The 72,089-nt window shown below is 34.0% G+C and overlaps 1 protein-coding gene across 1 annotated transcript; it reads left to right on the forward strand.

Annotated features, from left to right (window-relative positions):
- Positions 1–1,226: 1,226 nt before the first annotated feature.
- LOC129233121 (pregnancy zone protein-like) lies at positions 1,227–49,281 on the forward strand (the record flags this gene model as incomplete). Its single annotated transcript, XM_054867181.1, has 16 exons — positions 1,227–1,469; positions 2,424–2,475; positions 5,658–5,747; positions 10,371–10,547; positions 11,764–12,002; positions 14,040–14,286; positions 19,121–19,302; positions 22,369–22,581; positions 24,709–24,827; positions 32,842–32,932; positions 33,171–33,245; positions 36,834–36,936; positions 39,107–39,553; positions 40,544–40,627; positions 47,034–47,177; positions 48,987–49,281. Coding segments are annotated over 16 exons (2,673 nt in total), but the record flags the coding sequence as incomplete, so codon positions are not given.
- Between the last annotated feature and the right edge of the window lie 22,808 nt (positions 49,282–72,089).

Below are 72,089 nucleotides of genomic sequence, written 5' to 3' on the forward strand. Positions count from 1 at the left end.
GTGTATACGTACCATTTTCGGTCGAGAAGATAAGTTGATTCAACCAAGTTGCCTCGTGTGAACACGTCCAAAAACGATTGCCAACTAGTTATCAGGCAACTTTATCGAAAAGTGGATTCAACTAATTGTCTCGTGTGTGCCTAAATTTTAAATCAAAATAGTTTCACTTTCCATGTTAAAAGACAAGCAAAAAGACAAATAATGGAGTCGTTTTCCATGCTTTCATGTTGCAGTCTATCAAGGAAGCTTCTGGATTACGTTTTTCCTGACAGAAATACGCACTTCATTTCTTCAGAGCAACAGAAAATGAGCACATACGTAAAATGTTCTTGTCACAGATATAGATATCCTTGTAACCAAGTAAAGACTACATTGCCATGGTAAGGTAAACGGCAGTATCGACAGAAACAGTAGCAGATTTGGGGGAGGGGAATGCCCCTCCCACAGGAATAATGTTAATTTAACTGTATACCATTAAATATTATTTGATTTATTTCTAAATAGCACAAATCAAATTCGCTAAACTATTATTTCAAAAACAAAAAAAACAAAAAAAAAAAACACACACACACATACACCACAGCATAGTTGAAATGTCACCTATGTTTCCTATAGTAATAGTGATATTGGTGTTGTAGGTCAGTGTGAAAGAATACTTTTAACTGTTTCTATTCACAGGTTTCTTATTCAAAGGTACTACATAAAATCGCAAATCGTATAATAATTATTCTTTGATGGAATCGGTAATTAAGAGTAACTGGGCCTAAAAGACATTTTAAAAGATTTTGTGAAAACTTAGTTATGTAAAGGTGTATGAGGTGGCGCTTTTTACTCCTACTGTCTGGTGCCCCCTCCAAAAACTATTTCTCATTCGCCTTTGTGATAGAAATGAGTTTTTGAGACGTTTGAAGAAACACGTTTGTAGTTCCATACCACTAATACAGAAATTTTAGAATCTGATGGTTTTTTTTGAGCTTTATTTCAGCGGAAATCGAATAAGCAAGCTTGTACAATATTAAACTAAAGTATAATAGACGACAAAACTTCCAACAAAAATGAAAAGTTTGCAGATACTGCTTTTTAGCTTCCCACGGCAATATAAAACTCCAACTAAATCTATTTTTCTGTTAAAAGCCATTATCGAATAGAAATTCGCAATTCATAACAAAAATTACACTTATTTAAGCAACTAGTAAGAATTAATGTCAATTCGTTTCTCGTTTCAGATAAAGTTATCCATGGAACCAAGTAAAGATTATAAAATTCTAACTGAATCTCGCTTCCACAAGATATGCGTGTGCGCCGGCGAAAGTATTTCTACACGTTTCCATCTTCGTCCCGTAAGTCTTGGTCAGTTGAATATTACAGTCTACGGGTATTCTATGGAAGAAGACGACGAAGTCTGCGGGAACGAAATTACAGCTCGTTTAAGTGCTAGGGATGCAGCAACGAAGCAACTACTCGTCGAGGTACGAAGAAGTGATAAATGATTTTAGTCATTGTGCTATTCGGGAAACAACACCAAGAATTCAATATTAGATCGGGTAGTCTAGCCAGAGAATGAACATTACGTTTTTCCCGCCCTTTTTTTTTTTTTTAAAGGTCTCAAAAGATTTTTCTTAGAATTTCCTTTTCCAAAAGGAAATTTCTCACTACGCTACTGGTATACAGGATATAATGTTTAATAAAATGAAACTAGGTCAGTGTTAACTACACATTAAACGTAAGGGGACGCCACATAACTGCGTGTATGGAGGCACCATCTATTGCTAGAGAGAGACGAATGCCCAATGTTGCAAAGTGAAAGTTCTATAAACATGATTTCATGGCCATGAAGATTTCCATGACCTCTAAAATTCGCTATTCGCGGGCATCGATTCACAGCGGACGACTAAGTGTATGCTAGGGTCTAGGCCTGGAAACGACAGCAACTTACTAGCTTCTTCAAAGATGGAAACGACCGACTACTGTCGCAGTGAGATAAATGTGCGAACAGTTTTGGCGACTATGTTTGCGTTAGTAACATCGCCAGCATTGCTTTTCACTAGTGACAGGGTTTCATTTGAATGCTCCTTGTAGAATTGGATTAAATCGACCAAAATCGGGTTGAATGAGCCCCTAAACCTGTTTTAAGTCTTAAAAATGTTCCTGCCCTGTTCCTCTGTCCTCTGACTTCATACCATACTGCTATTTTCTTTTTTTTTTCGACTTTTATATATTTTGGATGATAGCTTACCCCACCCCCTTTAGACGCAACAGTGCAACTCTACTCATGGGTTTGTGGGCAAAAAATATTTTCTTTGATTTACAAACTTTATTTCTCAAAGCATTGAAAGGCGTGTAGAAGGCGTTAGTTTGCTCATCGAAAATATGTTTTTTAACTGAATGTTTAATGGCATTTCTAACGTTTACCTTCTAATTAGGCAGAAGGCTTCCCTAAAGAAGAAGTTTTCAATTATTATATTTGCCCAGAAGGTAAGTCATGTTTTCCATATCTTAAACTATTTTCATTATTAAAGACTTTCTACAATTACTTTCTCTGTCATAATGAATGCCGATTCAGGTTTTTAATTGCTGCCATAAACAATGAAAAATAATAGTAATTATAAAGTTAATTTTGTTAATAAAGTTAACAAATTAATTCGGGGTTGAACTTAGGAACTTATTCAACTTGATTTTGTTGATTTGATCACATCTATTTACCAATAGCATTGCGAGAAATTTCCTTCTGGGTGGAGTAGAGCCACTATATAGATAGGCCGAGCATCAGCTTAAGTTTAGCCATTTTGGATCGGATTTTTCATTGTTGCGGAGCTAGGGCTACCACAGCAAAGTTTCTTGTTTCGCCAAAGTTGTCGTAAATAATATTTTATTTACTAAACAATTCACGTGTGTGTGTGTGTGTGCAGCTAATAATCGCTCGCAGTGAACAATACCAAACGCGAAAACTCGCCAGAAAAGGCAACCACTCAAACACGCGCTCCGATCCAAAATGGCTGATCTAAAGCAGATGCGCCGCACAGTGGGGTGAAAACGCCAAAAAAGTACTTATAAATGGGGGGGGGGGTCTATATTAAACCAATTGAGGATTAATAAATTTGCACAGGCCTAACTCTTAGGCAATCAGAACTGGAATTTTAGAGCCCTTCGTCCACTACAAAGCTGAAGGGAGCCTTTAGAAAGGTGAAAGACCATGAGTGCGGGAATTTACAAAAATTGCTTTTAAGCAGCCTAGATATTTTTTTTTCTCATCAAAGGCTGGTATATTTAATTTCTCTCGTGTCCAACGTTTGTAATAGGACGAAAAAAATGAGTAATCGAAATCTCAAACCGAAAATCGGTTTTGATCAGCACCGAAAACTTGGAAATTCAAGGTTATTTTTTTTTTCAAAACACTCTACAAAAAATGTCCTCTTATGTCCTCTTAGAAATTAATATTAATTAGTGATGAATGGTCTGTAGAAAGACCCCGAAAAGGAATTAGCTGCGTAAACCTGCAAACTTAGGACCCAGAACCCAAATAAATCGAAACAACTCCATAATAACATGTTTGTCTAAACAAACAAGCGAGAGAGGTTTAAAAACATTTTTAAGCGCTTTTTGGCGTTTTCGCCCCACTGTGTGCCGGTTCGTAAATATAAGGGCCTTAGGGTGGAGTAAAGGAAATTTCTAGTTGTGCTATTGGTAAATACAACTGATCGTATTCGGTTCGTTTGAATTCTGTTAGAGTTGAAGGAGTCATTTAAGCAAGCGCATATTTGTGAATTTTGGACATTTGAAACTTTTCAACAAACTCAAGTTTTAGAAGCTTACGTTGATTCAAGTCAAAACATCAGTTTAAAAGCACTTTTTAAAGTTTTTTTATTTTTATCTTTTACTATATACCTGTTAAAAATTGCTTTTAAATTTGAGTGTACAATGTTGTAATATTGCGAGCAAATTATTTGCAAATATAAGCTAATCTCTTTCTTAATTCGCAATACGTTTATATTACTACAAAAGTGAAGACCGTTTTTTTTCCTCCAAAAATGTGGATTAGTAACAGGTGGATATGTTTTGAACTTCAAAAAATTTCTTCTCAAATAAATTCGAAATAGAAGAAACTTTAAAGCCTAATATACTTTTAAAAAAAAATAAATAAATAAATAAATCTAAATAATTTCTGTAAGCTTTGGTTGCACTAAAAAGATGAAACAAAATAAGTATCAAATCTCTTGATTACAACACATTTCTTGGTTAGAAAATTGTGGTTAATCTTAATATATTTATATTTAGGTTAATTCTAAAGCAGCCAATGAAATTTAAATTAAAAATTGAGACAAGAAAAAATACAGGCGGTAGAGTAAAGCTATTCGCACAAAGCTGTATTCTGTGTATATTGCTTCTCTCAAATTTTTAATTTCAGATTTATACTGAATTGACTTCTCTTTTACATATGATTTTGACTTGTAATATTTGTGCTTCTGATGCATCTAGCTAGATGAACCTAGAGTAGTTCAAAATGGCGATAGTCTGGACTTTGGGGCTGCTCAGCCATGTTTTGGTGCACCTATTGACGTTGATCGGATTAAACTTACTTTCTACAGAAATTGAAAGTATGTTTCGAGTCGTGTTCTTGTTGTAAAATGGATCCGCAACAAACAAGGCAAGTGCCAGAGGGAGTAGAATGCCGCAAAAAGATGGAGTGATATCGCTTGGAGTCCAAGATATCATCCATTTTTAAAATAAACTTGAACACCACCAAATCTTCCCCAAACTGTGATAGTACCTTCTCGATGCTTTATTGTTGGTTGGATAAGCACGGATAGCGTGCACTAACCCACAACCAACGACGAACAATATAACACCTCTTAGATGCATATATTTTGAATTTTTATTCGTCAGTGGATAGTACTTTTCCAGGAACCACGTGTCGAATCCTTGTGTTTTCTAGCCCAGTTGAACCTTTTCCTTTCAGTGTCTGACGTTGAAATGGTTTTCTTGATATTTGCACAGGGTTTAAATCAGTGGCTTGGAGGAGTCATTGGATTGTAGATACTCGTATTTATCCGCTAGTTTCACTTTTCCCACCAGTTCAGCACGAATTTGACGACTTGTTTTGAACTTATTTCATTTGGACAGTGATGCCCACAAGGGAGGATGCTGGGGGGGGGGGGGCTGAATCCATTAAACATCAATCATTTTCTTCCTCGCATCCATGATTACTCTCGTCACTTCCATGACGGGATCTTTCACGAACAAATCAGAAAGTTTATTTGATATTGTCAAGGAATGGCTCAAAACTTTCAATGTGAAAGCTTATCGTAGTATGTAATCGATGTCGGTATCCTCGTTGGTTTCGTCCACCTTTGCCACTTATACTTTTCGTCCAGTGAGCTCTGAATTGTGTGAGCCTAATAACTTAACTTCTGAGGAAGAACAGTCCTGAAATCTCAGTTGTCTGGGTCTTGAAAGAGAGAAAAATTTTATCTGTTTACATTGCCGCACCCTCGTAAAATCAAAACTCATATTCGTAAAATAAAATAAAGACGTTAAATATTAAACCGTGTGTAATCAAATCCGCGTAAAATGAGGGCATACTGTATTTTTGGCACTGACTCTTAAAACAGAAAATATATCTGTTTTATTCGTATTTAAATTGCTATAATGTGTTGCAGATACCAATGGAACTTATGCTTCTGAAGTAGACTTGTTATTACCTGAGAATGTGGTTGATGGTTCTGCAAGAGCTTTCATGTCCATATCCGGTAAGATATTGAAATCAAGCTCCCATAGTTCTTGAATAAATTTCATTCGTTATTTCAACTTAAAATGAGGAAACTACCTTAGATTGAAAAGCAAAGAAATTACCAATAAAAGTTACGAATCGTAACTGTGAATAAATGTATTACAATTATATTAGAACCTCGTTTATCCGGCAACTGTTTATCCTGTTCTCCTGTTTATCCGGATCTAATTTGAAGGGCCTTAAAAAGTTTTATGTTTACACAAATAATCCTTTTAAGTTATTTTAGCTAAACTATAAGTTCACCAAACGTTCGCTTTTTATTTTGGTTAAATGTACAACTTTGGCATAGATCATGAAATAAATTATAGTAATTTAACGATCATCATTTCGTACTTAGGAACGTCAGTCCGGCATCACTGCAGCTCAACTATAAATAATAATTTATTAAATTGAAAAACCAACGTAAATAAAGCACAAATGAACCCGAAAAATACTTCATTTACGTTAGTTTTTCAATGTAATCACATTGTAGCATAAAGCTTATTTGATCTTTTGTCGTTTATAAATGACTAGCATTCCCGTACCCGGCATTGCTCGGGTAATGGAATTAGCAGGGGTTAACAGCGCTTGGTGCACCTAGTTTCGAAAATCCCCTATAATAATTACTTATTACCTATAACATTTTCTAATTTGGGGAGGATCCCGGGGACCCTGGACTCCTTATATATATATATGTCCTTGTCCTTAACTGATCTTTAACTGTTATTAACGATCCTTTTAAAGTACTCATTATCTTTGCAAACACAGGTCATCCACATTTTATTGTTATACCTATGTTTAAGCTAGACTTTTTTGTATACAACATTTTTAGTTTTTTCTCTGGTGCTAAAATTATTAAACTGCTTGATGAACTGGCTTTGGAGCAAGCTACATAACATTGGTCGTGTGAAAAAAAGTCTTCTCTTAAATCGATCCCTGCTACTTTTAATGTCTGTCCTTGTGACTTATTAATGGTTATTGCAAAGCAAACTTTAACAGGAAACTGCACTCTTCTAAATTCAAAAGGATTTTTCGCCTGTGATGATGTTCTTAAAAACTTCGTTTCTAGTTTTGAAAAAATAAAAGCAAAAGACAGAAACATTATGATTTGACTTGAGAAAAGCCTCGAAGAATCACGTGAGAAACAAAAACAATATCAAATTTATAGTAAAGTCAGACGAAACAACGTAAGTAGAAGCACAAATTTGTAAATTACAGCAGACACGTGTTTCGGCGTTACAGGGAACGCCTTTTTCAATGCAAAAAATAATGAGCTTATGGATGAAAAGACATCCGACAAAAGCCAAGAGCAGATAAGCATGCAGCTTAAAAGATAAAAACAGCGGATTAGCCAAACACCAATGACAAAGTTATAAACCGATCAAGAACCAATAGGAATGCAAGCAAAGGCTAGGAGCTTTCTCATAGGTACATCCCAGAAAGAAAGAATTCAATTGGACAAGGATTAAGCCGAAGCTTCAACAAAAGGAAAAGAAATTGTCAGTAACCGTGAACCGCAAGAAAGGAAAAGCAGAATGGAAAACCATGAAATAAAATAAACAGAAACGAAAAATATTCGAAAAAAGGAAAAATAAAGATAAATAGAAGAAAATTGGGGGGGGGGAGGGTGTCAATTAAGACAAAAAGATAAAAATAAACAGAGGAAGATAGATAAAAAAAAAAAAGAAAAAAAAAAGGGGGGGGGGATGGGGAAAGGACAGTATTAAAGATATGGGAGCCAAATGTTAGAAAAATATGGAACTGCACTAAGATCGTTAACTAAGTTAGAACTGTTCCTCAAAATATGAAAGGATTCCCAAAAGTCAAGATCTGATGAATTGGGGCATTTTTGGATAATCTGATAAGAGTTAAAATCAAAAGAGTGATTCGAATCCCAACAATGTTGAGCAATACTAGACTTATTTAATTGTTGTTTTTTTTTTTTTTTTTTTTTTTTTGTTTTTTTGTTTTTTTGTTTTTTCACATAATTTTGATGCTCTTTCAAGCGAATTTTTAAAGCACGCCGAGTCTGTCCAATATAGGCAAGTTTACAACTACAATTAATTCTATAAATTCCACAACAATTAAGAGGGTGAATAGGATCTTTAAGAGAAGAGAATGAAAGTTTATTAATAGGAGAGAACACCACCTGGAATTGGAAACGTTTTAGAATCTTAGCAACCTGATAGCTTACAGATGGAAAGAATGGCAAAACAACCAAATTCTTTCTGATGAAGGTTCGGTTAAGAACATTAGTTTGGGATTTATTTGAAAGTTTTTTATAAATGGAATCAATCAAAGTTGGCGGATAGTCTCTATCAATTGCCACAGCTTTAAGATAATTAAGTTCCACTTTAAGAAGTTCCGACGAAGAACAAATATTAATTGCGCGATAAACAAAAGAATTGAAAGCAGAATATTTTTGATTTGGAGGATGAGACGATAGTCTATGAGGAGGTAAAGAGACAGCAAAAGGTTTGCGATAAACAACCATAAGCTCATTATTTTTAGCTTTTCATCCATAAGCTTTTCATCCATAAGCTCATTATTTTTTGCATTGAAAAAGGCGTTCCCTGTAACGCCGAAACACGTGTCTGCTGTAATTTACAAATTTGTGCTTCTACTTACGTTGTTTCGTCTGACTTTACTATTCAGCACAAAGGTATTTATTTATCTTATCAAATTTATAGTTTGCTATCGACCAAAAGTTGAGATGAAGTACTGAATAATGATTTGAATGGAGGAAAGCCTTCGAAAATAAGGGATTTGAATTTCAATGACAGGTTTTTAATTTTGCAGAAATTAAGGGGTTTTAATTAATTTCTCCCGAAATAATTCGGAACTCCAGCGCTCGAATACGCTACCTTGCGATGATTTACAAAACTGCAAATGAAACTAAAACATTGCCACGTTGCGTTCCACGTGTGTCTGTTGACGTAAACACAGGCAGTTTGTTCTGAGTAATTATTAACGCAATCGATGTGTCTTAGTTTGCTTTCAGCTACAGAAATTAATTCGTCCCTTAGTAGTATTCTCGAGCTTCTCAAAAAAATGTTAGTTTTCATTATTTCCTTAACAATTGGTGAAAGCGAAAATTCTGGATTAACAAACTTGGATAACGTTATACAAGGTAAAAAAATTATTGTTTTGTATGAATTTGTAAGAATATGGGGGTTTTTTTAATCTTAAATTAATTAAACTTACCATATTTTACAGCAGTATTTAGTTGGAATGGACAGTATGCAAACTATTTTCTTGAATATATTATCGTAGAACAAAATGAATAACCGAGAAAGAATTTACTTTATTCCTTTTATTCTCAGCTGAAAGGTTTCGCCAAATTTGTTTAGGGTTATAAGTTTTAGTATAGTGCGAGCAAAGTAGCCTTGGCGAGATTTCGCGTTTTTAGTTAAACCATTTTTAATTTTTATCATGAATGGAATAAAATGGTAGTAAGATTACAGAATTCGATAAGTGAAAAGAAATAATGGTCAATCAACTGAAAAGAAAACTACCACCATATATATCCGTGAGAATTTTGTTGATGATTTGTATAACATGACACAATTAAATCGTAACTCAGAAATTAGAAAAATCGAAACAGAAAATTTTTAAATTAACCGATTCAGGAATTCGAGAAAAATAACTCAGCTACAAATGGAAAACAATAATCGCTAGCCAAGCAAGGCAAAAAAGTATCTTCTTTCGATAAAAATTTGTAATGTCAAATTGAATTTTCTAGCATTAATTGTTATTCTTGTCAGGCCACAATTATTATTTAGTTTTATCAAGAATTGATAAATATCGAATTCAACATCGTTTAAATAGTTGCTTAGAACTACGAACTACGTAGTTTGCATTAATCTTTGACGTTTAGTAATGCTTCTTGAATTCTCATTTCTTTCTACGTGGGCCAGAATATCCACAAGACTTTGAAAATTAATTTAAAAAGAATAAAGCGAAAAAATCATACGTACGAACAAAAATCACAACACTTTTAGCATTTTCTTCGTTACCATGTGCGTTTGTTTTTGTTTTTAAGTCCGCCATTAGACAGTGACTTCAGTGCCCCCTATAGTTCGTTGGAGTTGCGAATTGAGATTTCGAAAAATCCTTTCTTAGTGGTTACTTTTGTAACCATGCGGACATGCCTGCCGAATTTCAAGTCTGAAGCTTCAGCGGTTTCGGCTGTGCGTTGATATATATATATATATATATATATATATATATATATATATATATATATATATATATATATATATATATATATATATATATATATATATATATATGTGTGTGTGTGTGTGTTATCTCAGGACATTGATTTTTATATATTAAGATATAGTGTTTGCGCGAAACAATTCTATGCAATTCGGTTACAAAGCATTGTTTTTTGTTATAAGTGATAAGTCTGCTTATTTAAGAACTTGTCCTGCTTATGACTCATATTACCCTGATTATCCGGATTTTCCTTTATCCGGATGACCTATGATCCTTGTTGGTCCGGATAAACGAGGTTGTACTGCATTGGCAAATTACTATGCTTCAAAAATGTAAAATGCCAATTTCTTCTACTCCAACAAACATTTTTTTTAAATTTCAGGTGATATAATGGGTCCAGCTTTGAACGGACTAAAATACTTGGTCCGTCTGCCCGTCGGTTGTGGAGAACAGAATATGGTACTTTTTGTACCAAACATATTTGTACTCGATTATTTATCATCTGTTGGTAAAATCAGCGAGGAGATTAAACAAGAATGTCTTAATAATATGCGGAAAGGTGAGTAAAGGGAGCTTAGTTTTTTTTTTTTTTTAAATCATATTTAAATGTAACTATTATACTTAACGCGAATTAGTTTACTTGCACTGAAGAATTTACAAATATTTCATTTATAATCTTTTTTCAAATATTATGTACTTCATTATCTTTACAATCTCTTTCAAAACTATGTATATGTTTTCTTTTTTAAAAAGAAGTAAAATTTCATGATTTATTTCGGCGCAGTAAGTTTTCATTTTTAAATATCAAACATGTTCTGTAAATATAACATAACTTTAGCGATTTAAATGAATTAATAATTTCTTTCAAAAGTAATTAAGATACTCTGCTTACATACTTATGGCTCAGGACATAATTGTGTTATTAATACTCCTTCGATGTTGTATTTTTCGTCATTACAGTTATGAATGATATAGTTTGTTGCAATCAAAATATTGTTGAACAGACCTGAAAATTCAAATGTTTGCTAGTTATCAGTGACCGGTAATCACTTTCAATTTTGTAGCCACTTTTTTTTGATCATTAGTAGCCACTTCATCCAGTCCCCCTCCTCCCCCCTTTTTTTATGAAAACATTGGCATCCGCGACCTCAGTCAAGTATAACATTATACTAATGAATATCTATTAAAAAATTTTCATGATGGAAATTTAAAAATTATTATTGCTTCAACCATCAATTTAAAAAAAGTAAGTCTTTACATGATTTTCTCATCCAAGGAATACCATATGAGAACTTGAGACCAGTTTTACATCACAAACAAAGTATGACGAAGTAGAAATGAGTTGTTAAAAGAATCAATGAAGTAATACTTATCTGTGGTCGGTAAAAAAGTGACTATCTGACCTTTTTTAGTCACCAAAGTAAGACTTTTAGTCGCCTGCTGGCGAGTGATTATTTTCAGATCTATTGTTGAATACAAATCGCGTTTACATTTGAGGCAGTGAGGAGCAAGGGCCAATGCCAAAATTAAAATTTTGGACATAACCTGTACCTATAGTAGGTGAACCTCTCCTCTGTCTTAGGACAAGAGAGCGTACTAGTAGCTCTGGTAGGTGCTGCTATACAGCATGATTTAGAAAAACTTTTCAAGGAAAGCCTACCTAGGACCTCAACTGTAAAAAGAAGTTTTACTCAAAACTTGAAAATGTCCATTTACATCCCTTTGCTTCTCCCTGCCTCATTTGGTTTTTAATGTATCGAACATTTTTGCATTAGGATACCAGAGGGAACTCCAGTACCGTCACGGAGATGGTTCATACAGCGCGTTTGGTAAAAACGACATCGAAGGGAGCCTTTGGTTGACTGCCTTTGTAGTCAGGTCCTTTGGTCAAGCAAGAAGATTCATCGACATTGACGAGCATGATCTCAGACTCAGCACAGCTTGGATCTTAGAAAAACAGTTTGAAAACGGATGCTTTGAGTCCACGGGTTACTTGCACCAGAAGTCCTTAAAAGTACGTTTGGTTTTAGCAGCTGAATGTGAAAATTATCCTTACACTGCTACAAATTCTCCTGAAAATTTACGGTAAAATTACGGGCCTCCATGTTGCCAGTAACTACAGTACAATACTTACAGTATAGTAAAAAGTACTGCCATCCATGTTGCCAGTAACTTTATCCGGAAAATCAAATTTTACTGTAAAATTTACAGTAAAGGAATTGGCATCCATGCTGCCAGTAACTTTTAACGTAAATTTAAATTTCACTGTTGAATTTATGGTAAAAAGTGCTGGAATATATGTTGTCAGTAATTTTTACCATAAAATCAAAATCTACTGTAAAATTTTAAGATAAAAAATAAAAGAAATACCGTACATTTTATAGTAACATTAATGAATTACTGTGCATTCTACCGCAAACTCTACGGTAAAGTGTACAATAGTCTTTGTTATTGTAACTTCTCGCACATTTGTGGTTTTCTACTTTAAAATATATGGTACTTATTACTGAAGATTTTACAGTAACATTACTGGCCTACAGTACATTTTACTAAAAATTCTACAGGAAAATGTACAGTATTTTTACGGTAACTTGTCTAATTTAAAGGTTCCTGCTCGAAAATATGTGGTACTTATTACTTAAGTTTTTACAGTAGCATTGACTGAATTACAGTTAATTTTACCACTAATTCTACCTTGTGTTTTTACAGTAATTTTTCTTTAGTTTTTCAAACAGTGTACTCGTTCACTCGGACAACAATGAGCCTTGTACATTGTAGACTAATCCATTTTAAACGAAGTTTTGCTGAAAACAAAGTATTTAGAAATGACACAAAAGATTTGGAGAATTTTGTGTGGTAAACATGTAATTATTATGGACTTCTCACTTGTCTGAATGCAGCTCTAAACTAGAACTTCTGAATAAGCTAAAAAAGTCGCAAAAAATGGAAACCACTTTTGCGTCTTTGGTAACCTTATTTAAAAGAAGTATTTTTCGCTGCGCAAAAAGCAAATGTCCACTAAATTAGTATAATACAAATGTAGGCAATATATAAGTGAAGGAAAGTAAATGTAAGAACTTAAACACAGGCTTTGGTTTATTTATTAGTCGCAAAATTTCTAACGCCTGAGACGATTATTTTTCAGGGAATTCGCAATTGTAAATGGTCGTAAACCCAAAAATACCCCGATCACAAAAAAAAAAAAAAAATAATAATAATAATAATAATAATATTAATAATATTAATTTAACAAATATTAATTTGAATTCTAAAATTTTAAATTCAAATTATGTTTTTCGCAATCACGAGTTGCGACAAGACCCTACTCCTTGGAGTTATTGTTTCTAGAAACGACTCCTGTTCCCCCAAGCCTGCCCTTCCTCCTGGGCGGTTACGTGTGTGTGTAGGCGCGCATGCGTTCATGGGTATTCTTGTGTGTGTTGCATAGGCCTGTGTGTATGCACGTAGGCTTGTGTGTGAGTTTGTATGTATATGAGTGTGCTTGAGTATGAGCGTGCGTGTGTGTAGGGTATAGACGCCACCGACCAGGAGAAGCGGATTCCGGGGGAGAGGGGTCAGGAACAGAGGCCGATGCGCGGTGGTGCTGCAGAGGCCCCTGGTCCGCGCTGAAAAAGGAACCAGACATCAAGGACGCTCAAATGAGAACAATAAGCAATCGTGATTGCTCAAAAAAAAAAAAAAAAAAAAACGGACCATTTTTAAATAAGATTAGATGTAAAAATGTCAGGAATTATTGATTTTTTACTTCAATTGAAAATATGAGGTCTGAAATTAACGACATTTTTTAAAAATTATTTGTACAAAATCAAGATGACGCTTACTAGAGACTCGGGACAAGGGCGGAAATAGCGATATCATTTTAAACGAACGCATAGTCACCACTTTTGACGACCAAGACTTTATTCTTATTAAACACCTCTTTTTTTTTTTTTTTTTCATCATATTAAAACTCTTTGCTCCTGCAAAGGATACCCGCCGAAAAACAGAGCTCGATTATTGTATTCTTCTTTTCTCTTTCTCTGTCTTGCAGGGAGGTCTAAATGAAGGAGAACAGTCTCTTGCTCTATTGACTGCTTACGTTCTAATTTCCATTTTGGAATCGGGAGCAGTAAAACCTAATCAAATATCGATAAAGAATGCTTTGAAATGTTTAGAAGCTGAATCCAACCCCAATAGTTATGGTTTGGCACTATTTTCTTATGCTGCAGCATTGTCAGGAGAAATTTCTTCAGCTGAAGCGCATTTGAAACTATTGGAAGAAAAGTCTGTTAGAAAGGGTAAGTAAAATTGTGCTGCTACTTTTCCTTTCAATAATAGTGGATGGAGGTAAAATGTTATTTTCTTTAACAGCTAACAATTTTATTATTTTTTTAATGAAATAGTCACGATCATTTTTTTTACTTTATTATTGTCATAAACATACTGCTTATGATAGCAACCAAAAAAAAGTGATTAGAGTTGACACAACTTGCCTCTAAGATACATGGTCATATACATTTTTCACTATCCAGGACCATGAAATTTTACTTCTATACTGGGGCGTGCACAGAAATTTTGGGACTCGTCACAAATGACTTTTACGGGTCCTCCTTCATATTGTTTAACTTTATATTTCACCCCTCATTTTACAAATATTAGACCCCCTTCAGACAGGTGTCCCTTCTCTCCCTTCCCCCCCCTTGCCCGCCCCTGATTCTATTTCAACAAACAAACCAATGCGCAGTCCTGACTTTTAAAGGATTACGCAATTATTTTTCTGCGCAGTCCGTGAAAAATAAGGAGATTTGCGCATTAATATGTCTTCTGGTAGTATAGATATATACCATCAGCATACGGATCCTGAATAGCTACGACAGTGCTGCCCTTCTAAGCAAGAATGGCACTTTTCACGAAGTTAACTTTTTCCGCTTATCATCTTTCTCATGGAAACAATATTCTTTATAAGTTTTTGTTTCGTGCTCCTCTAATAATTGTACATTTTGATCCTAATAGTTGATATTTATATTATTCACTCTTATTTATCTGATTACAACATTCGCTTTCGTAGGTGTTCTCAGCACAAACACTCAAAGAGAAACAACAAATCGATAGCCTGACAGAAAGAAGCTACAAACAATGAATAAATAGAAACTACTAAAGCTTGATCACGAAGAGACGGCGGATGGTCTGTGAGCGGAAAGAGAGCATTTAATTTTGTTACAAGTAGGATTAGTGAGGATGCGTAAGCAGTCAAGTTTTTATTTCTCGCGTGTTCTCGCTGATCTTACCCATTACAAAATCAAGTGCTCTGTTTCCACTTCCAGTTCATCCGCCACACAGTGTGGCATAGTGGGCAAAAATCCACCGAACTTGCGGGTTTTGAGCTAGGATCTTCTATTATGGCTCAAAATGCGGCAAAATTTTTCGACTATTTCGTAGTGGTGCTACAATTTTGAATTTCTTAACCCCCTAAGCGCCGCAGAGCTCAGAATGGACCCAAGTCGCGATTTTGAAAACTAAAAAGTATGACCATATTTTTTCCCTGATATGTGACTCAATGCTTAGTATAAATCGAGGAATTGGATGATAAAACACAACTTTTGATCGATGCTGGGTGTTTAGAAATGCTTTTTTCGACCGTATAAGTCATTAAAAACATGATTTTTCAGGTTTTTCCGTTGAAAAAATGGGTTTTAACGGTCTTCACACACCTCCCGCTCAAGAACAAATATATATTTTAATTCTAAACTACAAGTTTTCAATCATTTTCCAAAGTTCAAAAGGTAAAAACCTCCCTAAAACACCGAAAAATTGCTCAAAGTCCGAATTTCAGCTCGAGATCCTACCATTGCCCACGGGAGTACATCTGTGCAATAGCGCAAGCAGCTTATTTTATATGTATACATTTATATGCATACATTTCGAGAATAAATTGTCTGCGTTCGAATAAAGACCTTTACATTTAGAATTTCCGAATGCTTTTGATGTTTTTAAGAAAATTTAATGTATTAAAGTAACAGTTGAGCAAATGGGTAGACACAAAATTAGTTTGTTTGTCTGTTTCCTCGGAATAATCGTAATATTCGAATTGTGTAAAAGGTATGTTCACTCTTTTTTGTCCTCTGTTACAAATATTAAAAAAAAAATTATGTAAATTACATTTTTTTTAAATTTGTTTCTGCGTGTAAGACCAACAAAACAACATAAATTTTAAAATAAATTCTATTAAACTTTATAATAAAGTTAAAATAACATGTCTTTACTGTTTTTCATACTTCTAAATTGAAAGCTAATGGACATATATTTGTAAATATTTGTTTTTTAAATTAAATAGAGTGAAGTAAAATCATATAATTTCATTAATCCTTTCAGCCTTACCTCAAATTCAGCTGTATTATAACCTATAAATGATGTTGTTAGGAACAAAACTGGGGCTAAAAGGGTTCATCTGAGCATCAGTTATTTAGTTTAAAACACATTGAAATTTTAACATGTGTTTTTATATTTTATGTTAAAATTCCAACAAAAACACTTACGTAAAAGAGAGAAAATACCTGTTGCAAATCAAATATTACGATTATTCCGAGGAAACAGACAACATACTAATTTTGCGTCTACACATTTGTTCAACTGTTACTTTAATACATTAAATTTTCTTAAAAACATCAAAAGCATTCGGAAATTCTAAATCTAAAGGTCTTTATTCGAACGCAGACGATTTATTCTCGAAATGTATACATATAAAATAAGCTGCTTGCGCTATTGCACAGATGTACTACCGTGGGCAATGGTAGGATCTCGAGCTGAAATTCGGACTTTGAGCAATTTTTCGGTGTTTTAGGGAGGTTTTTACCTTTTGAACTTTGGAAAATGATTGAAAACTTGTAGTTTAGAATTAAAATATATATTTGTTCTTTAGCGGGAGATGTGTGAAGACCGTTAAAACCCATTTTTTCAACGGAAAAACCTGAAAAATCATGTTTTTAATGACTTATACGGTGGAAAAAAGCATTTCTAAACACCCAGCAGCGATCAAAAGTTGTGTTTTATCATCCAATTCCTCGATTTATACTAAGCATTGAGCCACATATCAGGGAAAAAATATGGTCATACTTTTTAGTTTTCAAAATCGCGACTTGGGTCCATTCTGAGCTACGCGGCGCTTAGGGGGTTAAGAAATTCAAAATTGTAGCACCACTACGAAATAGTCGAAGAATTTTTCCGCATTTTGAGCCATAATAGAAGATCCTAGCTCAAAACCCGCGAGTTCGGTGGATTTTTGCCCACTATGCCACACTGTGCGCCATCTCTCCGTGCCACAGTTATATATTGTAAAAAGAAAAAGTCGATTGTTCTGCAAGGCCTGTAGCTGCTCTCGAGCCTTCGAATTCATACCGCCGGAGTCAACTGGACTTAAAGACTGAGCTTAAGACGCTCAGCGTCCACCACGTGGTCACTCTTGCGTCGCGCATAGGTGACATTTTGGGAGAGAACGTGTTTCAAATGCAGTGAAACCTCGCTATTATTGCACAATTCGTTCCAAAATGCAATTCAAATGGCGATTTGTAAGAATGGCCAGTCATATCTTCACGTAATTGAATAAATTGGTTCCACCAACATGTTGATGTTACCGTCAGGAAAGGGAGTTACTTTTCATAAAACTATCAAGTAATAGTCCTTCAGGTGTTTTCTCTCTTTCAGGCGTTATTTCTTATACGTATCTGTCTTTTTACAATAGAAGAATCTAGGGACTCTTTCTCTAAAATCCTATGCAACGTCGAATGCCTTTGATAAATGACATTGTCGTAGATAAGTGATGCTCCTGTTCTCCATAGCCATGTAATGACGCCTTTCTTCCGCCACTGTTTTTCCCCCGCTGTGGTTAAAGAGATCTTTAACTTATGCCGTGGAAATGCTTCCTTTACTACTTTCCTCCTCTTCAAAGAATGTTCTTCAAGGGAGCAACAAATTTCTTCTTGATCCCTTGTGCTGTTCTTGAAGTTCTTCAATCGTGAGCTCATTTCTGTGGTTTACAACCAACTCCTTTGAGCGACGTTGTCGGAATAGTGAAGCAGCGCACGAGTAACGTTCAATTTTACTTGAACAAATTGGACGAATAACGAGTAATGCGAGTAGAGAGGCAGATGAACGACGTGTTTAATTTTACTTGAACAAGCTAGAAGAATGACGAGACGTACGAGTAGAGAGGTGGGCGAATGAACAGTTAATTTTACTTGAACAAATTGGACGAATGACGAGTGGTATGAGTAGAGGTGAACGAATGACAAGTCAAATTTTACCTTAACAATTCGGACGAATAATAAGCATTACGAGTAGAGAGGCGGACAAATGACGGGTTCTAGGTTCCACTGTAAGTGCTGTGCTCAGTATTAAATCATGGCTGAAAATTTATTTCATTGAAACGAATATTTCGTTGTATTGATATTCGTTGTACGGGATTTCACTGCAATAAAAAACAAAGTTCTTCAATGCACATTGTTGTGAACGCACTTATACAAAGTGGTCCAAAAGTCGACGTACCCTCTTCTCCCCTATATTTTCAACGTTATGTTCCTTCTGGTTTAATTGTAGTTATATACGATTACTTTGAATTCTTAAGAAACATAAACATCGGCAGAGCACCATCCATGTCGTAATATTGCTGAATTCTGCGCCATACTCTCGTAGATGTCTTGTGGTGCAGCCAGGAGGAAAGGTTTTGGGGTCAAAACTTCCTTACCATAACTCTTGGTTTTAACACATACTGTCAATCCTCATAAGGTAGTTTATATGCATATATAAGGGTAGTTAAGACCCCCTCCCCCCCAAAAAAAATAGAAAAACACACACACACACACACACACAGAAAGTAATTTCTGACTGCTCTACTGGAGGAGTTTTGGGGATTTGGAAATATTTTGCAGCAAAACTTCTGCGAGAACATGGGGCAGAATTCAACAGTGTTACGACATGGATGGTGCTCTACCGATGTTTCTAACTGTATAACATTCAACCATAATGTACATAATGTTGAAATTAAACGTGGGATAGGCCCACTTTTGGATGTATAATATTCTGAACGAAATATTTAACCTCAAAATAACACGTCTTAAAGAATATTATTTTTTTTAGGTAGCTTGATGTTCTGGGATTCTTGCAAATCCAAATCTGTCAGTATAGAGATTGCTGGATACTATATTCTTTCTAAACTTGCTGTATCAAAAAATTCTACAGACAACATTGCTCAAATTCAACCAGTAGTACGCTGGATCACAAGACAACGAAATACAAACGGAGGATTCGTTTCTACACAGGTGTAGTTGCAAGGGTTTTTTATATCTTTATGGGGCTCTGCCCCCAGCTCGGTGACGCTCACAGACCCCTGAAGATTGCTTCGCAATCTTATTTGATTCGCAAAGGTTTAAATCATCTATATGAAAGCATCAGATTACAAAAACGGGTTACGAGTTCCATTTTAAACAAAATAAAAATCCCCCCCTCCCTCTCTTTCATGAAGAAAATACAGTTTAAATAAAGAGCTCATAATTCGAACATAATCTCGTTTCCACTCGAAGACTAAAAGAACTTGAAAGAAATATGCATAACCGAGGTATTTAAAAAAAAAAAAAGCGCTTCGAAGTGCCCCCCTTTCCCGGGTTCCAAACTAATTGTACCAACTTGCAAGCTATAGGTGCTGAGGGGCTCCTGAGCATCGCAAAACGGTAGCTTTGCACGTTTGAAAAGTTGCTTTCAAATTCGTGGTCTCTAGTTTTTTGCTCTTTAGCTCTGGGCTTGAATTGAGTTGAACCTAGGACTTTTCGGTGAAATAAAAACCCTTATATCTGCTGTTTAGTTAATTGAGAAAATTAAAACAAACTCGATATAATGCAGAAAAAAAAGTTCTTTTGAACTTCACAGAATGTTGAGGGGTGTGGGAAATCTTTTATCCCTTTAATGGGCAATTTATGCGAAATTTTAACTTATAAACATAATTACAAAACAATTATAATAATAAATCGAAACTAAAAAAATAAAACCCCAGGTGCAAACGCCCTTGGCTCGAAGTAATTTTGTGCAAAATTTCAAGACTGTAGGTGCAATAGGGTGTCCTGGACCCAGGCCCTCCACAAACTTCCTTTCACAATTTCTTTTACGTTGCGTTTTTAATATATTGAGATTATTTTGTGAAATGGGAATCAATGAAGTGAAAAGATGTCTTTTTAAAGTGAGTTTTTTTATGTGAGGGCTTTGAAATTCTGATGGCAAGCCTTTGCATTTACTAACACAGCAAATAATGGTACTTATCCCTTCGATGGCTCAAGCGACTAAATCGCCCAATGCGATACAATCGACACCTGTAAGCAAGCACAAATAAGGCGCTCAAATCGCTGTTATTAGATGTAAGCTATTATGTTGGAATGTGCTTGCCAAGTAATTATTATTTATTATCAAAATAAAGATGTCTAATGTGGATATGATCGCTATAAACATTGCAAGGTAACTTAACAGAAAACAATTCATGGTAAAGTTTTTTAATACGTGCTTCCCAAGATACTGACTGAAACAACTGTGTTAGTTTTGCATGAGATCTCACAACTTTTTACGGTGGTAGCAAGACTAGCATTTTTGTATATTTTAGGATTTTTATGGGATACTTTCGAAGAAAAATGACAACCATTTTGGAGAGAGAAAAAAGAATTACTATTTTTGGGGCGAACCTAACCTGGCAGCGTTGCAATGCAGTGATTAGGTTCCGCGTATCCTTCACAATGTTTCCAGATTATGTTTGCTAAAACTATAGATCGTACGAAAGGTCAAATGCTTCCCTATTTGAGAGGGCTAGTGATGGCTTCATACTTTGCGACAGAAATGGCATTTTTTTATCGAAAACTTTCTGTGCACGTTATTTCTTATACATTATTTGAATAACTCGCCCTCGTTGTTACTAATCTCACCCTCCCCTAGTGGCAGTGGTGCCCTACCTATGGCCTACGAATCTAACTTGGGTGGCCGAGGCCCACTATGTTCAATATTACGAATCGAAAACCACCTTCTATGAAACCTCCCAAAATAACCACGAAATCGTCGAAGACAGTTCGATTGCAATACACGCCGAGTCACAGCCAATGAAATCGCTTCTTTACTACTGCTTTTATTACCTTCTGTTTTAGGTTCCTAGCTGTTACAAATTTGCAGCAAAAAGTCCACATATTGGTTTCTGAATAACAGTTGCAAATTTCCCCTTAATAAGTAAAGCATCAATCAGTCACATCAACAATCCTTAGTGCCGCCTGCCTTGTCTACTGGTCAGAGAAGTCTGACTGCGACAGGAAGGTCCGAGTTCGAATCCCGGCTTCGGCATGGACGAACTTTCTCTCGCCTGTCCTTGTCCTTTCTTAGTATGGTGTTGTGCTGTGAATGGTTGCCTACCCTAAAAACGGGTCATTTTGGTAGATGTGTACTGTAGAAGTCGGACTTCATACCAAGTTACGGTACAGTTGGAAAAGTGAAGCAGCTGGCACACGACAACAACAATCCTTACTTTATAATTTTCTTTCCTTTTCTATGTTTACGATGTCACGTCAAAAAAAAAAAAAATCGGAATTTTATATATTTTCTGGCCCGCGGGATTCATCTCAATATGAGGTGCGGCGCGGCGCTCTGTTACAAAAAACGTTAGGTATTATTGACTTACCGAGTAGGAATTAAGGCAAAAAGAAGTTGCTCGTGAGAAAGTTAGGTCCTTATAAGGACACGAGTTAGAATTTTGATGAACCAATAAATGGAAGCATAACCTATCACCACCTTCACAACGCAGGCATACTTCTGATGGGAAGGGAAAGTTTTCAAAAATCCTGAATCCCTTATAATTTGTGGAGTCAACCACACGACTTCGGGATATTAATTTCACACAAAGAGCAGTAATTTGCTGTCTGCACCAGAGCAAGTCGATAGGAACACTGCATGTAAAACTAGAAGATGAATTTAGCAGTAACTTACCAACCCGATGTCAGGGCAAGGTGGAACAACATGCATTATACCAGAGAACCCAGTTATAATATCCAGATAATGCGGTTTCGTTCTTATTAGAACTCATCAGACTGGAATAGTGAATAACCGAGCTGGAGACAGATGTCATCCCACTGAAGCTGAGAGCGTCATCTAGCAGTTTGTCGGCACTCTCAGTTTCAGTGAGATGACATCTGACTCCAGCTCGGTTATTCACTATTCCAGTCTGATGAGTTCTAATAAGAACGAAACCGCATTATCTGGATATGATAACTGGGCTTCTTCGTATAATGTATGTAGAAGATGAAAGTAAAAGATATAATTTGAAAATAATAATTTTAAAAATCATCTCTGTTTTAAATTCTTTGCAGGACACTGTAGTAGCCCTACAAGCTCTGTCAACATTTGCTTCACGACAGTCACAAAAGGCAGTGGAGATAGGAGTGGCCATTGAAAGCAATGAACTAGTTCAAGGATTCAAAGTTGAAGAAGATAACAAGTTGGTGACCCAAAGCACGAAAATCCCAGTGCTGCCGACAGGTGTCGATCTTCAAGCCGTTGGGGAAGGCTGTATTTTAGTCCAAGTAAGTTATTACTTTTTTTTAAATCTAGTTTGGCAAATGAGTAACTGTTATCATTCCCGATAGACACTCACTGCAGGGTATCATTAGTTAAAATAACTCGAGATTCACAGTTGTATGTGGGTTTGCTGTAGTTTATTTCACTCTAAACTGACACCAACTATTAGGGGCCATTCATTAATTACGTAAGGGTCCTGCGGGGGAGGGGGGGTTGGAAAAATCCCTACATACCCGGGTGGGGGGTGGGGAGTACCCATTCTTACGTAATATTTTCTAAGTCGATATTTTACATTAGAAATCGCGCGGTCAAGTGGTTTGGCAGGGATCCCACTTCATTTGTGTCTGGAAGGTAAAAAACATATTAGGATGAGCTATTATATGTTTAGTTTACAAAGAATGAATAGGGTAAAATATAATTTAAGAATCGCATTATGTATGGCTTGTTTTAATTTTTAATTAGTATCGTATCATATACAAATCAATGTCGAAAAAACATTCAGTCTAAATTCCAACTTTTTAGTAAATATTTCTTTGCACAAAAAGGTTTAATTTAATAATAAGTGAATTTAATAACGATTCCAGTTATGTCAGATTCGTTATTTTATTATTTTGAAAAACGAAATGGAATCTTACTTAAGAATAGGGGTGAGGGGTTTGAAAAATCTTACGTACCCTTACATGATGGAGGGGGGAGGGTAAAAATTGCGAAAATCATCTGTATGTAATTCATGAATGGCCCCTTACATTGCGGGTAAAAATTCATAGAAAATAGTGAAATCTCGTTACAACGAATTTGAAGGAACCGAAATTTTTGTTCGTTCTAATTAGACCTTTCGTTGTGATGGAATTCAAAGAATGTAATGGAAATTAAATCGGGACTGAAAATTTATTTCGTTGAAATGGATATTTCGTTACATTGGTATTCGTTGTAACAGGATTTCGCAGTAGTTTTTATGGTCAATATAGCGGCGTAGTGAAGGGGATGGGGGGGGGAGTCCCTGGTTTTAACGCATATTTCCAATCCTAGTATGGTAGTTTAAATGAATGTTTTAAAGTTATTTATTCAAATTAACTCAGTACTTGTGTCTTTTTGTGTAACAGTAACCGCTCATGCTGTGGCAGTCTTTTCAGTCAAACTCTGGTTATGTTGGAAGTTGGAAGTCAGCTCAGTAAGTTTTGAACATAACTTAGAGCTATACTCACAGAAATTTCTGTCGAAAATAAAAGAGCCTTGAAACTTGGAAGATTTTGTGATTTACTTTAATTGAAGTTTGACTCCTGATATCTTGATATATCTAGGGCATTCAAACGGTAAGTTACACTTGTTTCCCCATAGATGGCAACATCCCGTAACAAGAGGAAAACGTGCGCAGACGATATTTTAGTTCCACATCTTCCAACTGCAGCAATTTTATTCGATTTGTTTGAATCATTCCTGCGTAGTACGAGAAAAAAATGGCGCGGAAGCTGGAAACGTTCTCCAACGTTGAAGTCAACGGAACAGTACGTTTTTTTGTGGGCAAAGCTGTGAAAAATAAGCGACGTGGAAAGTTAAGCAAAGATGTTGTCCTCTTGCACGACAATGCAAGACCTCACAAGGCACGTACAACACAGGATTTGCTTCACAGTTTTGGATGGGAGATCTGGCAGCATCCACCCTACAGTCCAAATCTGGCGCCCTGTGACTTCCACGTGTTCGGCAAACTCAATGAACCTTTGGGTGGAAGAGAATTTACCAGCGGTCACCAGGTTCAGACAGCTGTTCCAAGCTGGCTCAAGGACCAGGGAGCGGATTTCTATCGTCAGGGCATCGAACGATTAGTGCTACGGTACTACGAGTGTTTGCAGTGACTGGGAGATTTTGTAGTAAAATAGGGTGATGTATCTGTGTCATATTGTATTGTAGCACACTTCTCAATAAAGTGTCTTTTGACATAAGTTTTTCGAGTGTAACGTACTTTTTGAACGCCCCTAGTAAATTTATCAGCATACAAGGACTGCTGCGACCGCCGTTATATTTTATATTAGGAACCATTTTAATAAATTCAAACTTAAGTTAAATCTCTAAAGAGGACAATTTGTATTATAGATTAACGGTTTTTCAATTTTTCCTTTGTTTGATTTTTTTAGTACAATTTGCGGTACAACGTGAAGAAGGTTTCAGGCAAAGAGGCATTTGATTTAAATATTGACGTACTTCGCCTTGAAAGTATCAACTGCAATACACCAAGAATAGGAATATGTATGAGGTAATTCATTTAGTTTTATATTTTGAAAACTGTAATGTCCATCTAAAGAACAAATGAATGCAGAAGTATTTCCTTGAGTAACAATTATTTTTCTTACTACATTTCTTATAAAATTGCAACTGTGAGTAAAATTCCTTTAAATTGCTCAAAATATTTCTTATATAATAGGAGGCAAATTCGGAAAAGTCAAAAGCGTTGAAACCGAAAAGAATATCACAGAATGTTCAATCCTTTTGCACGTATGTGACACTTTTACGCATATAATTGCACTTAATTCTCAGAGTTTTAACATTTGGCTTTTAATTTTTATACATTTGACTGATTCGGATCTACGTACCTGCAGACCCCGCAGTGCGAGAAGGCCCGCAGGACTAAGGGGCCCAAGGCCCAAGAACTCAAAAGCAAACAAATAAATTAGTTAAATAGAAAATAAATTAAAATATTCTATACTCAAATGTCAAGAATTTGAAAATGTTTTTGCAATGTTTCGGTAAAAACTTGAGGTACAAGCAGTATAAAATTAAATAATGTTAATAAATAATATAAATTAATGTTATAATTCGAATTCTATGTAACATGGATGTTCCAAACACATTCTATCAGACGCGGGGAAAAAAATCTCTTTATTTTGGTTTTAAATTTTAAATTTTTAAAATATGTTTTCACTGCAAAAATCGTAAAAACCTTTTAGAGGTTTTTCATTAATATCTTCATTAATTTATGTCATCCAAAGACGCAACCTAGCTAAGAACATTCTCGATCAACTTTCCTTTCGAACAACTTTTTTTTTTAAATTGGTCCATCTGTTTAGGCGCACAGATACACAGACACGTCAAACTTATAACCCCTTCCTTTGTGTGTGGGGGGTTAAAAATAGTAACTTAACACATAGTATTATGTAACAATAGATAATATTTCTTACAGAAATAGCTTTCTAGGAACCTCCAAAATATGCACTTCAAGCAAAAATTTTTAATTAGAAGAAAAAAAAAGCATTAAGAATCCTCAAAGTTCAAAAATATCGTATTGAGATTCACGCCAGTTCAAAAAATTTAAAAGGTAAAAACAAAAATTTAACTTCACCAATTATTGAAGCTCGTGCATTGTATATCTACTTATATAAAACACTCTGTATGTATATGTCCAGGTATAGGTTTGAGTTTTATGTCTGGATGAACGCTGAATGTATACAAGGCAGCCGAGAGCAAAGGCAGGCATCGTCGCCGCTATGGCCACCGGGTCTTTAACCAAATTAAGTCTATCCCATGTATTGTGAAAAACTTTTCAAAACCAAGATCTACAGGGGAAAACAGCTTTGGATTGTTTTAAAACTTGGATGAAATTAAAAGATTGGTTGAATCTCGAACATTGTAAAGTTATGGAAAACTTGTTTCCTTGCTGACATAACTTATTTTTAAAAAAATGAGTTTTCAAAAATCAGGATTAAAAAACCCACATAACTCTCTAAAAGCTCTTAGATGAGTTAAAAATCGTTAAAAAATAATAAATAACTTAAAAAATTTAAACAAATGAATTCCAAATATAGGTAGAAATATTACAGCCGTTAAAAACAAACAACAATCACTCGTTTAAAAATTTGTTATGGGGGAGCACTTTAGGGAGTATTTAGGAGCTCCGCAGAGTTTTTTTCATAGGGGGGGGGGGGGGGTGCAAAATGTTATAGATCCGGGTCTGAATAGAGGATACAATAATGTGTCATAATATAAACTATCAACTTTCTGGAGTTGTCCTTAGTGGTTGTCCTCCTTTTGATGTTGCAAAAGTGACTGGTATAACAGGCTAACCTCGCCTAGAACCTAGATTACTTCAAATTTAGTTGCATTTAGTGGTTTGATTTCATGTGTTCAAATAAGTTTATGTTCAAAATAAAGTTATGTGTAGTGGTATTAAATTCTTTTGGACAAAATTATCCATATTTTTGTAACATAATCAGCTTTAGCAGTCTCAACTAGCTTCAGTTTCAAATTTTTTTGCTCTCTTGTATTGATCCATGGCCCCACTGAATGCGCTGGCGCTTACCAGGCCTTGACAATTTTTGACTTTCTTGTGTTAAACCGGGGCAACTATTTCTGCACTTGAACATGGCCACACTAGATGGAAAAACATCAAAACTTCATATTTGCCCATTCTGACCGCAAGGAAGCGCCACAAGCCACGGTTGCATCCACCAATCAACGACAAGTTTCAAAGCTTGTTTATTTTAATTAATAAATGGAACATGTAACAAACATCAATATTTCGCAAGATGCTCAGAAATATACCGTAAAAACCAATTCGAATCGAATTAGTAAAGTTATTTAGCTGATTATTTAATGCGTAAATGGTGGATCTAAAGTTGGTTAGGCACTTTCTTTTAGTTTAATTTTACATGTTCATTTATAGCTTGTGTATCATTTGATGGATTATTTTACGCTTTATGGAGAAACATAATTATTCAGAGGATTATTTTTTATTTTAATGGACTTTTAGATCTTGTTTCTAGGGCTTATCGCTTCGCCTACAAGTCTTTGAAAAAGACAAAATAGTTTATGGTATCGCCAAATAAATACTTCATATGCAACTTGAAATAGTCCCCGACAATAAATAAAATTGAAACTAATCGCCAGATTAAAAAATGCTCCGCTACGTACCTATCACGGAAAATTACCCCCCCCCCCCCCTTCTTTTTATTTTAAGAAATGCTAGATATTTAGAGCTGCTCCTAATGCTATACTATTAGAACAAGATTACAAAAATTTGTAAGCAGATCTTAGATTCCTGCGGATACTTGACGGTCTACTGTGTGTGTGTATTTTATTTTTCCAACAGAAAATTCATATCCTAATTTTCGCCAAACTTGTCGATCAAATTTCCTGCAAAGTTTCTAGTTCAAAGATCCTTTCTCATTCATGCTTAAAGTGTAGAAAATAGTTTTTTATGACGAATTCAATGTTTACAGGATTTTACATCGCTAAATATTTTAATTTTCTTAAAAGTACAGTAAATTTGCGATACTTCGAAGTCTGATAAATCAAATATTACTATAACTCGAAATTTTTATCAAGTCTTGACAACTTAGTCTTTAATTCCATTCTAATTATTCTGAATAACTCGAAGTTAACTTCTTTCAACTCGAAGTTTTTTCCAAGATTACTCGAAATTATTTCGAAAGAACGAAAAAAAGAAAAAGAAAAAAAAGGAAGTGACTATGGGAGAATAATTATTTCACCTTCACTTGCAATCCGAATTTGAAACGAATGAAGATGTGCACATTTCCTGAAGTAGAATCAGCTCTATTCAAGCGGTTCCAGCCACGGCGGTGTTCCAGCATGCTTTTGATTTTTTTCTATCAATACATTTGATTAAACTGTGCATATTGTGCTAAAAAACTTAAGTTCTGTAATTTTGTCTGTTATATGTACATATTAATTAGAGTATTCGATGGTTTTTAATATTAAAATATCAAAAACCAAAACTATCGTTAAGTCAAACTTTCGATAAGTCGAAGTTTTCCGTCGGTCTTTTTACATTCGAGCTTTTGCAAATCGAATGTTTAAAAATATCATAGAAATGGCAAGTAAAAAAAAAACATATCATTGTTTTGCTTTTGCAAAGACAAAATAAATTTTGTACGGAACTCTCCCCTGCTAGGATTTTACAAAATATCAACAGTGTTGATATTTTGTAAAATAATCTGTTCCCCATTTTTTTTTAAAAAATTAGTTTCACAAATTAATGTGTAGATATTTGAGGAGTTTCTTTCCCTATTGCATGTATTTGTTAAATGTTCAAAATAAATTTTTAAAAATAATAATAATTTGAATTTTGGCTGCTTGATGAGTTCGAATTAAGTTATTCACGATCATGAATTGCGATAGGATCCTACTCGTTGGGTTTCTTGTTTCTACAAATGGAATGAAATGGAAATGACCAAGAAATTTGCACCCGTCATAATATGACTGTTGATTTTTTAGAATAGGTAATACGAGGCCATAAGAAAGAAATATTTTATGGCCGAATCTGACCTTTATCATAAAAATTATTTACTGCTTTAACACTTTAGAACAATTGAAAAATATATTGAAGTAATAGCACCTGGGATGCTATAGATAAGGTGGGAGCCTGGGGGTGGGGATAGAACCTGAGCTAAAGTGAACACTCTCCGGTCTGTGCGCCTTCCGATGTGTGTGTGTACACCCAAACCTGTTTTTGTGCGGACTTTTTTTTGTGTAGTTTATAAAAATTATTTATAAAACGAGCGAAAATTATTTATCAAACGAGTGCTTGGTAGTATCATCAAGGGTCGACAGGGGCATCCGATGGGAAGTCACTGTGACTTTCCAAAAATTTCTTAATTCGGGAAATTTTTCGGGAGTCGGCAAAATTATCATCGCTTGGTTTATTTTGATTTCGTTTAAATATAATATTTTGTGTATTTTCTACGTGAGACTTTTTTTATGCACTCCCTATCCACCGCATAAAAAAATATTTTTAACTCAGTTGCGAAAACTTTTTAAAGCTACTGGTGAAGTTTCAAGCATTTTTTTTTACACGATTTTTTTATGCGGTCCCTATTCACCGCATAAAAAGAGGATTAGGTGTATATATATACATTTTTTTAATGCTCAAAGCGTGTGAAGCAACAGGGTCGTTTCCAAAATTTTAAGGGTTTTTTTTTTTTTTTTTTTTTGAAAGAACATTTTTAAAATCATAGGATCTGATCATTTTTTAAAATAACTTGACTAAGTTTAATATTTTTTAAAAAAAATTGCATTAATCGGTGCGCTTTTATTGTTTACGCTTCTGCCGATGACATCACAAATGATGAAATGCCATTCACTGATGCCACTCACAGAGCACAATATTCAATTAGTTTCTTTACTCACAAGTGTTGGCAACTATATGATTGATAGTAAGCGTAGAGTGCAATATGTAATTCGCTTCTTGATCATCATAACGTAGAAACGCGGTAGACAGATGCGCCAAAGTACATAATTTGTGACGTCATAAAGACCACGCCTTATTTTCAAAATCGGACATTTAAAAAAATTAATTAAAAACTAAGCTTTGGGAAAATGAAAGTTTTTTCTAGCTCCATGTTATTTTTATTTATTTTTTTATTATGCTATGAATTTCCTTTTGTAAGAAAAAAAATCTGCATTTTTTCGAAATAGCTCTTGTGCACTAAGCGTTTGTGCATCTCTATGCGTATTGTGCACTAATATACTACTTAAATCTACATTAAAGTTATTATAATATGAGATGTGCTAAAAATGGAAGGGGAAATAGATAAATGACATTTTGGTGTCCGTACAATATTGGTGCGAGAACCACGGACCCGTCGTAGAACCATGTATTAGTTACACTCTGATTTTAAATGTTTTTAAACTTATGTTAATGGTTCATTTTCTTAAATTGCCATCATATTTTTAACTTTTCTATTGTTCTTCTTTATTTGAAAAAGAATATTCCTAACCAGGCCTGTCAAGTGGGGATATCACGGTGGGGAGGAGGCAATTATGACACCCCTAAATTTTACAAACATACTAAAATTAGGCATTTTGCTCGTATTTTGTTGTTTTTTCCCCTACACAAAACCTTTGCCCCCCCCCCGCGAATTTTTAAATGTCGGGCCTGTTCGTACGTTTTTAATTAGATTCTGTTCGTTGTAAAATATACACTACATTACGAGCGAAAAGAATGGCAATTGTTAACGTAAATTCCTATACCTCCCCCCCCCCCCTCTAATCTCCATCAGGGTCAAAAGGGGCAATGAATGACCCTCTCAAATTTTGAAAAATGAATGTATTTACAGATTGCGGAGCGTGTTTTTTTTTTTTTTTTTTCACGATGTAATTTATTGTGCAGAAAAAATTCGCATGTAAATGAGCATGTAAAATTAGAAATGAGGGCTGCCTGCCATATATCATCAATCTTAGAACTGTTGTATCCAAAAAGGAAATCCCAGGGGATTTTCAATAAAAAATTTGAAAATTATTTGCAAAGCTTTCAAAAAAAAAAAGTTTGAAAAAATATATTAAGAATTACGCATTAATATTAAAAAAAAAAAAAGTTTTCTGTGTTTAGTTAAAATTTTTTATTACACGTAATTTTTGATATGATATTAAAATAACAATAAGAAATGCTCTTCACCTTTGTAATACAATGTTTATTCAGCACTTTTTCTCTTCATTCCTTCTTTTGAAATTAAAATTTTCGTCAAATGACGTACGCCCGATAATAAGTCGAGAAATCACGTATTCACAGATGCCAAAGCGCCAACGCTCACAATCACGCCAAGTGGAAACAAAAACAGGGGTAGCCAGTGGCGCCCTCTTTGTTGCCATGAGTTTCAGCGATTGCCACGGCCGTTAAGTATTCAGTGGGGCCATGATTGATCACATATTATGGTGGTCTGATGGGGGTAGGGGGAGAGCTCACATCAGTGTTTAAAAACCCTTGTTTCAGATTATGAAACGTAATGGTCAGCGGCACACACAGGAATTTTGCAAGGGGAGGGTCCAAGGTCGAAAATCTCATTCTCATATCATACCCCATTACGTCACCAAACATATTGACTTGATTTTATCGATTCCTGTGAACGAAAAACATATAACGATAAACTACTGAAAAAAAATTAGCATTTTGTAATGCAATATACTTAAATAAAATTAACAGGCAAAAAGATAATTCAGATTTTAATTTTCTCATAATTAATAAAATGGATCTATGACCATAGAACCTCATTTTAATCTATAATTACAAAATTAAAAAGGTAGTTATTGCTGTGTATTCAGTTATAACCACCATTCTGCTTCTTGTAGGCAATTCGTTACAGGAGAAGTGCACAATATATATTTTTTTAATTTTTACATGAGGATTTTTTTTTCTTATTAGAACTGAAATTATTGTTACCTTTGCTTGAAATTGTTCGACGTACAAAATACATATAACGTAATAAATTGGAGGAAAAAACAGGACCTATGGGAGGGGTCTGGACCCCTTGTCTGCGCCACTGGTAATAGTTCCTTCAACTCAATATGAGGAAATTAAAAACCAAAGTCTAAAATTCCAGGAATAAAGTGTAAATATTATGCATAAAAATTAGTCACATCCGTGCAAATGAATTGAGTAAGAAATAGACCATCAAAACTCGCCATAAAATGCTGCTGTTAATCCAGAACTTATTTTATTGCAGTGCTGAGTAACCTTTCGTCTTTTCTACCCCCTGTTATCTACGAAGATGCAATCATTTCGAGTTCAAAATGGTTCTTCGTTTCATTAACTTCCTGCTAAGATATGAAAATTTCATCTCGATCTTTCTTCTTGCAAATTGCCAGTAGAGAAATGTGGGGCAATGTGAAATTGTTGTAATAACTTACATATTTCAAATTGAACAAATTGGAAATTAATTTTGAAAATTGTTGTACATAAAGAAAGAACGCTTTATTTTATAGTAGAACACGTACTGAAATGTTATTTATCATTTTCGGCAGTGAAATGTGCACCTTTTAATCAAAGTGATAGGCAAAATATATTTTTAGTGCAATTTTTTTTCTATTTAATTATGAAACAAAAATCCTAATGAATATGTGAATGAATGAATAAACTAATACAGTAAATACTCAATGTAATTAAATGTCGAAATGAATTAATAAAATATTCAATAAATGTGTGAATAAATTATTAAACAATGAATTAATATAACAAAGGACTCATACGCCCTAATAGTCAAGGTTATATAATTTTCTGAACTACTTCCATACTTTTTTTGACTCCTGTGTCCATTGGATTTTTTATCACACCATAAATTTTAAGAAGTTACCACGTCAGATTTTCGATTATTATTATTTTGGCCTGTAATATTTTGAAATTACTTTTCCTTTTTTCTTATTTTTAAAATTGTTTTTACGATTCTTTTTGAAAAACGAACTTTACATACGAGCATCTTATTTTAAATAACTCATTTGTTGTTAAATAAGCTCCTTTCTTGTACTATTTCACTTTTTTTCAGGTACAAAATATTAGATGAGACGTCAAACATGGTGGTTGTATCTGTGAAGATGGCATCGGGATTTAGTCCGGATGAATCGAGTCTTCAGAACGTAAGGCAACTTGCATTCCCTAAACAAATTTAGCTCATAAATTTTCGAGAAAAATTGTATAAATAAATGAATAAATAAACAAATGATAATGAATTTCTGCCAATGTAATAACTAACGATGTGCTGATTCATTGCATAAAAAATTGATATTTTTAACGAGGAAGATTTTCCTGCAGAAACAGTTTTTTAACGAATACAGCAGGTTATGGTTATAAAACGAATTTTCTGTTTATTTTCAGCTTGTATCAGATCCAACTGTGCAATTGAAACGTCATGAAATTGATGGAAACGAGGTTAATCTATACTTTGACGAGGTGAGGTGTTTGATTGTAACATACTAATGCAGACCTATTGAATCCATTTAGGGCAGTTTTTAACCCCCGACATAACAAGTTAGATTGTTGTAAGTTTGACGTACAGTAGAACTCCAATAATCCGAATCAATTGGGACCGGATCCCATTCGGATTATCAAAAATTCTACTGTATGTAAGCTGAAAATAGGAGAAAAACCACTTTTAAAGAAAAAAAGCTTTCAAGCAATTTAATGGAAAAGCAACACTTTTGCATCTTAAACTTACTTACATGCGCTGCAAATTTGTACACTATGTATGTACCGTACTTTAAAGGAAATTCAGGGTATTCGAATAATCAGCTATTCGGGTAGTAGGAGTTCGGATAATTGGACTTCTACTGTATCTGTGTTTGTTTGTGCCACCGTAGCTTTAAACGGATGAACCAATGTTGATAATCTTTTGTTTTTCTCAAAATGAGACTAAGCTGACGAAGCTTAGCCGTCTGATGAGACAGCTAAGCTTTGTCTTTTTATAACTTTACCGAAGACATTAATTAAAAACCTGAAAAACTAGCTCTTTTTCTCAATCTTGGTAGTGAAAGCATATTCGTACATTTGAAGTATTAGTACCAATCGAAAGAACGAAATTTTCTTTGTCTGTTTGTTTCTAATTGAATTAACACTAAAAAATAATTAGTTGGAAAGCAAAATGTATGTTTAATAAATTTGCAACAACAGAATCGAAGGATGTGTTGCAAGAATCAAGAACTCAAAAGTTGATATCCAACAGTGTGTCCTACTCGTGACAGGTAACTTCATCAAAGAATATCAAAAAAGAAATTAACAAACATTTTAGCTCAACTAATCACACGAGGCAAGAACCTTCACTCGGTCAACAAACTTGTAACTTTTAGCCCTTATTAATTTGTATATAATATGGAATTATAAGGAAAATTTAGTCCAAATCGTCCTACACGTAATCGTGAAATCACTCCAATGCATATTCTGAGAAAGGGAAAGATTATGCATTGGATTGTCTTGGTCAGTAGAACCATTTATACCATACCAGCACACGGCCACAGATCTCTTCTAGCTTTTGAGAGGCAGTTTGAAGTAGTTACGGCTTCAGAATTTCTACAAACAGGGGCAATAAGCAATTTTTTTGTTTAAAATCCTGCTTCAAAACAAGTCTTTTCCAATTTTAATAGTAAAGCATTCAATGATTGTTTTAGACGACGTAATGTACAGATAAAATTACTAATCTACACCACAAAGTTTCTTTCTTTTTTTAATCAAAGACCACCGTTTTTTTTTTTTTTTGTTGTTTGGAAAATCATATAGCTTATTGTTCTCACTTGACCGTCTTTGATGTCCTATGATTTTATTTTCCCCCCGCCTCCCTCTGCAGCACCACCGTCAACCGGCCTCACGATGCTGCTCCTCTAGCGAAAACAGTTTCCAGGTTGCGTCCATATCCCACACACACACGCGTACATACACATGCGCCTGCACACATACACACACACAAATAACCACACACTCACGCCTGCACACATACACGCATACATACACACACACTCATGCATGCACACACATGCATACATACATACACAGACATACACACACACCCATACACTCATGAATGCAAACAGATACAAACACACACGCATACATACACACTCATGCCTGGGCACAAACACACACGCCTACATACACATACACACTCGTGATTGCGAAAAACATAATTTGAATTCGAGATGTCAAAATTCAAATTATTTTATTTTTTTTCCTTTTCCCAAAGAAAAATGTGTTTGAAATCCAAACACATAAAAAAAAAAATCAATTTCAGTTTTAACAGCTCCAGGTGCATACATAATCTGATCACAAATTGTATTCATTTTTAATTGAAAAGCAAGAAATCACGTTGTTCTTCTCCTACCCTTAATCCTCCTGCCAAACACATGTTGCTAACCCAAGTAAAAGAAGTATAAAAAAAGTCCGAACGCGAACAAATGACCCTTGTCCATCATTTGAGAAAACGAGTCCCTTCCCTAAAATAGGAAGAGAAGGAAGAAAGGACGCATGCCGTATTTTGGAATTCAGCGGTATGGAAAAAAAGAAACTACTCCTAAACTCCTAGTATATTTTCGTTATGTGATTATTTTAATTACCTGAAAAGTTTAAGTTGCAGCAGTAACTGCATTCATTTGGCGAAAAAGCAAGAATGACAAGCTTTGCATTCCTTATTGAAACTCTACTCTCGCTAATTTTTAGTTGAAATTAATTACAGGAAGTGTTGTTATTTTTGACTAATGGCTGCTGAAAGAAGTGAAATCAAGACCCACCCACTAACGTAACATGTGACCTGTCCGATGAGACATCTACCTTGACCGTACAAAACTAAAATGTTTCACCTCTTTGGCTAATTTCTTAAATTCGAAGGTGACGTATTCGAACTCTAAAACCAATGACACACTTGCAAATTCCGTTTCAACTTTCCTCTTCATATCGCCCTTTCACGAAAATAAACAATTCTGAAAAGAGGCGGAGCCGAGGGTCAACTCTTTGCGGTCACACTTTATCACTCAGTTATCGTTCCGGAGCAACGAAACGATCAGTATATTTACGACTTGCCAAAGCCTTACTCAAAATTTGGAAAGTTAACAGAAAAGTGTTTTCTTATGACGAACTTGAATAAATATAGGAGTTAAATAACTAATTTGGCAATACTTCGAGTAAATCCATAGCATTCATAAGTCGTTTGCCGTCCAAACTTGGTCAAAAATCCATCTAAAAGGAATTTATTGTAAGGCTTCCTTCACACGAGACAACTTAGTAGAATCAACTTTCAAACGGGCTTTTCTCAGGATGGGTATTGTGCAACCAGGTAGAAAAGAGATGAAATCGCCCGTCATCCTTCACACGACAGTAGACTCGTCAGGCACACCACGCACACTTGCCGCTACCATTCTCCTCACGATGAGTTGAACGACTTTTTGGAGGATTCAACTCAGCGGGGCATTGCCAAGCGCTTGCTCTACACATGAGTAAACTAGTTTAGGGAACTTGGTTCAGTTTTAACACCGTTGCTGAAGCAGCTGCTCGAATAAATTAAGCTTATTAGAAGAATAGTTGATTCAACTAAGTTGACTCGTGTGAAGACAACGAACAATGCCAGTCAACTAGCACTCAGGTAAATTTTTCAAAAAGTTGATTCAACCAACCGCATCGTGTGTAGGAGGCCTAAGGGTAAGTAACTAATATTTAAAATCTCTTTCCAGGAATATAAATGTGTAATCTTCAAAAATTGAACGAACTGAAAAACTTGAGAACAGTATTGATTTTTAAAATTTTTAAAACTAACTACATTGCCAGGAGTACATATATTACAATTTATATTGTAAACATAATTAAAAAAATAATTTGAAAAAAGAAACTTCAAGAACATTATCTTTAAGCATTCCGTTCGACCTTTAGACTCAAATGAGTGCCTCTTTAGAAACTTTCCTCGGAGCAAATATTCAATCATAAATATTTTACTCGCAATAAAAGTTACTTTATTATTTATTTTTTGGTTTTTCTTTCATGTCATGCTTTGAAATTTTTTAGCTTACGAATGAACAGAAATGTTTACATTTCTTCATTCAAAGTGAGGTTGAAGTGGAAGATATACAGCCGGCTTCGATTCATCTGTACGATTACTATGAACCTGGTAGGCTTTTTTTATTTATGCAAAAGAAATATTTCGCAATAGATTATTGCTTTTATGACTATTATGTTGGCCTAATTTAGCACTCATTCTTGATTCTAATCACAAATTTTAAATGTCTTATAGAACTTTTACAACTAATTGAGCTTTATACAGGATGAGACTAAACCCTTGGGCAAAACGTTAAGCATGTTAAAGGAGAAAATAAGAAGCAAAAATGATGTTAGAATACATGGTCACAAACGCAATGCTGACGCGCTACATGCACACAAAGCCAGAACTTGGTGGATGCAAAACCGGTAGGTCACAAATTTATTACACAAAGACGATTTTACATAACATTTTAATTTTTAAGAAAGGTTTTGAGCAGTTGTTAAAAAGTTAAAAACAGCCTGTAGTAGCTCTAATACAGGTTGCAGTAATGGCGCAGCGATCGATGAAAGTTTGCCAAAATGACTCGTTATAGCAACAGTGAGCGCTTAGTCATTGAGACGCGTGTATTACAGTTGCGGACCTTTCAACAACCGCTTTAACCATTCTTAAAAACTAAAATGCTGTGTAAAATTGTCTTTGTTTAATGAATTCGTGAGCTGCTTTGCATTTATCAGTTTTTGGCTTTGTGTGCATGTAGAGCGAGCATTGCGTTTGCAACCTTATGTTACTATATGATTCCTGCTTCATATCCTCCCATCTCACACTCCTTAAAGTTTTGTCCAAGAGTGCAGATTCATCCTCTATATACGATTACATGTTTGAAATTTCTTTATCTTTGAGTATTAAGCATTTTCCTTCTTTTTCTCCTTGCTTTCTGAACTGAAATGCATTATGCATTGAAGAACAAACTAATAATGCCGAAGCAGCAAATAAAAGCATGATAAAATAAAAATAAAAGAAGCATTCTTGAGTGGATATTCTTATACAGATATTATACATATTTTCATGTGCAGTTCCAAAGCTATAAATGCAAGAAACAATATTACTAGTCCACAACAGTTTCAAAAAGTTTCATGCTTAGGATTTTAAAAGTTTTGGCTTGCTGAAATGTTATATATTCTGGTAACATGACAGTTCATGACGCCATGGCTAAAGTTACCTACTGCACGAAAAAACGTAAACAACTGAGGATATAAAAATAAACAGAAAACTTGTAATGAATATTTTGTACTTAAGTTTTTCTACTTGAATAATATTTTGAAAGGGATTTTTTTTTTCTTCCATTTGCACTTGACTTTAATCACAAAACAATTACACAAGAATATGTACATAACATATTCTGTTTCTGGCTTTCATTGTCTTCCATTTCATTGCAAAAGAGCCGAAGATCAAAAGAGAAAAAGCATAAAGTACAATATTTGGTTTGTTTCTTGGAATTATTTTTTATGTAATGAGCAATGTCTCTATTTGAATTATTTTTTAGGTTTTTTATAAATCCCAATGAGCTCCTTGACGATTACGTTCATTTAAAATATACCTATAAACACAATAAAATATATATACATGACTTTAATTGACGGTAAACATAACTTCAAACAAAATCAGCCACTACCTGACTTCCGAAAATCGAGAGTCACGGAAATGACAACAGCTCTCTACAGGAATAATCATTGCTCAAGGACATTAACGAGCGGGATTATGCAAAATTCTACGAATCTCTCTCGAAGCTTCTATGGAAATCATTTCTGGCATTTTCTCTTCTTAACCTATTAAAATTTTGAGTCAAATGTAAAACGGTTGTCAAAAATGTAGCTGTTTTCATTTACTCTCTCCGTAAAACTAGTTTTCCCGCTAGAAGACTCAAAAGGCAGTGAAGATTCGATTTCCACTTTACATGGTTGCCACATGAAAAACGCCGTAAAAAAAAAGGAAAGTAGCCTAAATATTTCAAAAAGTTGCAAAACAGTAGCATTCATATGATTAGTAACTTGAAGTATGATTTTTTTTTTCATCTTAACAAAACTGAAAGAAAACGAAAGACATTGAAAATTGCAAATATCGCAATTTTTACATAGATACCGATTTTTTCCTAATTTAAAACTTTGATAAAGATAATTTTAGTGATTCATTTCTAAACGGAACTTTTATTATTTTCTTCTTTTATAAATATTGCTGAAATACGTTTAAAAAACATTTTACATCTTTTGTATTGAAATATATTTTTTTCCCGTTTACTTAGATATGAAAGTAATAAAAGAATACATGATTCCATCTACATGTTCTGCTGAGACCATCCCCGAGTTACCTCTGCTACCTCCTATAGTCATTGACACTGTAGACAATGGAGGTTTGTATACCTTTGAGGACGAATCCATGACAGTGTCATCCGAGACAATAACAGAACTGCCTGAACTTAGTACCATTGAGAACGTGACCCTAGATTATTTCCCAGAACTGAATATTTCAACCGAACAGACCACTGAATTCGGCAACGGATCACAATTCTCAGACAGCTTGGATGTTGTTGAATTATCTGATGATGCTAGTGTGTTTGACGATGCGGCTAATTCAAGTAATTTAGATAATTTTATTGATGTATCGTATGATTTAGATTTTCCAGATGGAATCGAAGGAAACATGCCTGTGTCTGTACTTCCAACAGATGAAACCACAGAATCTATCATTGGTAAATGACATGCTTCAACGTTTTTTGTCTTTTAAATACACTCCTAAGATGTTTTTCTTGGAAAGAGCTAAGTGTGTGGGGATAGGAGTTTTTACTATATGAAAACTATTATTTTTAAATAAGTTGTAACTAGATAAAAGCATTTATTATCGTTGCTCAATCCATCAAATTACAGTCATATTGCAAATTTTTTGCTATTTTAGTTTTACTTCACTTCATAGAAGGGGCTTCGAGTAATAGAAACTACCAGGTTCAGATTTTGTTCCCGGTAAACACCAGCACTGATGGAGTTCTTTCGGCAATTATATAAACAGATAAGAATTTTTTTAGAAAGTTCATGATGTCTTAGTTAAAATACGAGAAATTTTAGTTTCCGGCATGTCGTTTTTAAAATACTATAACTCTTCCATACTGCTCAAATCGCGAACTATTGCAAGTACAGGATGGTTCAAAAGTTACATCCCTGTTACGATTGGATCAGCAGAAAGACCACTAGGGCTTCGTATATAGGGATATACAAAGCCCTAGCGGTCTTTCCGATGGATTAAATCAAGCTAAAATTTTAGATATGGTTATTTGAAGGTATGTGCTCAAGATTCATGATTTTAAACAACGCAGTGAATCTGCGCAAATTGATTTTCGTATTGAAGAACTACAAATGTTGTTGGAACGATTAACGTGCGCGTACACATTGATTTATCTTTTTATAACTTAAAAATAATTAATGCTATGAAAATACCATAAAAAACATGGTATTTTATGTAATTTAAAAATATAGTGCATGCTTATAAATGTAACTTGATTATCATTTAAAATTCTAGAAGTCTGTTTTTTAAGAAAAAATCTAATTTAAATAAAACAACTTTTTTTCATTTATTTTCTTTTTTTAATCACTAACAATGATAACCATACAAATATTATTTATTTGCTCTGTTGTTATTCGTTAATAACTGCATTTCACTTTTTTGTAACTTGAAATTCTTTTGTTAGCAACAACATACGAAGAAGACTGTCCTGTATGTGAAGAATACTTTCCTGAAAACTTTAGTGATGTCTACTGTTCATCCGCATTTGGTAAAGAAAACATTCTTTCATTTTCAAGGACCCTCCGGCCCCGAATCCGACACTCTACCGATCGGGCTACCACGGCCCCTTATTGTTTCCTCCGTTTCGTTTTTTAAATGTATTTTTTTTAAGTTGAGAGGTAGAACAAAGCAGTGCCATACTTGAATCGATTACTTCAGAAAGGGCATAAGTTTAACTGTTGCAACTTTTCAAGAATCAATAAAAAGTGATTATTTGATTCCGAAATGAACTAAATTCTACGAAAATTTGTATGACTTATCTAGCTTCGAGCAGGATCATTTCCTAACCTTAAATTACGTTTCATTTCGTCACTGAAATTAACTAAACATGTTTTTTAATTTGGACTTATGCCTTTTGTGCAATAAATATCCTGAAAGACTAGTTTAGAGTGATAAAAATGTAAATCAAATGAAACAGATTTGTTTCAAACTGATTTATAATAATAAAAAATAATATAACAAAGTGACAAAAATAATTAGTGAAGTCAGTATTCATAAATTCATTATGTTAAGAAAATACATCGTGTTTTTTCCTCTTTCTTTCGTCTTGTTTCAGTGAAATAATAAAGTCTGGTATAAAAAAATACAAAAACTAAGAAACAGATAAAAAGCAAAATTTTTACATGTCTAAAAAATTATATTCTTATTCATTAAATACATCCTCCATGAAAATATTTTTTTCTATCCTTCTCGTGTCTAGTTTTGTGTATCAAGTTCGATGTTTAAAATAGTATGACTATGTTCAAAATTGCACTGAATAATCATCTTGATATTTGTTATTTCTTCCAACGATATGAAAATTTTCCCTTTATACTCAATATTGGGAAAAGGTAGTTCAGCCGACAAGCGTTACTTTGCAGTATTCTCTTGAGAATCGTCTATTAAATAGCTAGCTTGAAACCGTTCCTTTGATGCTCTATCGAATATATAAACATCATGAATGTTGATAATTGAAAACATTTGTTGCCCCGTAGGATCTTTTTCCTAAATATCAATTGGTGAGATAAGTCATCTTAAACGAGCTGATGTGTGCATCACACGACTTCCTTTACTCCAATTTAATGTCATTTTCTCATTATTGGCAGTTTTAATGTGATTCAATAGTTTATTCTCTAAATATCACCAACAGTAAAAAAATTGAAAACAAATTTTTTTTTAAAAATCGCCAAGTTGGTGACAAAACTTGGCGACAAAATGACTGGCGATATATCGCCAAGTGTCCGCCAAATTCTAACACCACTTCAGTTTATATCGAAATTAACAATGATTTAACCTCAAAAATGGACAAAAGACCCCTTTAGAAACACCCGAATGCAACCAAAAGGGGAGGTGCACAACTAGACCCTACTAGGAGTCTACGTACCAAATTTCAATTTTCTAGGACATTTCGTTCTTGAGTAATGCGACATACATACGCACATACGCAAATACATACGTATATACAGACGTCACAAGAAAACTCGTTGTAACTAACCCGGGAATCATCAAAATGGATATTTCGTGTGTCTATACGTTCTTAGGCGTTTATCCACGCGTGGTCGAGTAGAAAAAAAAACTTAACATTCATTCGGAGGTGAGCAAAATGGAAATTAAGGTCGATTTTTGAGTGAAAATTTTTTCGCGAATACAATGCTTCCTTTTTTGAAAAAGGAAGTAAAAATGTTTTAGCAGTTACAGATTTCATTGTTTTCAACAGATGTGACGGTGAATCTTGGTGTAATTTCAGAATTTCACTTATAAGAGATTGGATTTCACATGGTAATAATAATCTGTCATATTTGTTTAACATTCGTTTTACTGTTCTAAAATCCCGATCGCAAAGGACAAACTAAAGTCCTCTCAGAGGATAGTCATCAGCAATCTTGATAAATTTCTTCAGTGTTATTTCTAGAAAAAGTCACCTGCAGTGTTGTTCTTATTTTGACCAGCTTATATCTCACTCAAAGCATAGTTTTTCGCAGTTCCATGAGTGATGTTAATAAAACCCCTGAGAAATTAGCGAAATTCATTCCGATTCCGTGTGATTTCGAATCCTCCCCCCCCCTAACCCCCCGAACTGATGAACCAACCATTACCGAAGTTATGCTAGATCAAAGGAGTTATTTGTTTTTTCTTCGTTACGCCAAAAAATCTAGCTGCTCTAAACGAAAAATATGGTAATTTATTAATGGAAAAATCCCGAATGAATGAATACAGTTGCTGAAAACAAAAAGGCTTTCACAGTCGCCTCTATTTTCATTTGGAGTAGTGTTACGTTCGAGGGGGTTAGACAAAAACCGAATTCCAGATCGTCTTGAACGAGACAATTTTTACTTCCTTTTACAAACGAGTTGATGTGTGCCTCACATGACTTCCTTTTACTCCAATTTAATGTCATTTTCCCATTATTGGTAATTTTAATGTGATTCAATAATTTACTCTCTAAATATCCCCAACAGTGGCCAAATTAAAACCAGATTTTTAAAAAAAAATCACCAAATTTGTCGCCAAGTTGACGACAAAACTTGGCGACCAAAAGACTGGCGACATATCGCCAAGTGTCCGCCAAATCGTAACACCACTTGAAATTACATCGAAAATAACAATGATTTCCCCCCAAAAAGGGAGAAAAACACCCGCTTAGAAACACCCGAATGCAACCAAAAGGGGAGGTGCACAACTAGACCTCACTAGGAGTCTACGTACTAAATTTCAACTTTCTAGGACATACCGTTCTTGAGTTATGCGACATGCATACATACGTACATAAAGACGTCACGAAAAAACCTCGTTTTAACTAACTCGGGAATGGTCAAAATGGATATTTCGTGTCTCTATACGTTCTTAGGCACTTTTCCATTGTATTCACGAAAAAAATTTCACTCAAAAATCGACCTTAATTTCCATTTTGCTCACCTTCGAATGAATGTTGATTTTTTTTTTTTCGACTCGACCACACGTGGATAAGTGCCTAAGAACGTATAGACACGCGAAATATCCATAATGATGATTCCCGAGTTAATTACAGCGAATTTTCTTGTGACGTCCAAATGTACGTGTGTATGTATCTCGCATAACTGAAAAACGGTATGTCCTAGAAAGTTGAAATTTGGTACGTAGACTCCTAGTGTGGTCTAGTTGTGCACCTTCTCTTTTGGTTGCATTCGGATGTTCCTAAGGGGGTCTTTTGCCCCTTTTTGGGGGGGAAATCGTTGTTAATTTCGATGTAAACTCAAGTGGTGATATGATTTGTCGGACACTTGGCAATATATCGCTAGTCTTTTGGTAGCCAAGTTTTGTCGCCAACTTGGCGATTTTTTTTTTTTAAATCTGATTTCAATTTGGCCATTGTTGGTGATATTTAGAGAGTAAACTATTGAATCACATTAAAATTGCCAGTAACAGGGAAATGACATTAAATTGGAGTAAAAGGAAGTCATGTGATGCACACATCAGCTCGTTTGTAAAAGGAAGTAAAAAGGAAGTATTGTATTCGCGAAAAAAAATTCACTCAAAAATCGACCTTAATTTCCATGTTGCTCACCCCGGAATGAATGTTGAGTTTTTCTTTCGACTCGACCACACGTGGATAAGTGCCTAAGAACGTATAGACACCCGTAATATCCATTTTGACATTCCCGAGTTCATTACAACGACTTTTCTCGTGACGTCGTATAATACTTATGTATGTATGTCGCGTAACTCAAGAACGGTATGTTCCAGAAAGTTGTAATTTGGTACGTAGACTCCTAGTGGGGTCTAGTTGTGCACCTCACCTTGGTTGCATTCGGGTGTTTAAGGGGGTCTTTTGCCTCTTTTTTGGGGGAAATCATTGTTAATTTCGATGTAAACTCAAGTGGTGTTACAATTTGGCGGACACTTGGCGATATATCTCCAGTCTTTTGGTCGCCAATTTGGCAACAAATTTGGCGATTTTTATTTTTTTTAAATCTGGTTTCAATTTTGCCACTGTTGGTGATATTTAGAGAATAAATTATTGAATCACACTAAAATTACCAATAATGGGAAATTGACATTAAATGGGAGTAAAAGAAAGTCATGTGAGGCACACATCAGCTCGTTTTTTTTTTTTTTTTTTGTTGTTGTCGAGTGTAATATCAGGGGTGATTGTGAGTTCATCAAAAAATACCTGAAAGTTTCAAAGCGAGACGGGGGGGGGGGGGATCTTTGACCCTTATTACTTAAGTGCACCTTTGCCATAGTATTAAATAGCTCTGAGTCAAAATATTGTGTGTACATGTGATTAAACTTTTAATGGGTTACAAAGTTACTTTTGAACTGGTGTTATACAAATTATCTTGACATTTCTTTGTCCATCTTAAGAGATAGGTTTTCATCTTAAGGCTCTTGCAGGTATATTTGATGAGTATTATATAATTTAAAAAAATTGCGGAGGTAGGGAGATAAAAGCATAACAAAAAAAAAACATAATTCCGGTATTTTCGGACATAAAAATACCGGAAATACGTCCGAAAATACCGGAAATTCGGTAAAATACAGGAACACAATCACCCCTGGTAATATATAAGGGGCGTCCACCTGGGGGGGGGGGGTCATGGTACAGACTTCACCATTGAAATTGTTAGGGAGGTGTTTTGAGAGGCTGTTGCTAAGGGGGGGGGGGGGATTTTCGTGATATTTCGGGGATTGCGCCCTTGCTCTTAGGGTGAGAGGGGCACCCCTAACTATATATTTCGTCAGCAGAAGCCTATTTTGAAGGAGATTAGTCATTGTATAGTAAACAGAGTCGGTATTTTTTTTTCTAAGGAGTCTTGAACAAATGATGTCATGCTCATGAAATTAGGGCAGTTTGTGTGTGACAAGCAAGAGGGAGGGGGGGGGGGGTAACAAGTGTGACACCACTTAAAAAAAAATGCTTTTGAAAAACAGGGTGACATGTGACAAGAGGAGGAAAAGGGTTAAGGAAACACTTGGTTACAGAAAGAGTCAAATTAGTTTCAAAAAAAAACTGTCCAGTCCTGCAGACTCCGCAGTGTGGGGAGGGGCACGTCCTTAAGGTGTCCCAACAGGCTAAGAAATTGAAAAAAAAAAATAGCATTAAGACTTATCAACGTTGCAAAAGTATACACCGTTGGCTTCTGGGGAGGGGGCCCAAAATTTATAGATCCGCGCCTAAATGTGTCATTTTATGGACAGCCCTTTTAGGGGAACATTTAGCTGATGACTGAAATCTTGTATAAAGTCATAAAATATTCCGCTTATATTAAAGCTGAACCTATTAGGAACTTGTTAATCTGAAAACTTATATTTGACCCGATTAAAATAAAAATAAAGTACAATAAAAACCATGGACTTCGAAATGTAAATGTTTGCTTTTGTTTACTAATTTTAGCATTGTGAAAACTCTGTTGTCAGAGTTGGCAAGTGTTTTGGACACTATGGTAAAAACTACGGTAAATGCCGTAGTTTTTAGCGTGATGTCCAAAACTATATTTTTAGAGAAACTGTATTTTGTGAGAAAATATCAAAAACGGAACAAAATTTGTCAAAATTACGCTTTGCATTGAATATTTATTCAATGTGAACATTCATGTATGAATATAATGTAACTTATTTATACAGCTGACTCGAATCTAGTTACGTAAAAGTTGAATTCTTCATTAAAAATTTCACTTTGTCCTTTTTTTTTTTTCAATCATAATAGTAACCAAATTTTTCGACATTTATGCATGTGAGTTAAAGAAAGTGTTCAAAATATAGTACAATAATTGATTTAAATGAAATAAATGACATTTTTTTGTTGTTACAGAATGTATTATATTAAAAATATGAACTAAAAAAATTAATTTAAAAAGTTTTAAAATTTGCATGTATAATTTACTTATCAATTTATTGTTCTTTAATTTGTGATTTAAAAAAGAATTTTCGTTATAACAGCATGTAAAACTCATATGCAAAAACCATTAAAAAATTAAGCTTTTTTTTGCACCTAAATGTTAAACCATTTAATAACATTCGAGTTTTTAAATGGAACTAAAATTAGTTGTCTTGATAGTTATGTGAATTTCCTTTCATAACTCTACCAACAACAAAAGGAAGTTTTATGTAATAGAGTTATTGGCAATTGTTTTAAGTAAGATATTTTTAAAATGAACATTTGAGAAAAATATTATCAAATACTCATTAATTAAAACTTGTCAATGTTCATATTTATGCATCACAAATATTGCAACAAATATACGAATCGATTAGATTACATCCCTATAGCTTTAGCATACGGGGGTTTTGGGCAGTTTAAGAAACTTTCGGACGGTAAAAACCACCTGTGCTGCCCTGTTCTAAACCAGTTTCGGGCAGTCCAAAACCCACCCGTTTGTTATATGTTAATGGAAATTCATAACCATAATAAAACGACTCATTGTTTCTGATTTCAGCGTTACGAGTTATGGTAAAAAATGACTTAGGAGTTGTGAAAATCCTTCATGATGTAAGTGCCGATGTTCCCCAACCAAAAGTTATAAGAAAATTTGCCACATTAGAGTACAATTCAAGATGCTTTTGTCCTCAAGTCCACGAAAGTTAGTATTTTAATTCATTTTTTCTCATTGCTAAATGTCACTTTTGCATCAAAATGAGTAAATGTTGCGACGTTACAAATCGTTAGAACTCGATCAACTAAAGCCCGATCGAGGGCTTTACTATCAACTACTGCAACTGTTTAGAAACTTAATATTATCCTTTGGGAACTCTTTTGCAAAATCCTTTTCCTTAATGGCTTCCATGGCTGGGTGCTTAGGTTGTGTCGTTTTTCGCTTACAAGGAAACTTAGGGCTTTAACCTTTTTTTTCTTGAAATAACTTCTAATTTCCATAAGCAGCAAAAATTTGCAGGGCTGCCACTGAGCTCCACTACTTAAAATAGTAGCTTTATTAGTAGCCTGAATTATGAGAAATAGTCACCAGATGCAGATAATAGTTTCTAAAATTGTCAAACCCCAGCTTTTCTTTAAAAATGGCGTTTGTGTGTGCCAAATGAATAACTAATTTCAATAAACATATTTCGGCTGCGTGGAATGCAAGCGGGCCCATTCACAGCAGGGCTCACGTTTTCCAAAAATCTTCCCAACACAACTTTTGAAAAAAACTTTTAAACATTTTCCAGACTTAAGAACAACCCTTTTAAAAGAACACCAAAGAAACCGACACTTCCTTGGTTTAATTCTGACATATTTCTAATTTACAATCAGACAATAATTATTCTCATTGTAAATTGAAAGCATCAAAAGACTGATTGCCTAAAAAGAAATATAAACGCCGCATATGCGATACTTCTGATTGAGCAAAAATTAGCTTGTTTTCAAACAATGAATGTGGCAAGACTAAAGAAATTCAAAAGCAACATTTTGTCGACATTCATTCAGAATGCAAACAACGGTTATTAAAAATAGTAATAACGGAAACAATCTTCTTGCAAAAATCGTGATCGCAACAACAGAACTTTTTGTGGCAAAATATGAACAGCATACATTTCTGATCTTAGTAAATGTTTTTTCATTTCGTTTTCTTAATTTTTAAAACGCTCATTTTCAAAAAATAAATGAGATAAAACATTTTTGATTTTTCACGGAATGTAGGAGGTAAACTTGTAGGCGAACTTTCAATATTTTCGCCATGGGAAAAATAAGGAGTTTTTTTTTTTAAACAATTGATTTCAAAATAGTCGTTTTAGATCATATTTTGGCTAAAATGATCAGCAGTGGCAGCCCTGTATTAGCGAATTCAGCTTCCCGCTCTTCTCATATAGTACAGGTTTGTTCCTGTAAATGGGTTGAAAATAAAAATGAGAAAACATTCAGATTTTCAATCGGTTGTGAGGGAAAACTAAAATTTTGCTGCACGCGAACAAGTCTATCTTTTAATTTTTAATCGTTTTATGCACTAAATTGCACAAATAACACGCGAGTATGTACGATAATTTCTTCTTTAAAAGTTTATGAACTTGGAGCTGTTGTATTGGAGTACACACGAGCCATGAGTTTTGTAAAATAAAAATGTGTGAGCTGTGCCAAAAGCAATTAAGCCTAATTGTATTAGATACAGGACCCGATCAAGCAAAAGTGATTCCCAGGTTCTGGTAGTTTCCAAAGGGTTTCCGCTTATTTTTGCGACTAGCTCCACGGACCTGCAGGACCGTGCGCTAATCAAGCCCTTAAATACATGTAAATACCCATATTACACCCTCCCCCTGATAAAGTCTGGGTGTGCGAATAGACACAGGCATCAAATTTTCATTTCACTACATCGCTTGTTTGTAGTACATTATTTGTATAATTTTGATTAGCTACATTCATTAAAGACAATTTACTTTCCTTCTCTTTTTATTTTCAGAGGGGAAAGTATTGCTCGTCATAGGAACACCCATTACCTTATGGAATGCAGAAAAGGATAAACATCAGCTTCAACTCAACAACAAAGTGTTCATCATTCCATCATCCAAAGCAGTGCAACCAACAGAACTGAGGAAGGCGAAAAACCAGTGTAATAATGACCCATAAACTATTCCTGGTAATTTTGCATGTTCATATTTCATACCTCATTGTGAACGAACTTATTCCTCATTGACTTTGTACATATAAATAATGTGTAATATAATGCTTGCCTGAAAATGTATTCACATATTTCAATAAAGTATTTTAAGGAAATTCAGTTTTTTTTTTTTTTCCCCCACATTCTAATATTATAGATTCAGGGCCCATTTTCTCTGATTGAACCGATTCTCTTAGCTTACCAGATCATAATGAATGCTGCCTTTAATTTCTCAATGAGCATGTAGGAAGATAAATATCTTTAAAAAATGAAATTTAAAATATGGCTGGTGAAACTGACCTGGGTCTCAAAACCTTGAAAGGTGCTACATACACGCAAAAACTAGGACAGAACAAGTAGATAATCAAAATGGTTTATAAAAACTATTGTCCCCTTCCCCCTTCCAAAAATAGAGGTTACCATTCTCTAAGCCAACAGATTCGAAGGCAGTTACAGCAAAGTAAAATCAATAAGAGAAGATATATATATTCAGCTCACACAAAAAATACGTTTTTTATAAGTCTTAATATAGATGCAAAATTTGAAATGCTGAAACAACTTTCCTCCCTTTTAGTTCATAAGGTGCCATTTTGACCGTGTTTTATTTCTATGGAATACTAATGAATATCATTAAATATCTGTTATGAATAGCAATGAAAACAAACAAGGACTATTTCTAATTATTTATTTCAAAATAAATACACTTACATAAAGATATCATCATAAATTTTTAAAATATCACTTTTCTAGTTGCTAAAAACTAAAACTCCCACACATAATTTTTTAAAACATCCCCCAAAGGGCCTTTTTTGTATTTCATTTAAACTGAAAAAAAAGTAACATTTAAAGACTTTCAGAAATTTACTTCCCTGTGTTTTTCTTGACCCTATAAGTTTTAAAAAACTAAGGTTTTAAATAACGTTTTGTTCGATGTGAAAGATGAATAAAATTTAGAAAAATTTAAAGTACTAAATTTATTTATTACTATATTCTGTGTAGTCCTTAGCAAACTAATAAACTGCGTAAAGAGTCGGTGCAAGAACTTTGGCGTGCCACGCCATGTAGCCCTTAGTAGCATTTCATTTAGGGTTCCGTGAGTCCTGGATCTCAAAAATGCTGATTTAAATAAAAATAAATGTAAAAAATGAATGAGACAGATGAATATATAAAACTATTTTAAATATGAAATCAGGTACACAAAAAAAGTAGCATGAGAGAAAAATGATTAAAATAAAACAGGAGAGAAGAAGTGAAAGAGCACTCTAACTATAAGTAGAAAAAATAACAGCAAGAAATATTTATTGTAATAAAAATAAAGAAAGGAGCATTTTTAATGTTTGAACAGAAAGACAAAACAGCTTTCCTAATTATACTCTATTTAGTTGCCACAATGTCCTGCATAATATACTAATTTCTTACACACTATAGTATGAAGTAAAGTATAATTCATGGGTGCTAAAACTGCCCTGAAGGGGAAGATATTAATCTAAATAATAAAAGGATTAACGATTGGGATTTAATAACTATTGCATAGAAAATCTTCAATTTTTAATTTGCAGGCATTATTTAGGTTGGTATTCCTGTTAGTGACAGGCACAATTGTGTTAAAGAACTGTCTTTATGTATTCTAAGTAAGTTAAAATTATAGTGCATATGCGATTTTTGGTACAAATGATGGCATTTGTCTTTTTAAGATCTTTAACTAAGAAAAAGGTAAAAATACAAAATACTTTTATGCAATGCATTAGGCAAGCGATTTGCAAATAGCTTTAACCAAAGAGAGTTCAATATTTTAAGAAAAACAAAAGGGGAGAATAATACAAATACAAAAGTGACGACCAGCAACAGGCTCTGGGCCCAGCTAGACTGGTCCTAGTCAATTTACAATCCCCAGTGAAGATCAATGGCCCTCTCATAGGCGGAGTTAGGCTGAAAATTTTGGGGGTGCAACAATAACAAGGATCTGGGAAAGGAGGGGGGGCGGTATTCCTGGAACAACAAAGCATCAGAGGCGTAATCAGAAAATATTTTAGGGCGGGGTGCACTTTTGTGTCTAAAAAACGCGATGTAAACCATACTTAGTAACATTAGGGGATCGGCAATTCTTAATATTTCAAACTGCAGAAAAAGTCTTAAACGAAAGTCAATGTTGTTAGAAGCAAAGAGCAGGGACGTAACTAGGTCATTTTCGAGCAGGGGCAAGACCTCGTTTTGGCGCCCCCCCCCCCCTACATAAAAAATAAATATCAAAAAATTATTATTTTAAAAATATAAATTAGGCAGTGATAAGGAGGCCGCGTGGGTTGATAAGCCTATAAATGTGACTTTTACGTAGTTATAAGTTTTTATACAGTTTTATCACTGGATTGCATTTTTTAAAATTTCGATAGTGGGTAAAAATAGTTAAATATTTTATTTATTATTTGACATACGAATTTTTTCAACTGAAACTATTTTGTATTTTCACAAGGGAGCAATTAACAACTTGTTGCATTATGTTTTTTATCAAGTTGGCTCTGCCCCCTGCTCGCTGACTCATACTAACCCCTGAAGATTGCTTCGCAACCTTATTTGATTCACGAAGATTTTAATCGTCTGTGAGAAAGAATCAGATTGAAAAACACGTTACGAGTTCCGTTTCGAACAAAGTGAAAATTCCCCTCTCCCTCCCATAGAAAATAGAGTTTAAGTGAAGAGCTAATTTTTTGAAGGGATGTGAGAAATCTTTCATCCCTTTAAAAACAATTTATGTGAAATTTTAGCCTAAAAAATTAATTACAAAGAAAAAACTAATTAGAAATTTAAAGTAAATAACCCCAGATTCAAATCCTTGGGGATCGAAGTAATTTTGTACAAAATTTTAAGGCTGTAGGTGCTCTGAGGTCTCCTGGACGCAGGCCCGCCACAGGCATCTTTTCACAATTTCTTTGACGTTACTTTTTTTTAAATGTATCGCGATGCGAATTTAAAATTACCACTTCAAATGAAAACAATAAAACAGAAATGTGTTCAACTATTTATTTTTAAGTATTTGTATTATACTACTATGAAAACATTTGTAAGAAAAATAACAGTATTCAACAATATGTCGCAATAACGTGTGAAATAATTTTAACTCCGATGAAAAATTTAGTGGGCTACGTGTTTTTGTTTCTCACGTGAAATCAATTGAATATTGCTTTTACTTAGTATATAGACTTTAATCCGACAACATACAATAGCTCGAATCGAACAGATTTTCTTATTTGAACATTAACTTGAAAATTTTTCATGCAACACATTTTAAATTGCCGTATAATCTGTATAGTTAAATATTAATTATTAAAAGAGCTTTTTTTTTAAATAAAGAACGCACATTCCTCACCTCTGGTATTTAGCATACGTATGAAAAACATTTTTTAGAAAAACAGATACCTAATGTGCTTGATATCAAAACTCTTTCTATTAACCTTTCTTAAAAAACACAAATCTTAAACATATTAACATTACATGTTTTCAGTGAGTTTCTTTTCAGCTTATTTCCATTTACAGTACAACCTTATTTATTTAGACTAACTTGGACCAAAGACTATTTGAATAAACGAAAATCCGGATAGTACGGATAATAAGCAGTAATTAATTCGCAAATAAGAAGACTTATCTTTTATTAGCAGCGAAAAACGATCTTTTGCAGAAAAATTACATAGGATTGTTACTCGCAAATACTTAGTCATTAATAGTTCAGCTGCAGTGGTGTCAGGTCAGACTCAGACTGACGCTCCAAATACGTCACGTAGTTCATTAGATGACTATAATTTATTGCACGACCTATATACATGTTATAGCAGTTGTGTATTTAATCAAAATAAGTGAATATTTGGCACATTTATAGTTTCGTTCTTACTATCATTAATTTAGGATTATCAGTTTATAGTGAGTATATTTTTTAACTCTATGAATTTGATCCGGAGATCTGGATAAACAAGAGCCAGATAAATGAGTTTCTACTGTAAATATGAATATGCAATCAAAAGTACCAAAGCAAAATTTGAGAGGTGTAAAAAATTGTTGATTTCTAACATATTACTTGAAGTAGATGATTTAAGCATATTTAAAATATTGTGTGGGTGGCAAAAATGTGTCGAAACTAAATCTAAACTTTCTCATTTCAGCTGAATTTATCTCAAAAAACCTTAGTATTTTCTAAAGAAAAATGGGCAGCCTCTCGCACTTTAAATTGAATCTCCATTATTATAGTGCGAGATTTTTCACCAAGAATGAGAAAAATTGTAAACTAAACTAGGTCAATGGAACAGTGCAACGATTTTCTCTTACGACCAGTGGGGTAGACAAGCTCTCGTCATTGTAAATGAGAGGAAGACATCATATTGGCAACTTTATGGCGTTTAATTGTAGAAAAATGACATTTGAGCATTTCTGCTGTTTTGTACTTCCCATAGCTTTGTTCTTATATTCCTCCTCCGAGAGGCAGGTTCTTTAAATAAGATATAACAAGTACTAGTCACTCTAAGAAAATACTTTCATGCTATTTACTGCGCCCTCCTCGCTCTATTTCGGTCTATTAATACCATTCTTTAACCACATTAAACCATGCAAGATTTTTGCCTGCGCCCGCACGGAGAGTTTTTCTTTTTTTTTATTATTATTTTTTTGGACTTCTCTGATTTTTTTTTTTTTTTTTTGCAAAAATTAATCTGAGCATTAGCTTTGTCAGTTTAGCGCCCCTAAAATCTGGCGCCCGGGGCACAAGCCCCGTCTGCCCCCTCTAGTTACGTCCCTGGCAAAGAGTGAATAAAGCTTCTGGTTTGGAAAGGGATTCATGCCCCAGAAAAAATTTGCAATAGTAGTTTTGAAGACGCAGTTTTACAGTTCTTGGTGATATTTTAGGGGAAAGAAAGGTACGTGGGGCTGGCTCCAAGGCTATTTTTAGAAATTTAAGTCTTATAAATGTGATTATAATCCATATTTATAGTTTGGGTTAGGAATGAGACTTTTGGGCATCCCCAATTTTGAAAAACAGATAGAAATATGTACCACCCCTCCCACACTACCTCTAATTTTTCATAATTGAAGTTCCAAAAACGCTATGGTGGCAAATTTTGATACTGTTACCGGACGGGGTGTTCTGGAGCTCTCTCCTGGAAAATTTTGGAAATTGAAGTCCTAAAAATGAAGTTCTTATGCAATGCTCCATGATATTATAAAGAGAATTTCAAAGGCTGCTGTCCCGAAAGATACCCCACACTTAAATATTACGAAATAATAGTTTTCAAAACAAAAATATTAACAATCTTTGATGATATTATAGAAAGGGGGTCGGAGGCCTTTGTTCGAATATTTTCCAAAATTAAAGTCTTAAACACATGAGTGTAAGTAAGACAATATTTGGTAACGTTAGAGACACTGCAGTTTTTCAAAACTGAATCACCAAAAACGCAATTTTAAACGATTTTCGATGTTTTTAGGCGATTAGAGGATCTTGGAAATTTGGCGAAAGTGAAGCCCAAGAAATGAAATTTGAGATACTCTGTAATAACTTTGGCCGGAGAGAGGACTTCGGAGAAGAAAAATTTTGAGGGCTAATAGAAAAAATGAAAAAGAAATAGAAAAAATGAAAAAAAAAGAGGAGGTCGGATATGAAAGAAAGGATTGTGTAAGGAGGGGGGGGGGGCACACAATTCTCCACCGATAATCTGAAGCTGTTGAAAAATTTAATTGTCAATATTTTCTTTTTGAAAAAAAAAAAAAGGTTTTTTCCCCAACATAATGTATATTTTTCTTCATAAAATAATTGCGTTTTCCCAAAATGAGATCTTTTCTTCCCTTCAATAATAAGAACATTTTTTTAAAAAACATCAACTCGGCATTTTGTGGGGAGGGTCACCAGTATTGTGCCCCCTCCCCCTCTGAATGCACCACTGCAGCAAGAAGTCCGGAAGTCCTCCTTCAAAAACTTGAAAATTTACCTTAAAAATGTTGGTTTTTAGTTGATTTCGGAGTAGATTTTATTGATACAGTTTGTTGCAAGAGTCATGTTTTTTTTTCTTTTTATTTTTGGACTTGATTAGCCATAGTTGGTTCAAAATAGAAGAACTTGCATTGATATACGAATAAATACCGGATTACAGAACATAAATTTATTCCATACAATAACACAGCACTGAACAATAAATTGTTTGAGAAATTTCTTTATTTGCATGACTTTTTTTTTTACTTTTTTTCTTTTCAAATGGATAAAATTACTTCAATTCTTAGTATGATGACAGCTATATTTTTCTCGCACTAGCGACGTGTGGTGATACACTGGATTTGTTTCAAGTAAATTTACTAGTATAGCAGCTATGAAAAAAAAAATTTCCCCTCTGCGTTTATGGGTGAAACATACTAAAATAATTTTTTTCAAAACGCAAAACATTTTGGGGGTGCGGCGCACCCCCTGGCACCCCCGTAAATCCGCCTATGGGCCCTCTTAAAACTATCTACTCCCTTGCTCATTACCACCTCTTCCGGTAAACTGTTCCAAGGTTCCACTACCCTGCTATAATAATAATTTTTCCTAATATCCATGTTAGCCTGAGATTTAAATAGCTTAAAACAATGACCCCTTGTCCTGTTTTCAGTGCTAAACTTCAGCCCCGGAACATCTTTCATTTTAATAAATTTAAACAACTGAATCATGTCCCCTCGGTCTCTTCTTTGCTCAAGACTGTACATTTTTAACCTTCTGAGCCTGGAATCATAGTCTAAGTGAGAAAGTCCATTTATTAGCCTTGTAGCTCGCCTTTGAACCCTTTCCAATACATTAATGTCTTTCTTAAGATAAGGAAACCAAAACTGAACAGCATACTCCAAATGAGGTCTTACCAAACTGCTATATAAGGGCAGAAGAACTTCTTTAGATTTGTTTGAAATAGATCTATTGATAAACCCAAGCATCTTATTGGCCTTGTTACTAGCAATGCTGCACTGTTGGCTAAACTTTAAATCCTGACTTATTAAGACCCCCAGATCAGTAACTTTGTCTGCCTGACTAATGACTGAACCTTGCAAATAATAACTTGTACACTTATTTCCCTGCCCTAAATGTAGCACTTGACATTTCCCAACATTAACAGCCATACCCCATTTATCAGCCCACTCCGTAATATGATCTAGATCCTCTTGCAGCTGTTTTGCTTGTTCTTCATTATCTACAGTCCCCATAACTTTGACATCATCAGCAAAACAATTCATGTTCACAGAAATATTTTTGTGAATATCGTTCATAAAAACAATGAACAAAACAGGCCCTAACACTGATCCTTGAGGAACCCCGCTTAAAACCTCACTCCGATTAGAATAATTTCCCCTTACAACTACCCTTTGTTTCCTTCCAGTCAGCCAGTTTTTTACCCAAATGAAAGTTTTCCCTCCTATTCCTATATCAGCTAATTTGCTAAGTAGAGCAACATGTGGTACCTTATCGAAAGCTTTTTGAAAATCAATGTAAACAACATCTACAGGCTTCTTAGTGTCCAAAGCCATGGTAACTCAAACTGCAAAAAGGAGTCTACAGTAAACTATTTGCTGAATTGACTAGAGCAGCTATTGAAAGGAACCTAAATTTAACAGATAATCTGCAAAATTCATCAAAGAAAAGAAGACAAAACAACAAATCTACACTTGAACAATTTATACACCTCTATAGTTGGGAATACAGGGTTTATACTCAATTTGGATAAAAAAAAATCCATGACTTTTTCATGACTTCATAACTATTTTCATGACCTTGTTACACGAGTAGAATAGTACTATTTCATGTCAAACTTGCCAATTTTTTTCGGATATGGGCATTAGATAAACTTTTACATGAGTGCCATTACCTCATTGGAGCACTTACTTGTGACTGAAAAAATATCAGTACATACTACTGAACATAATAAATTATTCTTATTTGTCCTCAGCACATAAATTCAAGTAAAATAAAAATATAGAATGCAATACACTGATATTTAAATGTCTAATAAATATTTAATAAATAGGGCAGAATAGTAATGACTGGGATAAAATTGAATAGATATAAAATAATAAATTTACTTCATAAAAACATTGCCCTATGATGTCAATAGTGCATCTAATCACTCATGTAACTGGACAGCATATTCATTAAAGTAAAGCCACTTTTTACAGTAAATTCTTTTTTCCAAATCAGATATTTCAGCTGGCTTAAAGGATCAGTTTTGCGAGCTGTATGTTGGGCACTACTGTTTTAGAGTATTAGAATTTCCCTATTTCTATGTTCTATTGCCTGACTAAAGTCTTCATTTTAAAACCTTCAACATATCAAGATAAACTCTGATAAATTTAATAATGAACTTTTTACAAGTAGTTGAAACAAACTCAGATGCAATTGAATTACACATTTTGAAGGAACATGGAAAAATAAAGAAAGCGAGTCCACTACTACAGAATATAAAATATAAGAAGTACTGAAAATAATGGTGGGATCAAAATTAGTAATGCCTCAAGAGTAAAATCACATCACCAAAAAAAGGTGAGCGGCTGTTACAGAAGCGGATGAAATTGGATTGAAAAACTCGGATTAGTTTTTGAGATCGTTCAATTTATATGCAATATTACTAAATCACTCAATATTTCTAGCGCTCTTTTAGCAACTGTTGCTTTCTTACTGCCCAAGACATTTTTCCATGACTTAAAATAAATTTCCATGACTTTTTTGAAAATATTAATTTTCCAGGTCTGAAATTTGTTTATTTTTTTCCCATGACTTTCCAGGATTTCCATGACCCGTACGAACCCTGGGAATATAAACATACATTTGAACAATTTATATGTACAATTGGTAACATAAACGCACTTCTTATTAGTTGAGGAAATCCAAAATTATTCACTAATTACTTATCCGTAGATGAACTTAGTTCAAAAATTATTCAAAATCCCCCCCTGCTAAAATACTCCCCCTGTATTTAAGATTTTTAGTACCACTTTATCACAAAGTGATGGGTCACTTCTTTCTTCTAAATCAGTCATTAAATAGCTTAAAATGAGCGTTTAAAATATACTTATATAATACATTATATATTTTTATATCATATATGTGTATTTTTATTATAATATATATATAATTTTCATTTCATAATTAAAATATTAAAATTTACAAGAGTGTAATGTGAATGGGCAAAATGGGCAAAATGTTTGCATAAAAGGTAGAGCTCATGGTTGGTTTTAAACTATTCAACTCCCAAGCTAATCTTGAAATTAGAAAAAAATTCACTTCAATAAAGTTCAGTTTGTCGAAATCAGTTGTTGCTAGAAATGGAATGAAGTTTCACGAAGAAACATGAACCTCAATGGGGATTAATTAAGTGACATGGACTAGCCTAATTTGTTGTTTAAATCAATTTTAATGAATTTACAGCAGTTTGAGTAAGTCCTTGAGATTTAACTGCACTAAATTTCTCATGCGAGTTGGCAGAAATGTTATTTAATTAGTAAAAAACAAACAAAAACAAACTGTTAACAAAATTAATACACACAAACAAAATGATTTCCCTTCTACAATTTAATTCTTTATCGATTGGTTTTACCTTGTATCCACTACTGGCAGTGAGGGAAGTACGAAAACATTTCGAATGACAATCTTTGTAGCATTTCTCTATGTTTATTAGCATTTTAAAAAGCACTACAGCCTAAATAAAAACTTTAAGGCCAGTTGAAATTTTTGAGAAAAAGGGAAAATGAAATTCAAGGATTTTAAGATTATTGTATTATTAATTATTAATGTTCAATGGTAAGAACAAACAGAATTTGTCAAATATGTAATTACAAGAAAAACAGTGGTATATTCAAAGTTAGTATTTCAACCTAAGTAACAACTTTAAGGCTACCAGTGTTTCTTAAGTAAGCATACATTCACTGGAATAAGTATCACCGCAGTTAACAAGGTTGTGGAAACACTTTCAACAAGTAATTTTTTCATTAATTGAAGAGTTTACTTTCAAAACGAATAATATCCACTTTTTAAAAATGCCCATTTTTTTTCGTTTTTAGAACATCTAATATAAGCCCTATAGACCCATGAATTTATTTCTTCTCGAAGTGTTTTATATCTACTGTTAAAAAATGCATCAACATTGGTTTTACCACCTAAACAGTGTATATCCATCCCCTCATTTCTCATCAGGTCTTTTACAGCGAAGTGGAACTTATCTCTTATTTACTGGTATCCACTCATTCACTTTCATATCAAAAGGGCACATATCCAAATTTGAATTTGCCACCTTTAATTCAAAAGTGGTTACACGAATGAAATAGCGGAGCGAGACACTGGTTGAGCATTTCAAATCAAGCATGATGCCTGTCTGTATTACGAAATCGCAGCACCTTGCGTCTTGTGCAAGTCTGTTATCAGTCAGGCAAGCACGACTTCAAATTGTGATTAATAAATTAATATTAAATAATTGATACTACTATTAAATTGTGATTAATTGATGATTAAATTGTGATTAGTTGAAAAATTGCGATGAATTGTGACCTATTAATACCTAGAACATTGTTATTTGAATCGGCTTAGGTGGTTTCATTGTTCATACTTAATTGGATCGAAGGTCCCCCTCCCTTTTTTTTTTGAAATGTTCAATGAAAAGAATAAAGTAAGTAGGAAGGAATGAAAAAGAGCAAATATATATATATATATATATATATATATATATATATATATATATATATATATATATATGTTGAATATTTTGTTTTAATTTTAAAGTTTACTTCTGAAGAAAATGCTCTTTTTTTTTTTTTTTTGCAAAAAGGAATATATCCTAAATAAAATTGGCAATTTTGGTCTGATTAAATTGTGAAAAAATTCCTAGACTTATGCCAAAAGTCACTTGTTATTCTACTAAAACATTGTAAAAAATTTGAAATTCTAACAGTTAAGTGTTTGTGTGTAAAACGTTTTTTTCGTTTTGCCAAACAAATATAAAACTGGATATAATCCGTTTTGAAGTAACTAGAAAATGCGCTGGTTTTTTTTGCAAAAGGGATGTTTTACACCAAAAGGGAATGCAGTCAATTCGCGATAACTCGAATCTAAAGAGACCAACGAAAAACTTTGACTTATTGAAAGTTCAACTTACTGCTAGTTTTGCTAGACATTTTAATATTAAAAACCATTGGATATTTTAATTAATATTTGCATATAACAGACAAAATTACAGAACTTAAAAGATTTTAAGCATAATATGCACATTTTAATCAAAAATATTGAGAGAAAAAAATCAAAAGCATGGTTTTGATTTCGATACTGATGGAACCACTTGAAAAGAGCTGATTCTACTTCAGCAAAGGTTCACATCTTCATTCGTTTCAAATTCAGATTCATGGATTCTACCGCTTTAGAAGTTTCTCTTTTTCTTTTAATATCACTGACAGAGTACTTGCTTAGACATCTTTAATAGTAAAGAGAACTCTGTCTCTCAGGAAACCATTTCTCTTACTAGCATAATGGTAAAAACTATGGAGAGACTTTTGATAAACTGGATATACTGGTATCAAAAGGAATACAACCTAACTGCACCGGAACACCCTGATTTCCAAAGTAACAGAGCAATAAATGATCAGATCACTCGTTTTAGCCAGATTATTAAAGATGCATTGGACAAAAGAAATGTACTGACTGCAGTATTTGTTGATTTCAAGAGTGCTTATGATTCAATTTGGAAAGAAAAACTGCTTTAAAAGTTGATGAGTTTTGACATTATATCAAATATGTTTATTATTGGCTTTGATCTTTTCTTAGCCAAAGGACATGTAAAGTGAAATATGAAAATTAATTTTCAAAATACTTGAATTTACAAACTCGTCTTCCCCAGGGTAAAAAGCTACACTCTAATATCTATATTAACAATTTTGAGTCCCTTAATGCAATAGATAGCGTTGAATGACTCTTATTAGTGGATGACTTAATAATTTGGCCTTAAGCACCCAAGAAAAATGCTAAGAATTTTATTGAACTAACACTTGAGAAGGCACTTAATGCTCTTTCTGTGTGGTCTAGTGTCAATAATTTGACTGTTAATTTGGACAACTGCTCCACAATCTTTTTCTTTAACACAACAACCATTTTACCCTGACCTGAAAAATAAACGTCATTCCATACACAGGTGCTTTTATTTATCACCGTATAACTTTTGATAGCTTTGGAGGCAACACATTGAAAACACAAATGCTTTTACTTATAGTTTTAGAAAGTGCGGCACTGCTTTTGGCGGAGAAGCTGGGGCTATATCAGGGGTCTGGCCAGAGGATATTTGGGTCCGTTAACGGACCCTTCACAAAATTCCGATCAACCAAAACGGACCTTTCACAAAATTCCGATCAACCAAAACAGACCCTTCACAAATTTCTGATAAACAAGAACAGATCTTTCACAAATTGTTTATTGAAAGAGAAAATCTAAAAGAAAAATAATGTATATTAAACCGATAATTTTTGGAACTTTTTTTAAAGTCAAATTAGAGGGATCAGCTTATACAAAATCGGCACTCTTGTGGTGATAAGTCAAGCGATAAATAATTGCTACTGCCAAATAAATATAATGATTATTGTTTGTTTCTTGGAAAGAGAGAAACTAACAGCGGAAAATAAGTTTGGTTTTAAATAATTTTGTTAGTTTGTTTTATCACAGCTAATTAGCAGCGGTGTTGTTGAAAACTTTTCTGAAAAGGCATTTGTAAGCACTTTTCTCCCTGCTCATGATTTAATAAACAACAACAATAATAATTTATATCAGCGAAATGGAACTTAGAACTGCAAAGGGATAGTTAATATGAATGGTGGGGAAAAAATATGATCGCTTCAGAGAGGGTTACCAACTTCAAAATTATCGCCATTTAGCGTCTGGTGTTAAACCTTTATAATGACTTGATTAGAAAATATTCTCATCATTTTACCAGCTTGTCAATATATGTGGTGCGGTGCGATGTTTAACAGTTAGTTTGGGAGAAAATTATATGGGTTTGATTTTTGGATGCTAACAAGGATGATTAACTTTAAATAAACTCTTCTACTTGCCGTTTTTTTTTCTTTAGATGTCTACATTTTGAAAAATGCAATCTTTTAACATCCGATATGAGAATGATATTTTGTTCTTTTTTCAAAATAACTTCGCTTTATTAGGATGCAAATAAATGAAAAGTCTCTTTATTTTTGTTAGAACTCTCATTTCAAGTTTTTAAAGCAAAATTCCATTTTCTTTCATGATTCAAAAACTAAAATGCTGAATCGATGGTTTAATTTTTTTTTTTTTGCTTCAACTGTGTCCACAGATATTAATGATATGTTTATCATAGGACTCTAAAATGCAATTTTAAAATAATTTTATCAAAAATGTTTTTTTTTACCCACAGTTTTTATATTTTTAATACATTCACTTTGAGAATTGCGATCTCTTTGCATCCGCTGTGGGAATCCGATTTTTCGAATTTTTGATGTTTAGTATGCTTTGTTAAAAGGTAAACAAATAAAATTTATTTTTATTTTTGTTAAAATCACGGAATTTATAAGTTTTAAACGAAATTCTGTGCTTTTAAAGAGTGTTTTGGGTCAAAAAGTTAAATGCTGAACCCTCGTCTGAATTTTATTTATTATTTATTACAATTATTTTAAATATTTTACAGAAATATTTCTAGTATAATTTAACATAATGTAGAATGGTAGATAAATATTACTACTTGAGAGAGTGACGCCGCCCCCCCCTCACCAAATACTAGAAAATCAACCCAGAATTATATTCTCAACATAGAAGAGGAAAACACCCAACTTTAAGTTTAGATGATGCAGTTTGTGCCCTCTCTAAATTCTAAAATTTGTTTTAACAAAAAAAAAATTTTTTTTTTTTGCAAAATTATTTGATTTTTCAAAATAAATTCACTTTTCACAAAATTATTTAATTTTTCACAAAAAAAAAAAAAAAAAAAACGGATTTTGTGAAAAATCCTGGTCAGACCCCTGTATATACCATATACAATTCTGAACGACTAACTTGTCACCTATGCAAGTTTAAAAATGTAGTCCTTTTATCAAGATTCACAGGCTGCTATTTAATCAATCTGCTCTATCCAGACTCTACTATTAAATGAGGTCAACAGTTGTTAATCCTGTAGATATCTAATCAAAAGCATGTTGCCTTGCTACGCATACCTGGCCGTTGCAAACTATATGGAAATGAACAGGAAGACTGGCTGGTCGAAACGAGGCTACACTAACTCATAGTACTAAACAAGACACCTCTTTCTATACTGCTAAGTAATGCATTGAACAAATTATGACGTTAGTGTAACAGGATGAACTCTCTTCTAGAATAGTGACCAAATACAGTAATAATTACCTCCAAGAAAATATACCTGACCAAGGGTGGGTGTAACTTTTTTTTTGGGGGGGGGGGATTTAGATGCAATTTACACTTTAAAATTAGACCTTTCACAAATTTCCTTATGTAAAAGTAGTTCTTTCATCACTTTTAAGCTTAACCTATTCAACTAAAAGCAAAAAAATCTGTAAAAAACCCTTCAGCTTCTAAGTCATTTCCAATGTAGGCCAAAGAGGTTTAAGATTGAATGTGACAGCTAACATGTTGTAACTGCCTTTACATGCTTTGTAAAGGCCACATGTCTTCTGCCTTTATATAGGAGTTTAGTAAGACCTCATTTGGAGTATGCTGTTCAGTTTTGGTCGCCTTATCTGAAGAAAGATATTTTTGTATTGGAAAGGGTTCAAAGAAGGGTAACTAAATTAGTAAGGGGACTCTCAGATTTAGATTATGATACCAGACTTAATAGGCTTAACATGTATAGCCTGGAGCAAAGGAGAGTCAGAGGGGACATGATTCAGTTATTTAAATTTATCAAAATGAAAGATGTAAATGGATTAAATTTTTGCGGGGAAAGCAGGACAAGGGGTCATTGTTTTAAGCTATTTAAATCTCAGGCTAACTTGGAAATCAGGAAAAACTACTACTTTAGCAGGGTCGTGGGCACTTGGAATAGCTTACCGGAAGAGGCGGTAATGAGCAAGGGAGTGGATAGCTTTAAGAGGGCCATTGATCTTCATTGGGGACTAATTAATTGACTAGGACCAGCCTAGCTGGGCCCAGAGCCTGTTGCTGGTCGTCACATTTGTATTTGTATTTGTATTTGTATAAATGGCAAGATTTTTTTTCACAAAAAAAAAAATACAAAGGAAAAATGCCTAAAAAATAGCTTTTTTGCAAAAAGAGCAAAGCTCAAAAAAAAATTTTTCACAAAAAGCAGACTAAAAATAATCTTAAAATTAAAAACCTGTGGAGCTCTCCAAGGATATTCGGAGTCATCAAGTTATTAGGAAGTGGGAGATCTAATGGGGTATCAACCTTTGGTTATTGAACTTTTTTTTCGGAGTTCATTTTGTCCTTTCTACTTTTTTATGTTATTTGTGTTTCGCTGTTAACGATTTTTCTCTTGTTCTTGGCTCCAGTCATAGGAAATTTAAAAAAATGATGTTTTCTATCTTTCTATAATAAACAATATACTTACATTTTACTTACCACCATATAAACTTGCAAGGGAAAAAAATACTTTTACTTAGGAAATCATAGAACTGGAACTAGAAAAGAATAAATAAATGAATATTAAGCAAGGCACAATCATTCTCTCTGAACTCTTCTAACAAATATTTAACATCTAAATTAATTATTTTGAGAAAATGCACAAATAAACAAAACGGAAAAAAATACCCCTAACTTCTTCATACCCCCCTCTTTTTTTTTTGAGCAATCACGATTGCTTATTGCTTTCATTTGACTGTTTTTGGCGTGCTATCATTTTTCCCACCGGCGCGGCGCCACCCTCTGCCAGCACCACCCGTCGCGTCGGCCGGCCTCACGATGCTACTCCTCTAGCGATAACCGTCTCCAGGTTGCGTCCATATCCTACACACACACGCATACATACACGCACCAACACACACACAAACACAGACACACACATACACAAACTCATACACACACTCATGCATACAGACACCTACACATACACACAAATACACACAACTGCCCAAACATTCATGCCTGCACACAGACACAAACACATATGCTTACACACACACACACATACACATACCCCGCCCCCACGCACACAAACACTCATACACACAACTACCCACACACTCATGACTGCATAGACACAAACACACATGCCTACACACACACACACACATACAAACACACACTCGTGATTGCGAAAAACATAATTTGAATTCAAGGTGACAAAATTCAAATTAATTTTTTTTTTTATCACACACCCAATTTGATAAAACATAACAAAAATCATGCCAAGAAATGATGGTCATAAGTCATATTTTCAAACCAGAGCCTAATTTTTGATTTCAACACACAGATCTCCAAACACCGAAGGACAAGGTGCAAAAATAACATTTTTTTGAGGAATTTTAGCTATTAATTATTTTTCATTTACAAACATAACTATATTTGTAATTGATGCTTTTGAAAATTACAAAAGTATTATACTTTATTATGCATTACCTAAAAAAAAAGGAAGCATTATCATTTGAATGAATGCAAATAAATCAGAAGAAATTTTATAGATAGAATAGCAATATACACTGTAAATGCTGAAAAACAGGAGAAAATAAACAAATTGGGTGCATAAATGAAATAAAAATCAAGTAAGAGTTTAAAAAGGAAAGAACAAAAACTAATTCAAAAAATACATTTATCAGATTTTAATTTTTTTTTTTCTATTTATAGAGAAAAGTCATCTTAAAAATCAGACATTCGCGAACTTTCTTGTTCAAGTACATACAAATCTACACATTCAGTTTATTTCATAAGAACAGTAAAAATTTTACAAACTTAACCTTTTCATTTGACGAATATTTTTACATTTTTACGTATGATTGCAATATAGCAGGGATAGAAGTGACATTTGCCAACAAAAATATAGGAAAATATAGGAATTTTCTGAAAAAAATATAGGAATTGGATAGAAAATATAGGAATTTTCTGAAAAAAATATAGGAATTCGATGGAAAATATAGGAATTTTTTGCAAACAATATAGGAATTTTTCGAAATAATATAGGAACATTTTGAAAATAAAAAAAAGAGGACATACAGGAATTTTTATAACAAGGCAGGCCAATAGGACATTTTTTTTTTCAAAATGCAATACAGTCGAACCTGTCAATCTCGAATTTTACGGCACATCAGAAAAATTCGAGATATGGAGGCTTCGAGATACAGAAGTTTTGAAAAAAGTTCTAAAAATAAGTAATTGGAGCAATGACTCGAAAGTAAAACCTTGGGAGCAATTTTACTAATCAACAATGTCCCCTTCTTCTCAGTTTCAGAATGGATTTAATTGCTGGAAAACTTGCTTTTTGTACATAAAGTTTTAATTCTGGAGGATTATGTGACTGCTAATATTAAGAAAAGTGCTTTCTGTCTCCAAATTCCAGTCAATAAAGATTGTTGTGGATGGAATTCAAGAAAGACATTTAAGTCGAAATTCGAGTTATGCAGGTTTTCAGAAAATTTCATTCAAGACAAACATGGGGGAAAACATTGAATTAATACTTTATGTGCAGGGAAAATGAAAAACTTCGACACAGAGAGGTTTTCGAGATAGGCAGGTTCGAGATAAACAGGTTCGACTGCACTACTATTTGATTAAAAACATGTAATAACACTACCTGACATAAGTGCAATACATACGCATAAATAAGTCTAAAAATACAATTCTGCTTTGTTCTTAGAATTTTAAGCACTTAAGCATCTTGTCTGATTCCATCCCGTGAATGACCAAATATGGCGACTATGTTTCACACGTAGCTGCTGTTCCGGTAGCTTTCCGGTTGGAAAAAAAAATGATAGCTCCAGATTTACCCTATTATGTTGTTTGTATATTTATTTTGTGAATGAGCTGCTTTTGAATGTGGAATTTTGTGAATGAGGCCGCTTTTACGATGCGTAAATTTGTGAAGGGGCAGCAAAGCGGACCCAATTTGTGTCTGGAACGACCCCAAAGTGTGCATGTCTTTCCGACTTCCTCAATTCTTTTAAAATCGAGAACAGCTTTGCGTATTCTTTTTTGAAAACTTGGCTGTGCGGCCTCTTCGGAGGCATTATTATTAAAATGAACGTTTAGTTGATACGCGAACTGCAGCACCTACATTCCGCACAATTATAACCAAAACAATCGAAGTTGAGATGAGCTATCCCGCAAGTAGCAATAATTGCAACCGTAGCCAAACGCAAAGTTCCAAAAAAAGAAGAAAAATCGTGCGTGTGGAGACCTGAAACGGTAAGTGGCCGGAGAGCCCTTCCTAGAATGACATCATCAAAACCTACACAGCCCATGCGCCCATCATGATCGCCCAAGTTCATCGACGCCGAGTTCGAAAGTGAAGTTTTGAGGACTTGCGCAGGAGCTTCATGGGCTAAGAATTGAGCTGCAGAGACGAGCTAAAGTCAAACGCTGCTCCACTCAGGAAGAAACACGGTACAGGGCACTCAACACATTTTAGCTTTAGAAAAGGAAGGAGACCATTTTCAATTAAAAAGAGGACTAAAGAGGACCAGTTAGGATTAAAAAGATGACCTTGGGAGGACCATTCATTTAATTTCAAGGAAGCACCAAAAGGCAAATTAGCTGCCTGCTGCTAAATCCATGAAGATAATTTGTTAATTAACCATAATACTGAGATTTTTAATGATACAATTCCTTTATCTTCTGCACAACTGTTCTTTTTATCCATTGAATAATAATATTATTTACACAAACATTTGGATGGGAGGGGGGGGGGGGTTGCTGGTAGTCCCACAGAAGGATAGATGAAGCTGTGCTTCATCTTTCCTTAGTTTAAAATTATTTTTGTGTTTTTCTGTCTTGTAATGCTTCTTAATAGCATTATACCCTTCACAACCGATATGAATCTATCACACACCAAACAGATCTACTGTATTCAAAGTTTTCCTAAAAATGTCTGAAATGCTCAATCACAAAGGGAAGCAGATCACATGAGGCTTAGTTTTGCAATTTTCATATTCAAAGTATATTTTCAAGAATCATAAAGCTTACATTAAAAAATTACTCCATGATTGCAGGGCCATGAGTGCTTTGAACTTTTATGGGGGGGAACAAATCCCCCCTTAGCAGGCATCATGCCGTCTGCCTTGTCTAGTGGTCAGAGAAGTCTGACTGCGACAGGAAGGTCCGGGTTCGAATCCCGGCTCGGGCATGGACGTACTTTCTTTTGTCCTTTCTTTGTGTGAATCTAATGTTATGCTGCGAATAATTGCCTACCCTATAAACTGGTCCTTATGACATGTGTGTACTGTGGAAGTCGTACTTCACACCAAATGACAGTGCAGTTGGAAAAATGAAGCAGCGCACCCCAAATTGCCAGCCTAGCTGGCACATGAGAACAACAGCAGGCATCATGACAATGAAATGATGTACACAAATTCAACTTGATGAAATTACATACTTCAACTTTGTTTCATATACAAATGCTACTTTAAAATGCTATGTACTCAATTATTTAAATTTAATATCCCCCCCCCCCACACACAAAAAACAGTAATAAATGGAAAATAAGCAAAGAATAATCAAAATTAAGTTTGGAAAACTAAATAAACTTGAATTAAACACAAAAATTATTAATTTTTTAGTTATTTAAATAAAAATTAAAACATATCATGTCAAAATAACTTCTAATTGTCATAAATATAAAAATATTTATAAGATGCAAAACTATTGAAAGCTCACAGAAGCATATTTTCACGAACCAAGTTCAATGTTGGCATGTTTCCCATAAAACATTTATTTTCTACTAAATTAAACATAAAACATGCTAATCTAAGGTGGCATATGGGAAAATAACATTCGATTGGGAAAAATATTTCAACATTTACATGATTCAAAAAGATTGAAATTTCAAACGCGAGAAGCATTTTTCCGCGAAATCCGAGTAAGTACAATGTTGCCATGGCTTCCAAAATAATTCCTCTGTTAATTATTGAAATTTAATGAAAAATAAGCTAATCTATATCAGCATATGTCAAAATAACTTCCAATTGTCAAACACATCAAAATGTTCACAAGATGCAAAAGGATTGAAATTTCAAACGCGAGATGCAATTTTCCGCGAAGTACAAATAAGTTCAATGTTGTCATGGTTTCCAAATTTTTCCCTTCTTTAATTACCAAAATTAAACGAAAAATAAACTAAACTAAGGTAGCATATGTTAAAATAACTTCCAATTGTGGAACACATCAAAATATTTACAAGATGCAAAAGGATTGAAATTTCAAACGCGAGAAGCATTTTTCCGCGAAATCCGAGTAAGTTCAATGTTGCCATAGTATCCAAAATAATTCCTTCGTTAATCATTGAAATTAAACGAAAAATAAGCTAAGCTAAGGTCATGTCAAAATCACTTTGGATTGTAAAAACATCAAAATATTAACAAGATGCAAAGGGATTGAAACCTTAAACACGAAAGCAATTTTTCGCGATAAATCAAACCGAATATATATATGTTCAGAAAATTGCACTATTGAAACACAATCCAATGATTTTTGAAAGAATTCAAGCAATAATGAAACTTTTCATACATTTTCAAGGTTTTCAAGCACTTGAAAAAAAAAGACCTTTTTTTTTCCAATAACCTTTCAAGGTTTTTTTAATGGGCGTACGAACTTGATTTAACACGCGCTGCGGCGGCGTGTTTGGGTGTACAGTAACTTTTAACGAAATGAAAAAACTTTTAAAATGTGATATTTAAGTAAAAACTATGTAAAAGCGGACTAATCAGACTGAAATGTTAAAAAGCGGTCTTTACCATAAAAAACGAACTTTGGCGGGAAAAGCGGATCATTTGGGAGCCATGCTTAGATAAAATGGCGTCTGCGCGTCGCTCGCGGAAATGCAGTAGCAAAAAGTCGGGGGAAAAGTAAAAAAAAAAAAAATAAGGAAGCGGAAACTGAAAATATAGGAAAATATAGGAATTATAGGAAAATAGGAACCTTTTTCAGAAATATAGGAAAATATAGGAATATAGGAACGCTGCGATGCCTGAATATAGGATTCAATTCCAACACTTTCATTCCTTAAATTAGGGTAAAAAGGGACCCTGTGAAAAATCCTGGACAAACCGCTGCCTAACAATAGTTTCGAACTGTAGCTGTTGTGTCTCAATTTAATTCAAAATTAACACAATAAGAGTGTGAACACAATCATGGTTTAAATACAAATGCATAAGAGATTACAGGGGAAATTCAAATTAATACAGAAATTTTAAAGGAGAGTTGGACAAAAAGGATCAGGTTTTGAAAGAAGACTTTTAGGGACTTGAAACTAAAAGCCGACTTATCATAAAAAAAGGGACCAGTTGAGAGCCCTGGTGCAGTGATAGGCGATTTTTCAATGAAAAAAACTCCAGGCATTTTCCAGGTTTTTAAGGAAATTTTTGAAGTTTTCTTTTGATGAATTTTTAATTCAATTTTCTAGGTTCTCCCTTTGAAGTGGATACCCTGTACTAAAAATTATCCTTAGAAAAATTGTAAATAAACAAAGATAGTAAATTTCTTGTTCACTTTATTTTTCTTCAAAACTTATAAGAATACCATAAATTTACACTTTAAAAGAAAGAGAATCTTTTCACTTACCATATCAGCACCACTTGAAAATAATCCACAGCATTTAAGCTAAAACAAAAACATATAGAGTTGTGAATTCCTTTACAATTTACATCTTCACCTAATTTCTAAACGCACTCGTAAATTGGAGAGGAGAACATCTCCAAACAAAATATATTACATACACTACATAAGATTATTATATAAGTCTACATTTAAAGAATACATATTTACAAAGCAAGAAATATTTTAAGAGAAAACAGGAAAGGGAATGACAATACGTAATTTGCAGTTTTAGGTTACAACATTACAAATTTTTTCTTGAAATAGTGTAAAAATTAGTCTCAAGATGGGGTGGGGGGAAACAACTACCCAATCTTTAACTAGAAGTGCAGCATTGCTAGTAACAAGGCCAATAAGATGCTTGGGTTTATCAATAGATCTATTTCAAACAAATCTAAAGAAGTTCTTCTGCCCTTATATAGAAGTTTGGTAAGACCTCATTTGGAGTATGCTGTTCAGTTTTGGTTTCCTTATCTTAAGAAAGACATTAATGTATTGGAAAGGGTTCAAAGGCGAGCTACAAGGCTAATAAATGGACTTTCTCACTTAGACTATGATTCCAGGCTTAGAAGGTTAAAAATGTACAGTCTTAAGCAAAGAAGAGACCGAGAGGACATGATTCAGTTGTTTAAATTTATTAAAATGAAAGATGTTACGGGGCTGAAGTTAAGCACTGAAAACAGGACAAGGGGTCATTGTTTTAAGCTATTTAAATCTCAGGCTAACATGGATATTAGGAAAAATTATTATTGCAGCAGGGTAGTGGAACCTTGGAACAGTTTACCAGAAGAGGTGGTAATGAGCAAGGGAGTAGATAGTTTTAAGAGTGCCATTGATCTTCACTGGGGATTGTAAATTGACTAGGACCAGTCTAGCTGGGCCCAGAGCCTGTTGCTGGTCGTCGCTTTTGTATTTATATTTGTATAAGTACATATGTGGCAGTGAGAAGCGAAGGGCTGAAAGTGGTCTTTTTTCCCTTTCAAGAAAAACGCATTTGAAGTTCTGATTCTAGGTAGGCTTTCATTGAAATTTTTCTTCTAAACCATGCTGTATAGCAGAAACTATCAAGGCTACCAGCGCCATCTCTTGCCCTAAAACATAGGAGAGGTTCTCCTATCATTTATACTGTTTATTGCCAAGTTTTT

This window comes from Uloborus diversus, unplaced genomic scaffold (assembly GCF_026930045.1).
Source record: "Uloborus diversus isolate 005 unplaced genomic scaffold, Udiv.v.3.1 scaffold_178, whole genome shotgun sequence".
Taxonomy (NCBI): domain Eukaryota; kingdom Metazoa; phylum Arthropoda; class Arachnida; order Araneae; family Uloboridae; genus Uloborus; species Uloborus diversus.